The sequence below is a fragment of the Neolamprologus multifasciatus genome, chromosome 3 (assembly GCF_963576455.1).
Source record: "Neolamprologus multifasciatus chromosome 3, fNeoMul1.2, whole genome shotgun sequence".
Classification (NCBI taxonomy): Eukaryota; Metazoa; Chordata; class Actinopteri; order Cichliformes; family Cichlidae; genus Neolamprologus; species Neolamprologus multifasciatus.
Window position 1 is genome coordinate 4,251,955 of NC_140441.1, and position 72,089 is coordinate 4,324,043.

The window sequence follows — 72,089 nt, forward strand, 5'->3', positions numbered from 1 at the left end:
AATGTTTCATTAACATTAAATGGTAGAGAATCCTCTTAAACTGAATATACTGCACAGTATTATCTCCCCTCCAACATTAACAAAGGGTTCAGCCCATAGCAATGACCGGCTTTATTTCTTGTTTTTGGCAGTAACCAATGACTATGATTGTGTCAGAACACATTCGAATCAACACCGTGAGCACTTCAGATTTCACACAGGTGGTAAGTTGTTACAGTCTGTAAATTGAATGAAGGTGAGTGTAATTAACCCTCTGTGTGCTGCATCTCCAAATCACATGACTGACTTGAGCTGAAATGGCAACAAGCTGCAGCCACACTCAGTCTGTATTTCAGCTTCTTTTGAAAGTTCAGATTTCAGAGTTATGATTAAATATATATATAAGCCAAGCTTTTTCATAAATATGATTGTTATACAGTAACAGTAAAAAAAAAAGTAAAAAGTAAAAGTAAAAAAAAGAAGCATTTTCTAATGACAGCACGAAAAGAAAGAAAAAAGCCACCTCTTTATTGATCTGCTCTCAGTGCTTCCTGTACAGGTGAAGGAGTAAGATCTCTGAGAGCTGCTGCTGAGGTCACATGACTCCTTCTGAATTGGTTGGACTGGTTGGACTTTCTGTGGAAAACACACGGAGACTCGTTTTATCGCTGATGTTTTCTTAAAGTCATCGATCATTAACATTTCATATGATTTTGGATCCCTGCTGTTCCCCACTTGCCTTGTAGGTGGACTCATTATGTTCCCACTGTTTCCAGTCACCTGACCCCTCCAACATCAGCACACCTCTTCCCTGCTCCTCCTCCTGCATATACAGAAAATCTGAACACTCTGTGGAAAATGTCATAAAAACAAAATGAAATAATCTGAAATCAATTCAATCTGATATTTAATGAAAATACTTCAAATATATAGATATATTACAGAATTGGTCTGTTATAGGTATGTAACAATGTACACGTATGAAGGAATGCTATGAATATGCTATAACTATAAGTATGTACAGGCTGTAGTGAGTGTACGTGTTATTTACAAGCTATGAACAGGATATAAATATGAAAACTAGACAGAAATATGAAGTATGAACTATGCAAGTCATAAACAGTTGTAAACAGTTGTAGAATTATAATTATTGCATTGTACAGGCTGATTGTCTATACAGCATTTACAGTAGTGCAGTTAAGATCAGTGAAATATGTGGGTAATTTCCACAGAGGTTATATAAAGTGCTTGTGGTTGAGAGTGGTTCAGTCCATGTTATTATTGTGTGTATGAGGGTAGAGTTGTCCATTTGTTTTGTCAAATGTCAGGAGGCAGAGTTCAGGAGCCTAACAGCTGGTCTTAGTCCTGAGGCTCCTGCAGCGCCTCCCAGAGGGCAGGAGGGTGAAGAGTCCGTGTGCTAGGTGACAGGGGTCTTTGATGATTTCCTGTAGATGTCTTTTGTAGCAGGAAATGGTGCTGGAGATTTGCCGCGCAATTTTCATGATCTTCTGCAGCGCCTTCCGGTCTGAGGCAGAGCAGTTGCCGTACCAGACTGTTGTACAGTTGGTCAGGATGCTCTCGATGGTGCAGCCATAGAAGTTCACCAGGATGTCTGAGGACAGGTGATTCTTCCTCAGAGTCTGGGGAGCATTCTTGACCAAAAGTCACCAGATAAAATGTTCAAATGTTAAATTTGTCTTATTTTTAAAACGTTCTTTTTGAATTTTGATTCCAGTGGCAAGTTTCAAATATTTTACTAAAGGAAAAAAAAGGCTCCATTCTCATTGGCCAATCTGTTCAGAAAGCGTTAATTTAACCCAGATACTACCAGATGTTTTGGATATTTACATCATTTCACTCATTTCATTCACACAAAAAAGTGCTTAAAAAGTGCTATATGAATAAATCTTACCTTACCTTACAACAATATCTTCAATAGCAGAGTCTGAACGAAGGTCAGGTGTTGATGCTGCTCATTGATTGGATGATTAGTTTCAGCTCTGCACTCATTCTTTACTGCACAGGTGAGTAAAAAGTGTGAATGGATCTGTAGACTGGAAACAGAAAGTCACTGTGAATGTTTGCAGTATAAAGATTTATGTTTCAAATAAAGTAAAGTTGTGGTTTTGTCAGAGCTGTGGTCAGTGTCTTCAGCTACAACAGAGATTCAAGTCTTCACACGTCAGATTTTGAACTTTACTCTGACTTAGACTCTGTCTGAGCAGTCGGACAACGTATTTGTAAATCAGCACATGAAGGTGTGGTCCTCTCACACTCTTCAGCTTTAGTCCCGCCTCCTTCCAGGAAGCAGCTCACCTGTGTGTCTGTGTTTAGTGTCCAGGTGTGGAGTGGAGTTCGTTGTTCGTGTCACTGTTTGAAAAAACTGTAAGTTTGCTTTTTTTTTCATCCTTTAACAGATTTACTGTTTGTTTCTGCTCTTTAATGTTCTCTTATTTCTTTATTTGTGTTTGAAGATAAATCCACATAATTATAGAATATTGATTGAGTGGAATCCACAATGATTATCAGTCAGTAACTCTACAATGAAACATTTGTTACTGTGATAAACAGTTTAAATTGATCTGTATGAAATTTTAGACACTGATCATCACTGATGGGACGTTTTTCCTTCTTTAACTGGAAACAATCAGATATAATCATTCTGTTCTTAGAAGTCGACTTTCAGGTTTTACTGAAGTGACATTGAAAAAACAGAAAGTGAATCGTCTCCAGCTCAGGTCAGGTTTACTGCAAACAAAGTTGACAAAAATGAAACCTAGAAGCTTACAAACATTGAACATTTCAAAAATGATCAGGTTCTTCTGTCTGTCAGTTATTTACAGAGATGGGCAGTAACACATTATGTTACTGTAATCGGATTGCTTTTTTCAAGTAACGCGTAAAGTAATGGATTACTATTACAAAAACGGCAATTAGATTACCGTTACTTTCCCGTTGGAACGCTGCATTACTGCGTTACTAACACTGTGATTTTTTTGCGAGAATTTGAGTTTGATTCCATAAAAAGTGACAAAACCATTAGTGTCCGCTGTTCACTGCGTGGGAAGAAAACTTCTTTTTACAGTGAAAAAACCCCTAAATTTCCAAACAAGCACCAAGTAGCTACGACGTAATGGGAAACTCACAGAGAAACTTGCTGATTCTTCAACTGACCGCTGCGGCACACCTGCACCAGGGTAAACTTCCGCCTACCCCACTCCTGCTTTACAGGTGAAAATAGAGCAACAGGACTGCTAGTCTTTGATTTTATTTGTTTTCTCCTGTGTTTTACTTCCATCTATTTGAAAGACTGAGTGTAAACACAAAAAATATTTTATTTTATGTGCACACACATGGCAAGATTTATACTACAACACCAGCATCGATCTTCTCTGAACAGCTCAATTCAGAATGGTTTCATTCATCAGGGTTATGCCCCCTCATGCGTCATATATGAACATAATATGCATCAGTTACAGTAAATGGTCAATCTTAAGCCCCTAAAATTAGACAGAGAAGTTCCTCTTTCTATCACACCTTCCATACAAGGCAATAAACTTCAAGCCCTAAGAGTCTCTGAGGGCTGGTTGTTGACTTCGGTCATCTGTTACCAATAGACTAAAATGCAGTTAGAAGCTAAATGAGTTAAGGCCTTGCACATTTCTAGATTATATGTGTATTGTAAGCATGTAGGCTGTTATCCTTCTATGCTCTAGTCTTTAACACAATAGATTGTGAAGACGTCGCGCTTCACAAAGCTTAAGACCCTCTGTAGAATAAGCAACAACTCTTAATGAGCACAAATACTTTGCAATGTGTATGAAATACTTCTGGCCGTACCTGTAATAAAAGTTAACATAATGGAAGCATCCTTAAATTAACATCTTCAATAAACAACTCTTAATGCAATATCAATACTGTAAGAAATATTATTAATAGAATAAAGCTATAAAGAATGTTATTAATGCAATTATAATAATGCAGGTTATATTGCAGCAATAAAATAATTTCCTCTATTTCCACAATTACATTTTGTATGATGGATTATGCAGAAAAAGTAGAATTGGGCTGAAAGATCTATCGATTTATCACCTATTCAGATTGTAAATCTTTTTTTAAAAAAGTAACTAAGTAATTAATTATTTTTGAAAATAAGTAATCAGTAAAGTAACGGGGTTACTTTTGGGGGGAAGTAAACAGTAGTTACTGATTACTTTTTTTCAAGTAACTTGACCAACAGTGGTTATGTATATATAATTTCCTCCACCGCCAACTGGTTAATCCTGCCAAAGTCGATATTTTAATCCAACCCATGACAATGAAATAGAAATCACAGCCAAAACTCTGTCTCCTCCTCTCTGGTGTGTTCAAAGATGCTCATCAATCATCTCTAATTCCTATGTGCCTTTTAAAATAAAGAAAAAAAAATTAACAATAGAGAAAATCTTTTGTTTCTTGGATTCAAATTAATGTGACTGAATCTCAGTCACATTAAGTTGCATTAGAGACATACACACAAAGTTGCATTAGAGACAAGGAGGAGAACTGAAATAGCTTTCAGACAGAGGATGAACTGGATTATAGGATATTATTATTGTTGTTGTTGTTGTTATCTTACATGAAAGGCTAATTATTATGAGCCACCAACAGAAACATCTCTGCTTTTAAGCCCAAAAATGTACTTACTCCAGTGAGTAACTAAGTAATGTTCAGCATTACTTTTAAGAAAAGGAACCAGTAATGTGTAATATTTTATTTTCGTTTTGAGTGACCACCCTAACACAGCATGTGAACTTTACTCTGACTTAGACTCAGTCTGAGCAGTCAGACTGCATTTTTCCAGAGTGAACACACACACACACACACACTAAAGTCCAGAAGCTGCAGTTTAATCATTCAGATCTGACAGACTATGAGGTCTTTTATTTATTATTCATTGCTGTAGAACAGCAGTGGGGACAGAGCCTCTTCTTGGTAGATCCCACACTTTATGCTGACTTGTGTGATGGGCTTGAAGTCGGCCTCCACTGTTGTTCATTACATCCACACTGACTTCCTGATGAAGGCTTTTAGGTTCCTGTTGATCTTATACAGTTTTAGGTGTTCCAGGCTCCATGTGTGAGTTGAGTCAGGCCTTCTTGTAATAATCCAGGTGGTGCACAGGTTGGTCAGTCTGGTCTTGCAGTCTCGGCTGAGTGCTTGGTCTAACAGGATCTGGTGCTCCTCTGATATTCCTAAGGATTCCTTTTTGTGCCTCGCTCATGTGTTAAATATACACTTTGAAACAATACTTAGTTTTAATGGAATGATGAATGAATACAAGTTAATATCACTGTATTTTTATTTCAGTGAGGTTCACTACACATAAAAGTACTCTTATAGTTTAATATTATTTCTGCACAATTGCATTGATAAAAAAGCTTGATGGAAGTGTAAAGTCAGGACTTTGAGTTTATTCACAGTTTACACAGTGAGTTATTAGTAGTTCAGCAGCTCAGAGAGAGTTTTTTTGTTTCAACAATTTTCTGAATTCTCATCCTGATCACCAGCTTCATGTGGCCCTGTCGGGTGTTCATGGGTCTCAATGACGTTTTTTAGACGTCGGTGGTCAAGTCAAATGGAAAGTGGAAAGGAGATCTGTGTGCTGATTTCAGGAGCAACAGAGAAACATAGAAACAGATGGGCGTTTTCAGAGTTTAAACAGTTTGAATCCCTTTGACTGATGGCCATGAAAAGAGATTCTTGCTTTGTTACCAAACTCTCTTGATTTTCACAATGAGATCAGAGTATTTCTCAGGGAACCTGATAATTATCAATTAAAAGATACATGCCCATTACGTTATTTTAATAAGAACCAAAACTGAATTAAATGAAAAATGGAATGAGACAAGCTGAATTCTATTTTAAATCTGACCAAGGTTAACATTCAGAAACTCTCCTAAAAACCTGCCTCCTCATTTCTGTCCTACTTCAGGTGGAGTCCTGCCTCCTTCCAGGAAATACCTCACTTGTGTCTCTGTGTTTAGTGTCCAGGTGTGGAGTGGGAGCTTGTTGTTTGTGTCTCTGTGTGGAGAAACTGTAAGTTTGCTTTGCTTCCTCTTTCAACCGCTTGTCTTTAGTAACTTGAGCTTAAGATCTGTGGACTCAGTAGTCTCCTAAAGAAATGTCCTGGTATTTCTTTGTGACGAACTTCGTGATCTTTATCTTGAAAGGTATAAATCAAATTTTACTTACTAACTTTAGTACCAGATTGTGAAGTGAGATATTTTTATTTATGTAACATAAAATAAATCAGATGTATAATCATAAAATGTAAAATCAAACAAACTCCTGACATCATCGTCTCTTAGACTTTTTACAGCTCTATTAATAACCTGTTGTTGCTGTTGATTCTTCACAAACATCAGGTGTGCTGCAAACTGAAACTATGCTGCATGCAGTTTCTAGTTTTTCTAGTTTAAACATATGAAGAATGCTTCCTTGGCTGAAAACACCGATCATCAGCTTTGTTTCTCATGAACATGTGAGACAGGAGAAATCTTCTCGTGTTCTGCTTGCACTAATTCAGGTCACTAAACAGTTTCCCAGAAATCCTGCTGGGATCTTTGTTCTGTTAGTCATGTGTGCTCTTAAAATGAAAAAAATGAAGAAAGAAATTCTTGTAACAAAAGAGAAAATCTGTGCCTTTTTGTTTTTCAGTTCTTCTGCGGTTCATCATCTGCTTTCAGATAAATGATAAACTGTGTTAAATGAAAGAGAGCATAGAAAGGTACTCCAGATACTCCTCTAGTCCAAAAATAAAATAAGAAGTCAGAAATCAGTGGAAGAGATTCATTTGTACGTTTTTAATGTCACAACTTATCTGAGTTAAAAAGAAAAGTCACGATTTGTTTCTTTGGGATATTTAAAACATCCTCAGGTGACCAAATTATTGTACAGGCTAAACATTAGCCACTCAAATATACAGCAAATTCCTAAACCTCCTTTATACTACTTTCATAGACCTCACGGGTCTATGAATAAAAGATCTGTTTGTACACAGACAATAAAAAGCTGCATTTACATGAAGGAAAAGTTTTTAGTGGAGCTCTTCATTCATGTCATTTTAGGATTGTGTAAATGTGACCCAGCTCATAATAATAACTAATAACTAACTAAAACATTGATAACGAAAAACAATTGTAGACAATTACATATCAGTTAGTATGCAGCTCCAGGTCTACATGCCCATTATTCTTTGGCAAGATACTCACCCCAACTTGTTCTCCAATCATTTCCAAGCATCCAGCAGGGTGTGAAGGTTTGATAGAAAGTGCTTGCATAGAAAAAATGCTCATGTGAATTTGTGAATGAGGCAAGTTGTACTGAAGCAAGCACTTTGAGTTGTCAGGTCGAGTAAAAAAGCTCTATATAAGAATGAGTTGAGACAGAAGAAATGCTCTAAATAAACAAAATTATTGATGAGAGTATTTTCAAAATATGTTTTAATAAAGTGATATAAAATAATCATGATCACTTGTACTCCAATATTTCTATATAATAATACAAAATAACAGTTACTGATTTTTTACTTTAAGCCAAACTGCAGATGTCAGTCTTTCTCTATCTCAGTGTGAAACTGAGAAAATTAAACACTTTAGAACAAACAGATATTTGTTAAAATGGGTGCATATTTTACTTTATATAAACTAAACTATTACTGTCACACTTCAGGGATCACGAGCAAACAATTAGCGTAGACATTTTTTTTGGTCACTGTCCTATAATAAGCTTGTCCTCTTTCTCCTTTTGGCCGCTCACTTACGAGGTCTCCACAGTGGCTCATCGGCCTTCTTCACACCTCCTGTAATACTGACCCTCTCTATCCATGAATCTTCTCTGAGGTGTTCCTTTTCACCTGCTGCATCCCAGCTCTATCTTCGTCATCTTTTGTTCAGTATATCCACTGTCCCTCCTCTGCAGATGTCTAAACTCAGCCTCTAACTTTGTCTCCAAAGCATTTGACTCTAGCTGCCACTCTGATGTACTCATTTCTAATTTACTCTCTTGGCGTCTCTCAATGAAAATCTCAGTACAGAGAGCTGTAACTACTAAAAATTTCCTTCGGTGTAAATTAAAGATACACAGTCAGAAAACACCAGTCTGGCATGAACTGAATTCAAGACCAGTTGTGAAACTCCAACTCATCCTTCCTGTCACTGGTGGTTCACATTAATCCAGAACTGACAGAGTGTTACTGGATGGAAGAAGATTCTTATTACCAGTAAATCAGTGTGTGTACAGCTCTCTGCAAACTCAGCAGGAATAGTTACTGTGAAGCTTTTAACTCTAATGATCCTCTTTGAATCATGGATCAGCTGGAATGTTTGAAAATGTTGTTCACACTTGTTGAAATGACTGAATATTATTGGACTGAAGTCACTGTCAATCAGTGTGTGTCAGCGAATGCATCATGTGTGCGTCATGGCTCCATCTAGTGGACTCATAGTAGAAGTAGAGCAACTGATTGCAGCTTCTTCTGCCTCACACTTCTGTCTGACTGCATTCAGCTGACACTGAGATGAAGCAGGAAAGAAGCAGCTGATATTTGGACAGCACACATGATGGAAAGGAGGATTTCAGTTAATGTGCACATGAATGATTTGTGTTTCCTCTGCAGGTGAAGGTAGAAAGTGTGTGTGAGCTGATGTGAATTCAGCAGCATGGATCAGTGTGAGGACAGAGAGGAGGGAGCCCGTCCCTCTAAAACCACTCTGTGTGGGGAACATGAGAGCCAGACCAAAGCACAGAGGTGAGATGACCGTTTCTAACTGTCCATGACTCTTCTCCATGTCACAGCTCAGCACTCACATCACTGCTCCATCATTATTCACAGGAACCAACCTGGACCTCCACCCAGCTGTGTGTCCTTAAAGAGTGACCGGTCTAAAGAGAAAGTCATTGGTTTTAAAGAGGGGCAGACGTCTGCTGCAGACAGGTTATCTGTTAGTAACGTGAAGAATTTGAGAGGTGGCTCTCATTTGCTTTGCTCTTAGAATATAAGCCAGCAGATTGGCTACTTTTTTTCCCGGACTGGATGAACAGCTAAATATTGTTTAACAGTTAAATTATATTGATGAGATAAACTAGTCACTAGCATCTGTGTCTTTTCCTTTCCTTGTCTCTGACAGATTTTCTGTGATCTAACTCTTCATGGTTCCTCCACAGTGTGGATCAGGAGAGCTTAGAGGTTCCCAGTGGCCAGTCTGACCAGCATCATCAAACACACCTGGACTCCATATTTATGGTCTGTACATGTACAACAACTACTTTTACATCTTCATGATGCTCTTTGTGGAACAGTGGATAATCAGTGTTTGGCTCCATGATTTCAGTATAATTGGGTCATTCATGAAGTATTCTGTTCCAGTTGCTGGAGGAAAACATCATTACATTTGTGAAGAATGAGCTGAAGAAGATCCAGAAGGTTCTGAGTCCAGGTTACGCAGAATGCTTAGAGAGTCAGAGGGAGGATGAGGAGGAGGAGCAGAGGAGGAGCAGCAGAGAGGCATTTGTGAAAATCACCCTGGACTTCATGAGAACAATGAAGCTTGATGAGCTGGCTGACCGTCTGCAGAGCAGTAAGAAGATTTCACTGAAGATTTAGGTTGCTGGTGTTCAATAGAAAACTTACTAATTTCAAAATACATAGACCAACCTGTACGAATGATCATAAAAGGAATTTAGATTGTCTGTATGTTTTTTTTTTAAAGTACATTATGTTGTACTTTTTTTGTTGTTTTTTCTCTGAAAACTTCTAGATGCCATTTGTCTTCACAAACTTAAATCTACACTAAAGGAGAGGTTCCAGTGTGTGTTTGAGGGCATTGCTAAAGCAGGAAACCCAACCCTTCTTAATCAGATCTACACAGAGCTCTACATCACAGAGGGAGGGACTGCAGAGGTCAATGATGAACATGAGGTCAGACAGATTGAAACAGCATCCAGGATACGAGACAGACCAGAAACAACAATCAGACAAGAAGACATCTTTAAAGCCTCATCTGGACGACTTGAACCAATCAGAACAGTGCTGACAAAGGGAGTGACTGGTATTGGGAAAACAGTCTTAACACAGAAATACATTCTCGACTGGGCTGAAGACAAAGCCAACCAGGACATCCAGTTCATGTTTCCATTCACTTTCAGAGAGCTGAATGTGCTGAAAGAGAAAATGCTCAGCTTGGTGGAACTTGTTCATCACTTCTTTACTGAAACCAAAGAAGCAGGAATCTGCAGCTTTGAAGACTTCCAGGTTGTTTTCATCTTTGATGGTCTGGATGAGTGTCGACTTCCTCTAGACTTCCACAAAACTACAATCCTAACTGACCCCAGAGAGTCCACCTCAGTGGATGTGCTGCTGGTAAACCTCATCAGGGGGAAACTGCTTCCTTCTGCTCACCTATGGATAACCACACGACCTGCAGCAGCCAATCAGATCCCACCTGGCTGTGTTCACAGGGTGACAGAGGTCAGAGGGTTCACTGACTCACAGAAAGAACAGTATTTCAGGAAGAGATTCAGAGATGAGAAGCAGGTCAACAGAATCCTTTCTCACATCAAGATATCACGATGCCTCCACATCATGTGTCACATCCCAGTCTTCTGCTGGATGACAGCTACAGTTTTGGAGAATGTGCTAAAACCAGAGAGGGAGGACGGCTCCCCAAGAACCTGACTGAGATGTACATCCACTTTCTGGTGGTTCAGGCCAAAGTAAAGAAGGTCAAATTTGATGAAGGAGCCCAAACAGATTCACACTGGAGTCCAGAGAGCAGGGAGATGATTGAGTCTCTGGGAAAACTGGCTTTTGATCATCTGCAGAAAGGAAACCTGATCTTCTATGAATCAGACCTGACAGAGTGTGGCATCGATATCAGAGCAGCCACAGTGTTTGCAGGAGTGTTCACACAGATCTTTAAAGAGGAGAGAGGACTGTACCAGGACAAGGTGTTCTGCTTCATCCATCTGAGTGTTCAGGAGTTTCTGGCTGCTCTTCATGTCCATCTGACCTTCATCAACTCTGGAGTCAATCTGCTGAAAGAGCAACAAACCACCTCCCAGAAGTCTGAAACAACAGAATCTTCAGCGTCTCACTTCTACCAGAGTGCTGTGGACAAGGCCTTACAGAGTCCAAACGGACACCTGGACCTGTTCCTCTGCTTCCTTCTGGGTTTTTCACTGCAGACCAGTCAGACTCTCCTACAAGGTTTGCAGACACACACAGAAAATAGTTCACAGACCATTCAGGAAGTAGTCCAGTACATCAAGAAGAAGCTCAGTGAGAATCAGTGTGGAGAGAAAAGCATCAATCTGTTCCACTGTCTGAATGAACTGAATGATCATTCTCTAGTGGAAGAGGTCCAGCAGTACATGCGCTCAGGAAGTCCCTCCATACGTAATCTTTCCCCTGCTCAGTGGTCAGCTCTGCTCTTAATCTTAGTCTCATCAAAAAAAGATGCAGACCCAAAGACATTTTCTTCGGAGGGTGCTCTTCTGGAGCTGCTGCCAGAGGTCAATGCCTCTAATAAATCTAAGTAAGTAAATATGTGCTGATGCCTTTATTTGGTAAATGGTTATTCTAGTTAACATAATTCATGTGTGCACAGTTTGAAAAAACTTTAATGGTTCAGGGGTTTGAAAAATATATAAAACATTTACATTGTCATCATTACTCAATCCAACTGTTAATGCATATGTAGCGGCAACGATTGTCAGCATTTCTGACAAAAAAAGCTAAGTGCAATTGTTATTAAAGTAATGTCCTGACCCACCCTGTACTGAATACACAAGTGCTAAACATCAACTCTTTAAAAACACATGTTGTTCATACCAAAACCACATGGAAAAAAACAGTGTTCTGTTACTGCACTGTTCTCTCTTCAGTTCTACCTCATTTCCAAAATACTGCTCTGCTACAGTCGGCCTTGCTTGTACAATCACCCAAATTTCACCAGCTGCTGGTGAACGGAATCATTTTCCTCATGTTGCTTGTGGTTCATGTTGCCTGTTCTAAGAATATTATCTCACTGTCTTTATTTTCTACAACTTTGTCTCATTTCCCTCACCCTTGTTTCCTCTACGCTGGTTAGTCCTGTCCTCCCTTTCAGTCTTTGTTGTGGTTTTTTATTCAGTTTGATATTTAATTTCTTACTGACTTCTATCAGTCAGTGAATTGCTTGCTCTTTTGGTCCGTATGTCCTCTGCACCCTGCACTTTGGGTTGAGTTGATATTTTGGCTAATTTATCTTTTTGTACACATTTTAATCGGGACACTGTTTATATGAATTGGTTTTGTTTAATCACAAACTGCATTACTTTTTCAGACTGAGTCTCTGTAACCTGTCAGAGACAAACTGTGAAGCTCTGTCCTCAGTCCTCAGCTCCCAGACCTCCAATCTCAGAGAGCTGGGCCTGAGTAACAGCAACCTGCAGGATTCAGGAGTGGAGCCTCTTTCTGATGGACTGAAGAGTCCACAGTGTAAAACTCTCAGGTCAGCTTAAGTGAAATATATATATTTCACGAACTGTCAAAAAGACTTAAAGATTAAGGAAAAAAATTAAATTAATATTGCCAAATGTCATAGTTCTTTAGTCCTGTTTACTCTTTAGCCGTTTTGTTCATTTGTTTTTCAGAGTGATGGGCTGTGACCTCTCAGAGAGCAGCTGCGAAGCTTTGTCTTTGGTTCTTAAATCTCAGTCCTCTAGTTTAGGAGAGCTGGACCTGAGTAACTCCAACCTGCCGGATTCAGGAGTGAAGCGTCTTTGTGATGGACTGAAGAGTCCGAACTGTAAACTAAATACTCTTAGGTCAGACCGAGCTTTATATATTTTTTCATCTGATGACAGAATTAATAAGTTAAATGTTTTAGCCAAAGGAATGACTGGGTCCAGAGAAGAAGCAGGATTAGATATTGCTAAAATAATAATACAGAATTTCACTTTAACAAAAAGGTTATTTTTTCATTTTTGTTAATCTGTTATCTTTCAGACTGAGTCACTGTAGCCTCTCAAAGAGAGATTGTGAAGCTCTGTCCTCAGTTCTCAGCTCCCAGTCCTGCAGTCTGAAAGAGCTGGACCTGAGTAACTCTGACCTGCAGGACTCAGGAGTGAAGCTTCTGTCTGTTGGATTAAAGAGAGCTAACTTTAAACTGGAAACTCTCAGGTCAGGTTTCAAACTTTTCCACTGATTATCATTTGAAATCTAAATTCAACTGTTCTATAAAAAAGTGAACATGTAAAGAATTTTATTTGACTTTGAATTATTGTTAGAAGTCTTTTCAGTAACATTTCCTTAGTGATGTATTCAAAGAAATTTACTTAGCACCAGTAAAGATAAAGATTTGGGGCCATTATACGTTTATTAAGAAAATATCCAAATCAGATGTTTAGGGGTTTATTATTTCTACTACTACTACTACTTTTTTCGTCTCTCTGAGATCATCCCTTGTTCTTGCCCTCACTCTGCAACCAGTCATGGTAGATGGTCCTTTTGGAGACTGTTTTCATTGGAAATATATTTGTGTAAAAATAAGGCAAAATTAAATACAACACAAAGTTATTGAATAATGTTATTGTATCTGAAAAACAGAAAATCATTGTTCACAGATGGATTGTTGTTTTGTGTGTCTGCAGTCTGTCAGGCTGTCTGATCACAGAGGAAGGCTTTACTTCTCTGGCCTCAGCTCTAAGCTCCAACCCCTCCCATCTGAGAGAGCTGGACCTGAGCTACAATCATCCAGGGAGCTCAGGAATGAAGCTGCTGTCGGCTGCATTGAAGGATCCAGGCTGGACACTGGACACTCTCAGGTATGGAGAGAATGACTGATAGAGGAGAAAGACCTGGAAACATTTCCTGTGTCCTACACTCACTTCCTGTTTGTTTCATACACGTCACATGAAATGATCCATAAAGGATAGAAATGTAGGAGGTCTTTAGGGAGACCTTCACCAGGAACATTTTTTTACATATCTCAGTATACTTAACAGTGCATATTAAGGAAATATTTATCCCAGAACACAACAACTACTGGAACCAGGGGTAACTGTTGGCCTAGCTTTATCAAAAGAATAAAATCACTATTCTATTTTTAGAGCTGTGGTAGAAACTGAGAACTACAGGGAGATTTTCTCTGTAGACTTACAAAAAAAGCAGCCCTGCAGTAAGGGATTTATGTATTTATACTGCTTTTCATAGACAAAAGTAGCAATGTGATTTTAAAAGCCAATACACAATAAGCAATAATGGAACTGGAAACTGTCCACTGTCTTGACACATAGTGAATCATCCAGGTAAGTTAATCCCCCAAATGTGATTCCACTGATGAATGGCCAAAGTCTCCAAAGACCCAGGCCAAGACCTCTACATTGGAGAGACCAAACAGCCACTTCACAAGCGCATGGCACAACATAGAAGAGCCACCTCCACAGGACAAGACTCAGCTGTCCATCTGCATCTTAAAGACAAAGGTCACTCTTTCGAGGATGCCAATGTTCACATTTTGGACAGAGAGGACAGATGGTTTGAAAGGGGAGTGAAAGAAGCCATCTATGTCCACTGTGAGCGACCATCTTTGAACAGAGGCGGTGATATGGATTGAAGTGAATTTGTAAAAATGTTGGACTGTTCCTTGATCAGTGTCTAACAGTATATGTGTGAGAGCCGTGTAATGTCCATGTGTGCATGCTGACTGTGCTGGTCTGACCCTCCTCCTCCTTTCAGGGTGGAGCCTGCTGGAGTCCGATGGTTGACACAAGGTCTGAGGAAGTGTAAGTGTGTTTTTAATGTGATTCATGAAAACAAAGCAGCACACATTCAACCATCATCAAACTGTCACATCACTCATTCACATCTCTGATGTCAGGAGTCATCATCAAAGTCTCAATCAATGAACACATGATGGATCAATAACTGCAGCTGGATTATGTTTGTTCTCTCCATCAGATTCCTGTCAACTCACAATCGACACAAACACAGTAAACAGACACCTGAAACTGTCTGACAACAACAGGAAGATGACACATGTGGAGGAGGTTCAGTCATATCCTGATCATCCAGACAGATTTGATTATTTTTATCAGCTGATGTGTAGTAATGGTCTGACTGGTCGCTGTTACTGGGAGGTCGAGTGGAATGAAACAGTTGAGATATCAGTCAGTTACAGAAGAATCAGAAGAAAAGGAGACAGTTATGAGTGTCTGTTTGGATGGAACGATCATTCCTGGAGTCTGATCTGCTCTGAATATGGTCCTCATTATGTCATGTACAATAACAGAGTGACATTCATCTCCTCCTCCTCCCCCTCCCCTGTCTCTAACAGAGTAGCAGTGTATGTGGACTGTCCTGCTGGCTCCCTGTCCTTCTACAGTGTCTCCTCTGACACTCTGATCCACCTCCACACCTTCAACACCACATTCACTGAAAATCTTTATCCTGGATTTGGGTTCAATCCTGGTTGCTCACTGTCCCTGTGCTGAGTTGAGTGTAAAGAGTGTCCTCCTGTTAGAGAAACACTCTGACTGTTGAACAGTTCTGTCTGTTTCACTCAGAAACATGTTTTCAGATTCATGGATTCAATCAGTTGATGTTTTAAACTGTTCTAAATGATTCCTTGTGAACTTCTTCCTCTTCAGTTCTTTAGCAAACAAATGTTAACATGTAGATACTAAACTAAGATGAATCATTTCATCTGAATTCAGTGAATGTGAACTTTGATTTTTAGGAAATTAACATAATTCCTTTCGTCATTTTATAATATTAAAATATTTCAAATCAATCCAATGTATTTAAAATGTCAGATATAACATCAAATTCTTGAAATGTTTGTTCCGGGCTATAAGATGTGCACTTCAGGAAAACTGGGTGCAATGCATGAAGCTCTAACTGTTCTTTAATGTTAATGTTAAATCCACAATTCAAAATCCTGCTCCTCACATACAAGGTCTTAAATAATCAGGCCCCATTTTATCTTAATGACCTTGTAGTACCATATCACCCTATTAGAGCATTTTGCTCTCGCTCTGCAGGCCTACTTGTTGTTCCTAGAGTATTTAAAAGTAGAATGGGAGGGAGAGCCTTCAGTTTTCAGGCCCCTCTTCTGTGGAACCAGCTTCCAGTTTGGATTCAGGAGACAGACACTATCTCTACTTTCAAGATTAGGCTTAAAACTTTCCTTTTTGCTAAAGCATATAGTTAGGGCTGGACCATGTGACCTTGAATCCTCCCTTAGTTATGCTGCAATAGACGTAGGCTGCTGGGCACTGAGTGTTTCTTCTTCATTCACCGTGTGTGTATACAAGCCGTATGCCTTTAATTATGAGTTACTGTATTATTGTCTTTACCTTACAAAAGAAGATGTAAATATAAAGCACCTTTAGCTGACTGCTGTGCTTTATGAATAAAATTGAACTGAAGGTAACACTGTGGTGTGTGTGGGTGAGTGTGTGTGTGTGTTTATCTGTGTGTGTCCTGGAACTACCTGCTGTACTGTAAGACAAATATGGACCAGTTCTTGGTTGGCAGGAGTGGTGGAGCAAAGCACAGTGAAAAGATCAGAACTGGAAACCTTTAAATGAAAAGTTGGCATCTTTAATAAAACACAAACAGAGAAACAAAACCAAATCAGTGACAGTTGAGTCACACTTAACCTTCTATGGATCAAGATCATTTTAGTTAGCTCAGCTTTGTTCTAAATGAGCCACCAAGTTTTTCTTCAAGCTTTAGTTCTTGATTTACGAATAAGATTTAAGCTAAAACCTTCCGTTTCCCAATCCACTTATTTAAGACAAACTGAGAGTCTGAGGTTCTCAAACCGGTCTGTCCTGCAGGGCTAGTGAAGACAACTTAGTGCTATGAGCTCATTGAATTTATGCCCACTACTGATCACGATGAGCAGGTTCTGTCTTTTCTTGCATGAGCGCTTGCTTTCAACCCAGTTTGGTCCATTGGTGCTTAAACAGAGAGTTCCTATAGAAAAATCCAATTTGGCTCAAAACAGGAAAATATCATCATCATATAACATTAGTCAACAGTTCAAATAATCACACTTTCAGTTCAGTTCTGTGTCAGTGTGATCATATCTGTTACGGCCCTAGCAGGGCCGCCTCCTGAAGTTGTCTGTGTGGGCGTGTCCGACCATCTCTCCTGCCTTACTTGCCACCTTTCCCTTTTACACAGCTGACTCTTGTCAGTAATTAAAGAGATTTAAGCCCAGGGAAAAGGTGAGCTCTGGGCCAGAGTGCCATGTGAGTGGTTACAGCTAGTGAGCTGTGTGTGTTTGCGATGTTTGCAGCTAGTGAGCTGTGTTTTTGTGGTTTTCAGCTAGTGAGCTGCGTGTCTGTGTTTGCAGCTAGTGAGCTGCACTCTTGACTTACTTTGTGCTTTATTGACTAACATTTGAGTTTTGTTTATTTCTTTAAATGGTGATAGCGGCTTGTCCGTCTTTTAGTTAGATTTAATAGAAACTTTAATAAAACTCTTTAATTTAACCCTTATGCCTTTTTGTCTCCTTTTTCTCACCCAGACACTTTTGTTACTTCCCCCTCACCACCTAGACCCCTCAGGGGAACGTAACAAGTGGGGGCTCATCCGGGATTGTTGAAAAGGGAGTTTTGAGTTGGAATTTTGATTATCTTGCTTTTTTTCACCTTTAGAGATTCAACTTCCCAGTTTAGTTAGGTGAGTGTCCAGCTGAGCCTATTAAGTTCTTCCTACGGGCACTCTTTTGTTATTTTGCCTTTTTTTATTTTTGGAGTAATCCTGGGCGGGGATTAGTTCCCTGTTGGGGGTAGGCAATTCAGGGCTCCGGTCACTGGAGTTTTGCCTTTAAAGTTGCCTCGAGCCCAGCACGCTCCAGAAGATAGGTAGGTAAAGTTTGTTGTGCTTAGGAACTGGGTAAGTTGTATTTATTAATGTGTGTGTAGCAAAAGGTAAGTTGGTCAAGAAGAGTAAGTTGTTCGGTTACCATTAATTGTTGGCTAGCCTCTGAGAAAATTGGCACAGGTGTGTGGTGGTTTTCTTCAGGCTGAAATGGCGTTCCAGTTGAATCAGCTGAAGCTGACGAGCACTGGGCCTACATCTGTTGGTGAACAGGTGTCCAGAGGCTCGTTTGTGAGCAATAACATCCACCTGGTTCCAGTTTTCTGTGAGTCCAGTGTTCATAGCTTCTTTATTGCATTTGAACGCATAGCGACTGCACTGCAATGGCCTCAAGACATGTGGTGCGTGATGTTACTATGTAAATTGACAGGTAAGGCTCAGGAGGTTTGTTCTGGTTTGTCTATGGAGGACTGCTTAGTTTATGAAAAGCTTAAAAGTGCCGTCCTCCAAGGCCATGAACTCATACCTGAAGCCTATAGGCAGCATTTTCGAGGTTTGGAGTTGGCACAGGGTCAGTCCTATCTTGACTTTGCTAGGGACAAGGCGAAGCTTTTTGATAGGTGGTGCTCTGCAAGCCTGGTTAACGACTTGGGGTCGTTACGTGAGCTTGTGCTGGTAGAGGACTTTAAGAACACAGTGCCTGAGTGTGTAGCTTGTTATTTAAGTGAACAGAGGGTTTCCACTTTACAGCAGGCTGTCATACTGGCAGGTGAGTTTACCCTAACTCATAAAACAAATGCCGTAGAATGTGATACCCCTCTGTGCCATAGTACATCTTGGCGAGGTAAAAGTGGGCCAGCTAACAAGGCTGAAAAAGTTGTGGTTTCGAGACCCAAAACAAAGCTCTGTTTCTTCTGCCACAAACCTGGACACCTTGTTGCTAACTGTTTGAGGCTGAAACTCAAACAGAAAGCCCACTCAAAGCAAAAAGGGCCTGCTTTGAGAAAAGTCAGTCGTGGCTCCCAAACCGACAAGGTTGCCAGGCCTACTAAGAGGCTTAACTTGGAGCACAATTGCTCAGTAGCACCCTGTAGTAAGTGTAAGAGGTCAACTAGCCCTGAGCTGCTGCTGGTTGACAATGTCCCAGTTCCTCAAAATGACCTGCAGGTGGACAGATCATGTATAACCCCACCACTCAGACCTGCACCCCTGACTAACAAACATGCCTGTACCCGTGACCTGAGCAATCGTCTGAAAACTGTTGCAGTAAGGTCTTCTGACTGCCTGCTGTGTTCTCCACATGTGATGGCTCAAAAAAGCCCTGGCTATCACATGAGACATTGTTTTGAGGGTCTGTGGCCACCTTCAGTAAGTATTTTGAACCCACTGAGATGGGGTTGGCAGCTTCCGCAGGAAATGCCTAACCGTTGCTATGGGGTTTGGTAGGTGGAAAGCCTACAGTTTGGTGATGCGACAGTTACGGACTAGTTGTTTTGGTTATCATAATCATGTGACAAACCACGGGTTTGTATTTATGGGAGGGGGTATTACGGCCCTAGCAGGGCCGCCTCCTGAAGTTGTCTGTGTGGGCGTGTTCGACCATCTCTCCTGCCTTACTTGCCACCTTTCCCTTTTACACAGCTGACTCTTGTCAGTAATTAAAGAGATTTAAGCCCAGGGAAAGGTGAGCTCTGGGCCAGAGTGCCATGTGAGTGGTTACAGCTAGTGAGCTGTGTGTGTTTGCGATGTTTGCAGCTAGTGAGCTGCACTCTTGACTTACTTTGTGCTTTACTGACTAACATTTGAGTTTTGTTTATTTCTTTAAATGGTGATAGCGGCTTGTCCGTCTCTTTTAGTTCGATTTAATAGAAACTTTAATAAAACTCTTTAATTTAACCCTTATGCCTTTTTCTCACCCAGACACTTTTGTTACTTCCCCCTCACCACCTAGACCTCTCAGGGGAACGTAACAATATCAAATCCACAACCCTGATTATAATGCAGTATTCTGGTAAACACCAAACTGTTTCTTTATGAGCCAATCAAAACAAGTGCTGCTGATTGGGTGGGTGTCTGTTTTAGCACACATGCATATGGGGGGAGAGGGAGATCTGAGCCCCATCCAACGGCTGGAAAGCGAAGTAAAAAAAAAAACCTGCCCGACTTTATATTTACAACACAAAAATGGCGACAGTTTTTCCTCTTGTCGCTATCTTCAATGTCACAAAAATGCAAGTTCAGATCATCAAGCAAAGGAACTGTGTTTAGTTATTTACATGAACTGAAAACACATGTCATAGTCTGTTTGCTTTTTGTACTTTCAACCATCAAAGAGCAAAGCTTCAATTACAGAGTGTGCACGTCACAAGGACACTTCTTTTTAAATTTAAACAAAACCTCATGAAATTCACCAAAACTCTCAGTTTGTTTTCCCCAAACTTCAACAGTCACCAGTTTTTCTTTGAGTAAGAAGACCATTGTGTTTTCCAAATCCCTGATTCTTCTCTCTGGTGTTGCTAGCTGTTTTTCGCAAAGCTAACTCGCTCTTACAGGAAGAAGTGGGAACGGTTCCATTAAAGGAGCAAACACAAACCACTCGTTCAATCTGAACCTGTAGTCTAGTTTTAACAAGAGTTTTTACAAACATTTGTTCAATTGTTTACAGCACGAATGTGACTCATGATGACTTTCTATTTAATCATATTTATTCTTATATTTTGTATCATATTATTTCCCGTTTTGTTATTGTAACAGTTGTACAATAACTGGTTACATGTGTGCTTCAGAAGTTCCACACAGCGTGAAACAGTGTGGAGCGTCCCATCCTTTTCTTGTGTTTACTTCTCAAAGTTTGTCTCTTCTGAACTTGGTGTCCCAGATGATCATCTCTGTGTGATCCTACATGTGAAGCTGTTGGGAGCAGTCTGTCATGTTTCAGCTGCTTTCACTTCATCTTTTCTTGTTTTCACTTCTGCACTCACTTCAACCCAGAGGTCACCTCACTTTCTCCTTATCGTCTTTTTGATGGACAGGGTGGTAAATATTCCCTCATGATGTAATTTTATCTCCATTTCAAAGTCAAAGTCAAAGTAAACTTTATTGTCATCTCTGCTATGTACATTACAGTATATAGAGAGATGAGACGACGAGGCTCCAGCTACATTCAGTTCAAAAAAAAAAAATAACAAGAAATATAAGAAGAGCAAGAAATAAATATACACTGTAAGACTAGGGTAAGGTAAAGGGAATAAATATACACGTTAAGGTAAAAAGGATCAATAACAGGTCTGAATTTACAATTTACAGTTGAATTAATATTTTTAATGAAAGCATTATCATTTGAAAATAAGTGACGTACAAACAGAGTGAGCATTTCTGAGGCCACAGAGAGAAATGAGGAGCACAAACACTGTGAGCTCACCAACACACACAGTTACACTTGGTTTGTCTTCACAAAGAAAAACAAACTTCCTGCTGCTGATGTTTCACAATAAAAGCCTCGATAAGAAACACAAAAACTGTAAAAACATTTGATTGTATTGGGGAAAATGTCTGAATGTGTCTAGTATTAAAATAAGTGTGTATAACTATAATGAGTGTCTCACTTGTATAAGGAGTATTTAGTAAACGTGAATATAATATTTCCATGGTGAAGAAGCACCTTGATAACATAAAAAAACAAACAAAAACACACAATTATATACCTGAAGTCATGTCACTGAGCATCTAATCCTGCTTCACTGACAGGCTTCTGGACTGTTCCAGAGAAACTATCAGGATCACTGCCCTCCAGTGGTCACTGTCAGTAACTACAACTCTCCACATACAATAATACTGATACCGTAGTGTGCTGTGCGAAGTGGTGTGTCGTGAGCCATTTGCACTGATCCAACATTCAGGAAATGAATTAGCAACAATCAACCAGAGTCTCCTAGTCTTCTTAAAAACACAACACAGAGTCAAGGAGCCTGTTTGGGCCAAACTGTTACAGCAGGGTGAAGCAGACGGTTACACAAACTTGGATAATAAGTAGAAAACAACAGGGTGAGAATTGCTAGATGATATTAATGTAGCAAGGTTAGAGAAGGAAATCTCTTTCAAGGGGAAGGAGCAGATGCAGACGAGGTCAGACGTGGATGAAGTGCAGAAGAAGATCCAGTAAGGAGATGGCAGGACCGGTTGCATGTTTCCCAGAAAAGAGTCATAATAATATTTGTTTTTGTTGTGGTATTATACTGTATTGCCCAATTACAGGGTCATCCTGTTAGTGAAGCAGACCACTGATTCACATTGAGGTCCAGCATGCTGGAACTTCTAATTTCAACTGCTGAAATGAATTAAATATTTTAAAAGGTAGTCATTCTCCTGTACTTCCCAAAAGAAAGAAAAAACAAAGAATACTAACAGAGGTCAGGTTGCCCAGGTGTTTGGCCTGGTCTCTCAGAGCTCCTGAGGGCAGCTGTGGATCATCCAGCAGGGGGCAGCCTTGTAGTTATCGGAATATGAATGTGAGTGAATGTTAGATAACCAGCATTTATATAGAAATAAAATCTTAGAAAAAGTGTGTGTGTGAATGGGTGAATGAGGCAAGTTGTGTAACTTGTGTAACTAACGGGAAACTTGTCGATGTGGGTGGGAGGACTCACACAGCCTGACTGCCTGACATCTGCATGTTTTCCCTGCTCACCCTGATATAAAGAAACCTGAGCAGTCTTGTGGGTCAAATCTTCAAATCGTCAAATCAGTTACATCTACTATGGCAGCTCCCCTGTTGATCATGGCACTTTGTTTTTTATCTGACTTGGTTTCAGAGCCTGGACAGCAGGCCCCAAAGATAGATATTACTTGGAAAGGTTAGAGCAACATATTTGAGATATTTGGAGTGATATAGATTAATTTTATATATATATAGATTAATTTTATATATATATACTGTAAAAAAAAGTGCTGTTTTTACAGGAAAACGCTGGCAGCTGTATTTTTTTACAGCAGCTTACTTCCTGTAAAAAAATACAGTAGATAGCTTTACATACAAAATATGTAAACTGATTTACAGTGAATGAAACTCACAACTGTTAAATCTACAAAAAAATAATTTTATTTCACACAACAATATATATATATATATATATATATATTCATAGAATGTTTCCTGTATTTTTTACATGTAATAATTGCTTATTGTGGATCCATAAATCCATAAACAAAAAACTAATTTGAACTGGTAAAACAACTGTGAAACTGTGCATTTTAAATGGAGCTGTTCTGTATATTATACATAAAATCTATTACTATGCTTTATTTTTATGTTTTAATGTAAAAGTTTAAATCATAAATCTTCAGACTTCTTACTGCTATGCCTACACATAAACATGCAAAAATACATCTTCAGAAAAGACTAGTGAGGAAAATATCACTTTTGGGAAATTTATTTTGCAGCCATCATCAATAAAACAATTGACAACAATTGGATGCTTTTTTCCAAATTACACAACAGTCACACAATTCAATCAAAATGCTATAAAACTGTGAAACATTCCCGAAAAGCAAGAACCATCTTAATGAAACAAGCATGTGGCACACCCTCTACCAGAAAAAGTTACATAGTAACCTGTTAAAACAAAAATGACATATTGTGCGAAAATTACCGTAATCACCATCCCGCGCAACACGCACTCTGCTGTCACCACAACCATGGCCCTGGTCATAGAACACACATGTGTAGTTACCATACCAAAACATCAGGAAACCACCAAACAAACCTATAAACACATCAGTAACAGCACTGTAGAAAAACAAACAAACAAACAAACAAAAAAACTGTGGAACATTCCTTCAAAGCAAGAACATCTTCATGAAACAAGCAGGTGACGGACTCTTGATCAGAAAAAGTTTCAAAGTACACATTGTGGATTTAACAAAGTAATAGCTAAAAGTCCAAAAAGAGTCAATATTCAGGCTTAACGCCTCTCGTGGTCGGAGAGATCCTGAATCAGGGTGAGGACTCGAGGGTTCTTGTTGGAAAGTCACTTTGAGTTGTTGTTCTCTCTTTTGGTTCCTTTTTCTGGGTTTATGGAGAAGAAACATCTGTAGAATAAAATCATATAGGAGCATATTAAGCATTTTAATTGATCAGTTAAAAAATAAGTACAAGCATATACATACTTACGTACACATACACAGTCATGGCCAAACTGCAACAACAATTGGTTTCCCCAAATTCAAGACAAAATATAACCAAAATGCTTTGGGAAGTGAACACTGCATAGTCAAAAGTATTGGCACCCTTCACAACGTGTCTTTTACAGTGATAAATCACACTTTGCATTTTAAAAATCCAGCGCAAAGGTTAGTCAGACGTCAGCTGAGTCTTGGTCTGGCCCCGATTCTTAGCCAGGCTTGGACCCAGATTCAGACTGTTATTTTATAAAAACAGTCTTAATCCGGGTGCAAACCCAGCAAAGAGTCAGAGCCAGACCTGGATTCCAGCCACCTCAGAGCCAGACTCCAGATCCCAGAGTTTCAATCACAATTGTTGTAACGCGAGATTCTCAGGTCTGAGAAATAAGAAAGACATATTTGCTCACCTTTGAACAAATTATTTAACAGGTTATATTAATAAGCACTGATGTACATGACATTCTATAAACAGTGCAATTAAAAAGAGATAGAGAGCTATGAAACAGACTTACCAAAGACAATAATAGTGGGTGTCAGAGACACTTGCTCCAGTTGCACCTCATCTGCCAGACATGTATCTTCTACATGGAAACGCATGAACTCCTCCTTCTCTTCAAAGGAGCTGAACAGAAGCAGGACCACCTCTTTCACATCATCTGAGCAGCTACTCTGCGTCCCCATATCCTCTTAAGCCTTGCATCAGTCTGAAGGAACGTCTTGCTTTTGCTGACACAACTGTGGTCATGTAGTCCAGAAGACCTTTTCCCCTTCAAATCCAAGTAGTCTGTATGTTAGAGGCAGGAATTAGCAGCTGTCCTTGCAGTTTAAGGTAAAAGAGACATGTGTTCCTGAGATAAGACTGACTATCATTATCTGGCATATCACTGGCTGAACTAGCAGATGACATGGTTTTATGTTTGTTTTCTTAATAATCTTTACTATCATTTGGTGGCTGAGGGTGAGATTGTACATCAATACCATCTGGGGAACATGCTTTATGCTTCCTACACATTTTCCCTACTTTTTTGTAAACATGTGCATACAACCATTCTATAATTCTGGACTTATTTTTCCACTAAGGTTTGAAATTTGAGAGAGTTTAAACAAGAGCGAAAAGTGTGAAAATGTTCATGCTTGTCTGAGAAAAGTGTATAAAGTGTGTAGTGAGGCTCAACATTTTCTGCTCCCATGTTCTCTCTCCACTCTGCAGATGGTGCGTGCTGCTGGTTTGTTCGCTGTAACCGTGAACTAGCAGGTCTTCTCCCGCTCCTCCCGCCCTCACGTCATTATCCAATCGGAGATGAGCTAAAGATGCACATTCAAAATTAGGCGCACTCAGTGCAGGCTACAGTAGCCTACAGCTCTGTGGAGATGAGGCACCATAGACATCCTATAGGTTACAATATTACAATATCCTACAGTTTTTACAATATTTGCATGTCAAATTAACATAATTGTTTTGTTATGAGTATTAAAGTATTTCACTGTTTTTGTTCCCAATATTTGTAGTATTAACAAATAAATTTGATTATAATCACACATTGATGTTGTAAATATAACAAAAACATTCTGTTTAATAGTTTACAAAAATTCACTGTGATTGAAACAGAAAAAAATGTGTTTGTGGGTTTACTATACATTTCTGTAGTATACAGTGTGTATATATCCATCCATCCATTCGCTTCCGCTTATCCTTTTCAGGGTCGCGGGGGGTGCTGGAGCCTATCCCAGCTGTCATAGGGCAAGAGGCGGGGTACACCCTGGACAGGTCGCCAGTCTGTCGCAGGGCCAACACACAGGGACAGACAACCATTCGCGCTCACATTCACTCGCACATTCACACCTAATGGCAATTGGGATTTTCCAATTAACCTATCCCCACAAGCTGCATGTCTTTGGACGGTGGGAGGAAGCCGGAGTACCCAGAGAGAACCCACGCAAACACGGGGAGAACATGCAAACTCCACACAGAAAGACCCCGGCCTGGTGTTGGAATTGAACTCAGGACCTTCTTGCTGTGCGGCAACTGTGCTAACCACCGTGCCACCGTGCTGTGTGTTTGCGGGTTTACTATACATTTCTGTAGTATACAGTGTGTATATATATTGTTTCATAAAAGGTTAAAAAATGAATGTTCATTATTTAGACTTTTTTTTCTAGAAGTTTGTATTAAAACAATTTAGAGCAAAGCAAAAGCAAAACTGATTTTAGAAAAGGATAATAAAATCACATCAATTCTACTTATTTATTTAATCCACTATTTAATCTCCACTCTTTGGAGGGAGAGAAATTGGTGGTGATATGGAAGAAAATGTTTTCCACCTCATGCTCTGTGGAAATAATCTGGAAAGCAAGATTCCTTCCTCCTCAAACTTATACTTTTGCTTTTCCACAGGGAAAACTTTCTAAATATCCCCTCTGGATTGTGACAAATTAATGTTCAGATTTTTACACTTACTGTTTCATAAATGGTTGAGAGAAAATAAGAACTTTTTTTCACAAATGAAATTTTAATTGCAGCAATTTTTTAAAGCAATGTAGCAGACAAAAGCAAAAGAAGAATGAAATGATAATAAAAATCAAATAATAATCAAATCACATCAATTACAATTGTCTAACTAATCTACTCTGAGCTAATGCTGACTCTGTTCTTATCTTTAAGAGGTAAGAGGTTGGAGAGGAGATGGCCACATCAGCCCTGAAGATCTGTTATCTCAGTGTTCTAACTAAAATAATCCATTAGGAAAGCAATAGATTTCTTCTGAAATAATCCATCACAGCTACTTTTATAAGCAGAGAAAGATCTAATTCAATTAAAGTGTCTGTTAAGATGAAGTCCAGCCTGCATTAAAACTGCACATAGTTGAAAGTGACCGTCCAAATTTAAATTGGGTAAGGTCTGATACTCTTATTGTTACATTTTTGTGGTTATCAAATGATAATCAAACAGTTTGAGCAAAAACAGGAAATAAACAGTACAACCTTTTGTTCAGGGGAGGTTTTAGTTGTTTTGTTTTTTTTTGCTTTGCATCTCCTCACTTTCTTGTTTACCATTTTTTTGAGTCAGCAGAGGTTACTGTCACAATCAAACATAAATATGGATCCTAATAAACTGCTTGCACAAAAAGCCAGAACAGTGTCTATAGTGCTGAGACAGATGAATTCAAGAAACTACAGCCTACAAAAACTTCAAGATGAACCACAAAATTAGTGCATGGACCTGTAATTAAAAACTACAACCGTAGCTGAAGAATCAAGTTATTGGTGGCACTTCTGCAATCAATATACTCTGAAATGAAAGATTTAAAGGATGAGACAGCTCAGCACAGCATGTTATTAACTTCACACATGAAGTGGTTCAGTCCAGTCAGACTTCAGTTTTGCAGTCACCGTCCCCATCCTGCTTCTTTGACTGGTCGTCATGGTAACTCTGGACATTCCTCCAACGAATCCTGAAGTCTGTCAGTCCTTTTGACAGCATGAGGCCTGACAGCTGGACAAAATGTGCAGATGATGAAAAACATGAAGCATAGTTTGAACTTGTGTCAAGTTTGTGTTTGTGACTGAACTGCTGACCTGCTGTGAAACCTGCTGCTGGATCTCTGTGCTGTGCATGTCGGCCTCTGACTGAAGCGTCATTTTCACCACTGTTTGCTTTGTCACTGCTAAAAATGAACCACATATAAAAACACAAACATTAGTGTTTTACATGATGACAGGATCTTACAGTGTTTGCATTCTGGACCTCACCTGTGAAACAGAAAAAATTGTGTATGGTGTGATAATCGGAATCACCCCATTCCTGTCATTAAATACATTGTTACACAGTACTGAATTGAACCATGATGATTAGGCTGAGAAGGCTCCCAGTTAGTGAATGTGGAGGTTGTGTTGTCAGACCAGAAGGCCCAGGGATCCCTGTAGAGACCAATCCACACATACTGAACCCCTGATCCATTCAAAGTGAGCGTGATGTTGGATTTCTCCTCTTTGCTTCTTATACTGGTCAGGTCTGTGTGGTATGTCCTGCAGTACGACTGAGCCGCTGACCAAGAGCGGCTCTCCTTCACTAAGATGTGACTTGTATTTTTGGCTGTGAACGAATAGAAAGGATGAATTTTGAAACACACATTATGAATCTCATAAAATTGTAGGGATATGTAGGGCAAGAAATCTTTTTTCCTACCATTGTAACACAGGAAAGGGTAAGAATCTCCACAGGGTCTATCATTCATCTGTGTTTGTCCCTGAAGAGCCACGCAGTATTCCTTTGCATCTACACAGTCTGGTTGGCCGTTAGCCCAGATCAAAAATTCATGTGTACTGCCAACATAATAAGTTTTTCCTCCATGGACCACTTCCAGCTGTAACGATCATCATAGAGCCCTATCCAAGCCCAATCATGGATCCTTGGTGACATTGAGAGAAGCAGTTGGTTGATGTTGCTGTTGTAGATGGTGACCAAGTCAGTGAAGTGTTCTCTGCAGTAACTCTGAGCTTCAGTCCAGTTCATCAGCTTTTTCACAAAGTGGTATTCTCTGGAGTGGGAAGGAAGAGTGGAAAGTCCTCCTGAGAAAAATATAAATATAAAAATATAAAGGGCCTGTCTCAATATGCGTACTTGTGCGTACTTGCGTTCTCGTGTACTCGTGATACGTCATCAGTCGGAGACCAAGTACTGTTCCAATTCGAAGTAGGCATCAAGCCGAGTACGCGAAAAAGTCCTGGATGTGTTCTCGCTCCGTCTGTTTTATCGAGCATGCATCGGTCGTGGTAAATATCCCAGAATGCATTTCGTCCAAAATTCAAACGCGGCAATGGCGGACGAACGGGGCTAAAAACTTTTACATATTACTCTTTCTGGGTCACAAAATAAACTTTTAAGTTATTTTCAAGCGAGAATGTAGCTGTGTAAACTTCAAATATCTGCTCGATTTATCAAGATATCATATATTTCCAAACACGCTCCAACGTTTTCAGAGACGTTTGTGACCCGCCAGCTCCATAGCAGACAGCGAGGTCGAGAATCACTAGAGCTGGCAAGAACAGCGGACTCCCGGCACATCGTTTTCAACCCCCCGCGGTCTTTTCGCTACTCAGGATAAACAAACCCCAAACCCCAGTAGCTCTCTATAGTATTAAATGTCCACAAAATTAAAAATAAAAGCTTTCTAACATCTCACCTGCTTGTTTTTATTAAAGTATGTACATGTATGTACATGTACACTATTTTTATCAAGAGAGATTTCACTACTGAGGTTAAACATGATATATAAGTCACTTAGATCACTTCTAAATGTTAATGTTTGGTTTATTTCAGTGTTTTATTTGTTCCTTAGTAAACCGGTTTGGCTGTGATTAAAGTTAAGCTTCATAACATATTACTGAAAGTTAAATTAAGAGGGGACGGCAGTAAAGACTCCGGACCTGTGACATCATCAACTACGCTGGTGTTCTCGGCGAGTATGTACTCGCGTATTTGAGAATTGAGAAAGGGACAAAGTTTTTATTGCTGAAACTGAACTGTCCAAATGAACTGAACAAATCACTAAAAAGGTTTTAAAAATTAAGCCAATTTAAACCAATTTAAACATCGGAGCACTTTTGCAAACATGTGATATTTGAAGTTTGAGGCTGACCAAACATCACAAACAATAAAGTAGAATGAGTAGAAATAGAATTTCCGGGTGTTTTACTTTTACTCCTTACATATTTACAGATACAGATTTCTGTTTGTTTTCTTTTTTTCTTTTTTCTTTTTTTACATTTGTGTTATTTGTGTTTGTGTCATTTGTGTTTTAACACATTTTGGAAAGTCTGTATTTCACATCACTGTGTGTTGTCAAACACAAACGTATTTAATCTAAATGAATGGAACAAAAACAGAAAAGAATGTCCAGCTAGAGATTCCACCACCTCGACTTTTAACCATGCAAAGAGATGAAAGAGGCAAAAACATACAGTTTTTTTGTTTAAACATATGTTGCATATGTTTAAGACAACAGAAAATAGAACTATAGTTTTTATGATATTTATTTTTCTCTTCTCTGTTGTTAAACTGCAACAACTACATGTAATGCAACAATGTACAACTAGTTTTCAACCCTCTGAAGCCAGGCCAAGTGATGGTTCCTGTTGGTTCCTTCGGGTGGCACTGTCACTTGGTGTTCACTCTCGCTGTGGTGTGTGTTCAGTTTGCGTTTCCCCTGTCTCCTCTTGTCGATCACAATCAGCTGTGCCTCCCTCCTGTGTGTAGTTTCCTCGTTCCCTTCTGTATATTTATAGTGTGTGTTCACTCATGTTAGTTGCTAGTCCGTCTGTGTTTCTTCCCTGCGTTTTCTCCCGGATTCGTCTATTCAGGTTCGTTTTGTTAGTCATTCCCAATTTAGGTTTTGCCTTGCTCGCCGTATTTCTGTTTTTGCCACCTGTGTTAATAAAAGCTTGCTCACTTCCAAGCCGGTGACTGCATCTGGATCCTGTCTCACACTCACCACACGTCTGCCCCCGCAGCCGTGACATAAAATTTAATTTTATCTAATCTAATAACTTTAATCTATTGATGTTCAGCCTATTAATCAATGAAAGACCAAGACAGACTTTTAATTCATTTGAAAGCCTGATGCTTAGCCTCGTCCACCCCAGCTGTGAAACTCAGAAACCAGTCTTACTTGTTATCATCTATCGTCCACCTGGGCCTTACACAGAGTTTCTCTCTGATTTCTCGGACTTTTTATCTGATTTAGTTCTCAGCTCAGATAAAATAATTATTGTGGGTGATTTTAACATCCATGTAGATGCTAAAAATGACAGCCTCAACATGGCATTTAATCTGTTATTAGACTCAATTGGCTTCTCTCAAAATGTAAAAGAACCCACCCTCCACTTTAATCACACTCTAGATCTTGTTTTAACATATGGCATAGAAACTGAACATTTAACAGTGTTTCCTGAAAAAGCTTTAACGTTAACTAGTAATGACTTCATGAACTTCATGAACTTCTTCAAATAAAAATAGAATTCTTATCATTAGAGAAAAAAATACCAATAATCATCTCACAGATGTAATATTATCTACAGCTACTTTTAGTACCGTTGATTTTTTTTGGGGGGGGGGTTTGTGTGTCCCGTTTGGATATTTAGCCATCAGAATTTTTGTATTAAGGCCAAGAAAGATACCAAGCGGATTTATTTTACCAAGTGGATCATCATGGCCTTGCCATATTGGTCAATTTGATTGAAAAGAATGAAAGAAAGAGAGGGAGAGAAAGAAAACCAGAGGGGAGAAGAGACGGTGAGAAAAGGGGGAAGAAAGAAAGAAAAACAAACAAAACACCTGGATCACCTGTGTGGAGAAAAAAACTACAAGAGAAAACAAACAAAAAAAAAGAGCAACATACTAAATACAGCACCATCACAATAAACTAGCTAGCAGTAGATAACAGTAGATACTAAATATTAAACGATATTGTGCAGCACACAAGATAGTGTGTGCTTTGATGCAGCAGCCAAGAAAGGTGTAGTCCGCGTCTGTGAACACCCGTGTGTACACCTATGTGCACACCTGTGTGGATCAGCATGCTTGTATTCCAAAGATTTCTCCATGTAACAATCTGCTAGGGAGTGTGGGGAGTCATAGCCCCGTCTCCCAGGGCATGAAGCAGGTATGGAGGAGATCCAGGCCCCAGATATCCAGAGGCCCCAGAGTACGACGACCCGATAAGGACCACCAAAAGGGGGGGAACCATGCCACCCTCCTGGGAAGAGCTGAGTAGAACCCCAAACGAGGGGTCACCCAGCAGCTACGGTGCAGAGGCCAGAGGGGGTTGCAGTGGCGTGCCCACGGGCTCTGCCTGCAGCCAGCTGTGCCAGAGAGGACCGAGCTTCAGTCCCAGAGGCCAGAGGCCTGAGGGCACCCCACCCCAACCACAGGCGCCAGGCCCCGCCAATCGGCCACCAGGAGTGAGCCGGTACATACATGAGCGCCCAGCCCCAGTCGACAAGCAACACCAACACACCAACGTCTGAGGGCATCAGCCACCGGCAGGGAGTGTGGTGAAGGGAGATAGGCCTCCATACCTCGGAGAGCCTGAGATGTTCCCAGAAAGGTTGAGTTAAGACCCAGCCTGACATATAGACACAGACGAAAAGGCGCACGCGGACACAAACGTGCATTCCCACCCCCATATACACAACCAAATACTCGGCACTCACCCAACGTTACGGCCCTAGCAGGGCCTCCTCCTGAAGGTGCCTGTGTGGGAGTGTCCTTCAATCGCTTCTGCCTGAGGTGCCACCTTTCCCTTTTACACAGCTGACTCTCGTCAGTAATTAAAAGTATTTAATCCCAGGGAAAGGTGAGCTCTGGGCCAGAGTGCCATGTGAGTGGTTACAGCTAGTGAGCTGTGTGTTTGTGGTGTTTGCAGCTACTGAGCTGAGTATTTGTGGTGTTTGCAGCTAGTGAGCTGTGTTGTTGTGGTTTGCAGCTAGTGAGCTGCTCTCTTTCTTTTTGGCTTACGTTTTACTTTATTGACCAACGCCTGAGTTTTGTTTGTTTTCTTAAATGGTGATAGCGGCTTGTCCGTCTCTTTTAGTTGAGCTACTTTAATAAAACTCTTTAATTTAACCCTTATGCCTTCTTGTCTCCTTTTTCTGACCCGGACACTTTTTGTTACTTCCCCCTCACCGCCTAGATCCCTCAGGAGAACAGTAGAAAGACACAGATAGACACTGCACAGACAGTCACACTCCCCAAACATACTCTATACCCCAGGTCCAGGTACCCCCGCTCCCAGAGGGGCAAGCCGCACCTAGACCCAGGAAATGTAACCCTTCTCTCTGGAGTGGAGGCAAGCGGACCACCTCCTTATCTGCAGTAGCAGGGAGGCCCCGCATCCCAGACCCCAATCTGACGGCCAGCACCTCCTCCCAGCCCCCCAGCCCTGATGGCTAACAGAACCGGGGTGAGTGAAGACCCCAAACCTCCCTACGCCCGCTCATATGTAGTGTTGCTGTGTGCTGTTCTAAAGTGCATTTAAAACACAGGAGAGCATGGTTCCTGCTTCCTCTCAGAGAGCAGCATGGCTCCTCCCAAAAACCCTTAGTGTCTATATGCATTTAAAATTGAGGGTAGGACACCAGCGCCAGAGGTGGTTTGGAATACACCGACCATCCTCTGGATGCTGTAAAACGTGCCCACCCCCAAGGCCCTATATGTATGTGTTATGTGAGAGTGTGAGTAATGCGGATGTCTAGGTTGCAGAATAAAATTGAGGCACAGGCGGCCAGAAGGGGACAGAGGGGGAGTGCCTCCCCTGCACCCTGGTGACATACCTGCACCCCAAGCCCTGCATGTGTGGGTGGGTGTGGTAGAGCGGGAAAAGGGAGGCAGCTGAGGATGGGGAGGGAAGAAAGGGAGGGGCAAGCGGCCCCTCCCTGGGGCCATCTCCCCCGCTGACCCCAGTAGGCACCCCACACTCTGGAACCCACCTAGGCAAGGGGGCCCAGGCCCATCCGGACCGGGGCCCACAGCAGCAGCACCGCCAGCCCCAAAGATTCCGGGGCAGCCCACCCGACTCCACCGCAGAGAAAACTGCACCCACCCCATCATCCAATCATCTCCCAAACTACACAAGACAATAGACACCCAGGTTGAGTTCATTCTCTACCTCTCCTATATCTCTCCCCAACCTGCAGATTGAGCTCCTGTAGAGAGCAAAGATATAACAACCTCCCCACCAGTTAGAGAGCCCCCTAGTTGGGCCGATGCACCAGAGGTCCCCTGCACTGGGGCTGAGCCCCCCTGTACCCACCAGCCCACAGCTCCGGCGACACAACAGCCATGACCCGAGCCCCCAAGGCCTAGCCAGCACCCCAGACCGGGGGCGGAGCACCCCCAGACCCCCAAGCCCCCACGCCCGTCCCGGACCACCCAGGGGAAGCCAGGCTACCAGACCAGTAACCAACGTCCGCCAGCACAGACCCTCCCCCATCTCCCCCATCTCCGCCTTAAAACTTTACTCAAAAAGCCATCTCTAGACTCAGCAGTCTTAGCTAATTATAGGCCAATCTCCAGCCTTCCCTTCATATCAAAAATCCTTTAAAGAGTAGTTGTCAAACAGATAACAGATCATCTGCAGAGGAATGGCTTATTTGAAGAGTTTCAGTCAGGTTTCAGAGCTCATCACAGCACAGAAACAGCTTTAGTGAAGGTTACAAATGATCTTCTTATGGCCTCTGACAGTGGACTCATCTCTGTGCTTGTCCTGCTAGACCTTAGTGCAGCGTTCGATACTGTCGACCATAATATACTATTAGAGCGATTAGAACATGCTGTAGGTATTACAGGTACTGCACTGCAGTGGTTTGTATCATATCTATCTAATAGACTCCAATTTGTGCATGTAAATGGAGAGTCCTCTTCACACACTGAGGTTAATCATGGAGTTCCACAGGGTTCAGTGCTAGGACCCATTCTGTTTACATTATACATGCTTCCCTTAGGCAGCATCATTAGAAGACATAGCATAGATTTTAACTGCTATGCAGATGACACGCAGCTCTATCTATCCATGAAGCCAGATAACACACACCAATTAGTTAAACTGCAGGAATGTCTTAAAGACATAAAGACCTGGATGGCCGCTAACTTTCTGCTTCTTAATTCAGATAAAACTGAGGTTATTGTACTCAGCCCTGAAAATCTTAGAAATATGGTATCTAAGCAGATTCTTACTCTGGATGGCATTACCTTGGCCTCCAGTAACGCTGTGAGGAACCTTGGAGTCATTTTTGACTGAGGATGGGGAAGGACATGACGGACATGTCCTTCAACGCACATATTAAACAAATATGTAAGACTGCTTTCTGCAACATCTCTAAAGTTAGAAATATCCTTTCTCTTAGTGACGCTGAAACACAAGTTCATGCATTTATTACTTCCAGGCTGGATGACTGCAATTCATTATTATCAGGATGTCCAAAAAACTTGCTGAAAAGCCTTCAGCTAATCCAAAATGCTGCAGCAAGAGTCCTGACAGGTACTAGAAAGAGAGAGCATATTTCTCCTGTTTTGGCTTCCCTTCATTGGCTTCCTGTTAAATTCAGAATTGAATTCAAAATCCTGCTCCTCACACACAAGGTCTTTCCAGTCACCTTACTCACTCACTATGTATTAATAAACCTTTCTGCATTGAATTGTTATTAATTATGTTATTAATCTCTGTCTCTCTTCCACAGCATGTCTTTATCCTGTCTTCCTTCTCTCACCAGGTCGCAGCAGATGGCCCCGCCCCTCCCTGAGCCTGGTTCTGCCAGAGGTTTCTTCCTGTTAAAAGGGAGTTTTTCCTTCCCACTGTCGCTAAAGTGTTTGCTCATAGGGGGTCATATGATTGTTGGGTTTTTCTCTGTATGTATTATTGTAGGGTCTACCTTACAATATAAAGTGCCTTGATGTTACTGTTGTAGTAATTTATATAATTTATATAAATTGAATTGAATACAGCAGTCCTACTCAAACGGAGGTACGCGCACCACTAGTGGTACTTTGGCTGTCTCTGGTGGTATGCATGAAATCTCTCAATTTTTTTAAAAGATTAAAACATATACCATTGTGGAGGTATGCAAAGACAACACAAGAGTTCCTGAGGGTCTTTTGGCAGCCAGAGTCGACCAGAAAACCAACCGCTATAAAGAGTAGCCTTTCCTTATCGCCAGTGGTAACAGCCGCTACTGAGCGCTTGTGGGTTTTATTTCCCTGCAAAGGCAGCACGGTGCTGTCACTTTGATGGTAAAAACACAGCTCTTTCTGTGATGCTGCGGTGCCGCAATCCCAGCCACCATCAATGAGTTGGATACCCCAGGACAGGGGTCGGCAACCTGCGGCTCTTTAGTCCTTTTAGTGCGGCTCCGCGTCGTTGGGGAAAATAAATTATTTTTTCTAAGTAATTAGCTGAAGTGTATTTTATTTATGTTAGTTCTTTTTTAAATTGTAGTTCTAACTTGGAAGATTGTTTTGATATTGAAATATAACAATAAAATGATATTCTAGTATTTTTTGATCGCTCAAAATAAGCGTCACACTTGCGGAAGCCAATATACCCGCCGAAACGCCATGCCTTTATCGAGACTTTCAACCCCAGATAGGCCAATTATGGACATTCGGATCCACATTATGTCAGCAGCTATTCTCCACAGTGAACTATGTTAAAAACAAACACCGCTCACGCCTCACAGATGACAGCTTACAGTCCTACGTAAAGATGAAAGTGACTTTGTACAGCCCCGATTTGCAGACGCTGTGCGCAGAGGTTCAGAAGCAGAAGTCCCATTATAAACATATCACGGCAGACCCGATGATGTTTGCATGAACACGCTTTTCAGCATCTCTTTATTGACCACTTTTCACACACGGTTGGTGACGCATACAGGCGGTGTTAAAGCTCACAACCCGGCACACACCAACACAACAGCAGAGAGAGCACAGACGTTAAGGTGGCGAGGCGTGATTGCGGGTGCCGCTCAGGTGCGTCTGCCTCCCCTGCAGCGGCGCTGCAGACCACGCCCCGCCACACACATTAAACAGGTAAAATACATATTTAGGCAGAATTTTGCAAATATCTATTTTTCATTTTTCAGCAGCATAGTGCTTTTTTTCCAATTATTTTTTAAAAGTCAGGTCAAGGCTCCAAAAGCCCAAAGGGCTTTATTACTTTTTATTGCTCCAATAAATTCTTTAAAATAAATTCAACATTTTTTTTGTCATAAATTCCTTTTAGAATGTTTATATAATGTTTCAAACAAGTGAATGCAGGTATTTTGGTATAAGGAGAAAAAGGTTTTGTCTTTTTACTTGTGGCTGATGTTTTAATAAATTACATTTTAAAACCCTTACCTGTAATCAAATTACCCAAATGGTTTCAGTCTGTCACTGTGTGTTCATATGCTATCATTTGAATGCTTAATATAATTATTACTGACCTGAGAGCAGTAGGATGAGCAGTAAACAGGTTTCTTCCATTCTTTGCGTCTGTATAATAGATACAGTCATTATGACTACTGTGCCATATTTATTTATGATATAAGATTTTTATCATTTAAAATTTCTTATCTCCATTCTAATTGCTGCTTGGTATATATCTAATATGTATATTTGCAAAATAAACATATGCAATAGTTTTTCAATGTTTACATGTATCTATATCTATCATGTCTTAAAAAATGTTTAAATAATCATTTATAAGTTTTATCATTAATAAAGTAATGATGTATAACTTACCTGGCAGTTTATTTTTTCATCTGTTGACTGTTCTTTCAGAGAAGAAGACAAATATGTTTTAAATTATACTTTTTTATAATTTATTATCAAACATTTAGAATTTTAAATTAGTTTTGAGTGGTACCATCGTCCTGCGTCTCTCTGGCTCTGACACAGAGTGCTGCCGCACCCAGACAGTAAACACTTTTATTACATGTCATGAAAACAGAATGTTAACGTGATTGGTCAAAAAGCTCAAAAGCTCGTGTTTCATCTCCTGCACCTTTCAGACATCTCCCTATAAGGAGACATTGCTTCTAACATCACCATGGCAACCATCTCTTGTCAGGCCTGTAAAGCGAGCGGTGGCCATTCCCTAATAACTGATTGACACTGCCCTCAATGTAATAAAGGCCTGATTGTGTCATGAGCTTAGGAGTAGATTTTAGGAGACCCTCCCCAGTTGGACTGTGAAACTAAGATAAAGAGGAGTTAATGCTGAGTGGAAATTCCCCAGAGGATACCTGGGTGGGGGTCTCAACATTTGTAACTGGATAACTGTGGTCTGGAAGGGAGATGGGTTTTTATGACCTATGACCTTAGGAGTGATTAAAACATCTGCAGTTACAGTGAATAATGAAAGTCTCTCAGTCTGTCGATTACAGGTGGGGAACGGACCTGGATCAATTCTCCACATGCAGCAGTCGGAAGAAAATTATAGGTTAAAATCATTAGAAACAAAAAAATAGAAACACCCAGCCAGAATTTTTGGCTGAATTGTTTTGCAGCTTCCCGTCCTCATCCTGAACAAGCAAGCTCCAAGGAAGCTAATCTCTCCTTGAAGACTAGGAGTGCAGTTCCAGAAGCACAGCCTTGAACATCAACAGTGGACAGCAGTCCAAGATACAATACCAGAGTTCTGAGCAGAGAGGTCCAGAAGCGCTATGGGCAAACAGCAGCAGAAAGAGAAGATCCACCATCTTGATTGGATGGATGGAGATGCGTTTCCAGCAAGCTGCAACTTCACTGTGTGTGAAGGACTTTTGAGAAGACTGTCTGAGTTTGACATTTGCCATGTTTGGAGTGAGACGGCAATGAAAGAGACAGTGGGACAAAGAGATACACGGGACAAAGCTGAAGAGAACTGAGCCTGGGGCTCGCTCGGGCCACTTCGGAGGTGGGGTGCCCCCGGCCTCTCGGCCTGGGGCTCGGTCACTCAGGCACAGCTGGCTGCCGGCGGAGCTCACGGGCATATCACTGCAACCCCCCCCCCTTGGCTTCTGCTCCGTGGCTGCTGGGTGACCCCTCATCTGGGACTCTCCTCAGCTCTTTCTGGGACAGTGGCGCGGCTGCCCCTCTGTTGGTCTTCCTTGGTCTCTTGTGTTCTGGGGGCCTCTGGATGTCTGGAGTTTTGATCTCCTCCATACTTGCTTCATGCCCTGGTGGGCGGGGCAGTGGCCCCCCCTCACCCTGTAGCAGATCATTACATGAAGGAACCTTTTAAAAAACAAGCGCGTCCATGCTCACAGGTGTACACACGGGTGATCACACACAAAAACTACACCCTTTGTGGCTCCTACCTCAAAGCACACTGTGTGCTATCGATCTTACATGCTGCACAATAATATTAAATATTTAGTATTTTCTGTCATATTCCCATATATCATTGTGATGTTGTTTATTCTATTACTCTCGTTTTCTTCTGCTTGTTTTCTTTTTTCTTTCTCAACAGGTTATCCAGGTGATCGATATATGTATTTTTTTTTCTGCTTATTCTGTTGGTTTTTGTTTTTTGCCCTTCTCCCCCGTCCCTCTTCTCAGCTGTTTTTCTTTCCCTCTTTCTTTCTCCCTTTTCTTTCCCCCAGTCAAGTCTGTCCCGTATTCAGCAAGTGAAAATAAAATAAACAATAAAAGGTGAATCAAATGGACCATTACGGCAAGGCTGTGATTGTCAATTTGGTAAAGTAAATCCGTTGGGCATCTTTCTTCACCTTTAGACAATAATTCTGATGGCAAAAGAGCCAAACGGGACAGGCAAAAAAAAAAAAAAAAAAAAGAAGAAAAGGAAGAAGAGAACTGACTGCCATTGGACAGAAAAGTGGGAGAGAAGAACGGAGAGAGAGGAGCAGGTGAGGACAGAGGAATACTGTTTTAGTTTGGGGAATCAAATTGGGTTAAGGAATCCAGGGAGACAAACGACTGCCTGTAAGTGGAGGATTGACACAGTGTCCAGACCACCACAAAAGGGGGAGGAAGACAAGCACTGAGGTATGCAAGAGTACTGTTAGAGAAAATGGAAAAGTGACACCACACATGCACATAATATGCACTAGAGATAACACAAAATCATACATAAAGTGGCACACATCAAAAGAGGGTATTTGTAGAAGGGGTTAACAACACACAGTTTGGTTGCCAATGGTAACCTGCAAGCATTTGGGGTTTAGCTGTGCCTGACTATGACAGAGATTTTTATTTAGATGTTTGTGAAACAAAATTTGGAGTGAACGGAGTTTTGTTTCAGAAAAAAGAGGGAAGGTACATAAAAGGATACATAGAAATAGAAAATGTATTAACCCGACTAACACACACACACATGTAATGAAGCTCATTAGGCTCAAACACAATTTTAAGAAGGTAATACTGTTACTATAATCCTGTCTGGTTTATTGAGTTGGTTGAGAAGTGATACATAGATGACTGAATTAGTATAATTTTGGGGAACATGATAGCAGGGGTGAACAGAATCCTGCTGCCAGAGTTTAAAAGAGTGAAACTAGCAGATTGTTTGTTTTTGTTTTGTTTTGTTTTTGTTTCTGAAGTATGGGGAAAGTTTTACCATGGCACCAAGTTTTAGATTTGGTGTTTTTTAACCTATAAGAAAAAGAATATTCTGTGACAAGTCCTAAGACCGGGCTTCTGTATTTTTATTTACTTTTGTTTTTCAGTTTTATCTGTTATTTTTCATTTTATTTTTATTTTTTGAACAGTGCACTGATTTCTGTTTGTGAATTTCTTTTCTTTAAGCAGATCTGCACGACGGGAATTAAAAGTGCTACACGTCGTCGAGAAAATTGTTGCAAGTGAGTTTCTCCACATTAAAATGGGCTCTGGAGAAAGCCACTTATTTGGGACAATTAGAAAATGAGAGTCCCTGCCTAAAAAGGATTCAGCGAGGTAATCCGATCTAAAGTTCTTCTTTTTCTTTTGAAATGACATCATTTTGCTGAGGTAGGAGATCAAATGCGGCGATAGTTTCCACTATCAGCAAGGAAAGAAAGAATGGATGAATGAATGAATGGAAATAAAAAAAAAAACTGACCGACTGGTAAAAGCTGACAAGACTTGACCACGACTCAAGGTTAACCTCCACCTAGACAGGACAAAAGGGTGGATGAATTTATGTGTTTCTTTTTACAGGAGCAGAAAGATGACAGCAACACCTGAGGTTGCGTAAGCTTTGGGCCGTACCAATTTAACTCTTAAATGCCACTTTCTGTGTTTGTGAATCTACCAGGGGTGTGTTATTCATGGGCTTGTGTTGCTCACAGAAGTTACTGTGAGAAAGTGTGTATACACCTGCGCAGCGCTAACATTTACATTTCTTTTCTACAGCAGAGGGTTAATCATGTGTTTGATTATGTGAGTTACAGCAGGACACACTAATTGTTAATGTTCTTTCTGCTACAGGATTACTGGGTTTATGTGTGCAGGGAACTGTGTTTACAGGCTATATGTTGATTATGCTATTAGACGTGTTCTTGGGAAAATGTTGAATATTACAGGGGAGACGTGAATATAGTGTGAGGCACATCCTGTGTTGAAAACAGTGTCACTCTTTTTACAGCACCAGGCTTAACTTTATGATCCTTTACAGCACCTCTGGAATGTGGATGGCCGACGCCTGCCCACCAGGATTGTCCATGTTTGTTGCTAATGTTTGTTTTCTAAGAGTGACTGTAGAGGATTCAGCAGAGACGGACAAGTGACACGAGAAAGCAAATAAGAGATGCAGTTTATGGAATAGTTTAAAATGGGGCTCATCAGCTGGCCACTATTGAGCGCATAGCGATGAAATGAGTGGAGTGACATTGCTTAAGGAAAGTCACTGATTAAATTGTGGAATAAATTGGGATGATTCATGATTTGGGACAAATTATGGTAATAATAGTGATTTAACGATTGGAGAAAACCTGCACATGATACTTGTCTTTTATGCTGAATACTTTATTACTCTTATGGGCTACAGTTGGTTGCAAATGTGAAGTTGTTTTAACTTAAAGAATTTGTCTTGCAGGATACAGGCTCCAGGTGGAGCTGGGAGTTAAATAAGATGAACATGTAACTGCTGACTAATGATTTTACACAGGGTTACAGGTTGGAGTATGGCTGCTCCAAGTGGGAAACCCTGGAGATTGTTTTAGAGAGATTGTGCAACATTCTTGTACATGTCTCATTGGGGAGTTGACACATGGCGAGAACCGTGTGGCACAAGAGGAGTGTCGATTTTTAATCTGCAGGTGCCATGACGAGAAGCAAGTGAGGAAGAGCGCCCACAAGATGGAAGCTGGGGCCAGGAGAGAGCCATCAGGAAGATCGGAGATCATGTTCATCACAGCAGACATAGCACAGAGAGCTGTGGTACTGAGCTTCCAGGAGATCGAGAGGAGACTTCCCACAGCAAAATTTTAAATAAAATGAGAGATTCAACGTTGACGTTGAGGAAGACAACTAAGGTGTACGACGTGCTCTGCCTTAAAAATCTTCAGCAGCGTTGGAACGTGAGAACTCGAGGGATGGAGAGAGCGTGCCAAGCGTGTCTCTGTGCCGTCACCAAAAGTGACGGCACAGAGGAAGTCCAGCGATGGAATTGTGATTCTGTGAACAGCACAAATGCTAGGAGACTGGGAAATAGTTGACACCACTTTTCCCAAGGATGAAGATCGCCTAAAGTGTGTCACTTTGCCATGCAGATTTGATGCTCTGCAGAGAAGCCTTCTGCGAGGGAGAGATGTAAACAGACAAGGCTTTTATCTACATTTACATCATGTCAACTTCTCTGGGCTGGTTGAGGGGGAATTGGAGAGAAACGGTAGTGATAGGTGTGACTGTTGTTATTGTAACTGTGATTTTTCTTATAAGTGAATAGCCCAGAGACAGACCTGAATCCATTCCGGCAACTCCACCATAACAGGCCACGGTGAAGCGAACCAAACGTAGTGAAACAGGTAAATCAGATGAGTGATTATTATGGCGGTATAGAGTTGGACTACGTTAAAGGGTCCACAATCTTGTATACATTTGATCTTTGTGCTGTCATTAAATGTAAGGGCTTGCTGAACAGTTGGGTCCAACACCTTTAATGGCAGTACAAAATCGGATGGTGTTAGATATGTTGTTGGGAGAAAAAGGGGACGTTTTTCGCGATGTTTGGGGATATGTGTTGTACCTTTGTTCCAAATAACACAGTTCCCGACGGCTCTGTGACCCGAGTTCTGGAAGGCCTAAAGACGATGTCCACCACAATGTATGAGCATTCGGGAGTGGATAAAGGTCTGACTGTGTCATGAACTTAGGTGTAGATTGTAGGAGACCCTCCCCCAGTTGAACTGTGAAAGTAAGACAAAGAGGAGTTAATGCTGAGTAGAAATTCCCCAGAGGATACCTGGGTGGGGGTCTCAACATTTGTAACTGGATGGGAGATGAACTTTTATGACCGGCAGGGAGTCACGTATATAGAGACACAAACAGATATAGTCACCACGATTATTATTGTATCGGATTTTTTATCACCCATCGTTATCATTTAAGGTTTCTTATCTCCAGTCTAATAAGTTGTCAGTATAATAAGTTACTTAGTATATAGTTTGGTGTGCATATCCAAAATAATTATATCCAATATATTTTGAATGAACAATTGCGTCTTTACAATAATGGTTTAAATCATCAATTATAAGTTTACAAGTTTTGTCATTAATAAATTAAAGTTGCAAAACTTACCTGAGAAGTTGTGTTTTCATCTAGTGACTGACACTGACTTTTAAGAAGGTCTTTGTTTGTTCTTTAATGTTAACGTAATCAGTAACTAGTTACTGATTACGTTAACAGGAGTGGGGTAGGCGGAGGTGTGCTCTGGTGCAGGTGTACCGCAGCGGTGAGTCGAAGAATCCGCGAGTTTCTCTGTGAATTTCCCATTACGTTGTTTCGCACTCGGTGCATGTTCAGGGGGTTTTTTTCGCTGTAAAAAGAAGTTTTCTTCCCACGCACAACGGACGCTAATGTTTTTGTCACTTTTTATGGAATCAAACTCAAAGTAAGGTCAGTACTTCCACGCTTTAAACACTGCATGCTCATACTCTCTCCTGCACTCAATATATTATCCATTGTTAATCTGCGCACAGCTGTTGTCACGAACGTCGCACTGTCACGAACGTCATTGTCATGAGACATTCTCGCAAAAAAATCACTAAATACTAAAATCAATTTTAGTAACACAGTAACGCAGCGTTACTACGGGAAAGTAACGGTAATCTAATTACCATTTTTGCAATAGTAATCCCTTACTTTACTCATTGCTTGAAAAAAGTAATCAGATTACAGTGACGCGTTACTTGTAACACGTTACTGCCCATCTCTGGTTAGAAGGCACTGAAAAGCATAGAAAACAGTGCTTGTGTGAATGGGTGTGGATAGGTGAATGCGGCATGTTGTATAAAGCGCTTTGAGTGCTATGGTAAAGTAGAAAAGCGCTATATAAGAATTAGTCCATTTGTCTTAAAAGACTAAATGACCTACTTATCTTTGCTTGTCTTAGTTTCCTGAGAATGCATACTGATAAAGCTTTCATCACAGACAGCAGAAAGACTTTTATTGTGTGATTGTTTCTTTGACATGTCCTCTCATTTTAAAGGTCCACAGCACAAATATAGGCACTGATAAAGGCCCAAGTTATGATACTCTTTTAATTCAGCTTTTTCCTGCCTCCATCAGCTGGACTGTGACTGAAACTTTGTTCTAAGTGTAAATATTTGCCATCATGAAACACATAATGGACCATCTATCTTATAATACTTAATACTCAATCTTATATTAAGTACTTGTAATTTATTAAAAGTGAATAAGTTTAACTTTGTAAACTTTAGAACATTCAAACTAAATGTTCCTGTGATGCAGGTAATTCTGTAAGTAGTTCATAATATTCTGTATCAACAAAAAATATGAAATGAACCCAACTAATCATCCAAGCCGTTAATTACCCGGCAGGCTTCACGTACCTCTACGTGCAATCTGACTAGCTGATTGGATGTGATTACAGTGTACGTAAGGCGGGTATTTGTGATGTGGTCAATGGCAGGAAAAGTGTAGAAAATTACTAAATCTAGTAAAACAGATTTTACTCTGGCTTACAAGTGCAATGCATTGATTATCTTTGTAAATTATGAAAGAGAGGACACAGGTTTGTCTAAATCAAAATTTACCAGAGTGTACAGATTAGCGTTGCTGTTTCAGGAAAAACTGCCACGGCTCCTGTCCCCTCTACCAACTCGTCATGTAGATGAGTCAGTGAAACAACTGATCATCCATCCTCTTCATTTCAACTAAACTGTAACTACGGATGGGTACCGGTATCTGGTGCCATTATGGCCCCGGTTCTGACATAAACGGGAGTAACCAGGCTGAAAAGCAGCGCACATTTTGGTGCTTTATTTCGGTGCTTTTCTTATCCTGAGATGTGATACACTTCAGATTCTAGCTAATCATTTTACGTTTCCAAGGATAGTAGGCGGGCCCAGATACCTCCGTTCTTTTAGAGCAGAGCTACAGATTAAAAATGCCGAAGGCGAAGTGGTCAAAAGTCTGGCTGTACTTCACAGCAAAAGATGCAAACTCAGCAGCCTGCAACAAGTGCTTTAAGCTGATACTGTGATACTGTCAAAGAAGGTAACACCTCGAATCCGATAAAACACCTAGTGACGCATAGCATTTTGTTAAAAGGCGAGAAATGCACCGTATTTGATAGCTTGCTGTGAGACCTCACACCGAGCACATCTACTGCGGGTGTGGTGTCGCGCAGTTAGCAACATCCCCCAAGAACCGGAAGAGGAGAGTCCTGGCCCCTAGCCCAGCCAGTGTAGAAGAAATGATGACGGATGATGATGGCAGCAGCAACCTTTCTTCTCTGGGCGAGTAGCTTAATGTTGTTCGTGTGTAATTTACGTTGAGTAGGCTAACCACATTATTAAATTAATGCACGTAAGGTGAACTAGCAAACACCGTTGTAGTTACATGTGGCTGTCTTCTTGTTTGATGGCAGATACTCTCTTCACCCTGGCCAAGAAGGCTAAAATGACCAAAGAAAAAGTGGAAAACAGCTAAACATGAGAGGTTTTTGGACAAAGTTTGTGTTCTCCATTCTTTAAGCACTGGTTCGAGCACCGTTTAAGCACCGGCACCGTTTTAAAAGTACCGGTTTGGTACTGGTATGGGATAAAACTTAAACAATACCCATCCCTAGCTGTAACCATGACGGATAAAAACTTTTGGGACATGGAAGTTTTTGCAGATTCTCAGAAAACTTGTTAATTAAACTAATCAAGCCCAACAGTGTGTTTTTACACAGCAGTGGTCGCTCAGCCTCAGAAGAATCAAAAGTCTGAAATTAGATCATATAAAATTAGCATCACCGCCATTCCTGTCCAACACATCGTCTCCTGTCACCTTGCAACTGTGACAGCAGCATGTAATAGGCTAGACCATCCACTGCAAGTCTCTCACTTACAGCCTTCTTTGGCCTGAAATGATGGACAATTGGCTGAAGAGTCCACGAAGCAGCCGCTGCCTCAAACATACATAATGTTTTTTATGAAAGAATAAAGTTACGTTGAAACCAAGCACACCATTGTTTTTCTTGTGACATTACCAATAAGTTTGATGTGTCACATGGCCCTCTTCCTATTGAAAAAACAAAAGTTGTATACAAGATGGCCAACTTCTAAATGGCCACCATGGTCACCACCCATCTTGAGGAGTTTGCCCCCTCACATATACTAATGTGCCACAAACAGGACTTTAATATCACCAACCATTCCGATTTTATTACGGTGTATCCAGATAAATGGCCCACCCTGTATAATAACATCCACCATTTAAATGCAGATTTCTGTCACGTGAGCATTTGATGGGCTTTTGGGATCAAGAGGCAACAAGCAGGTGAGGGTCACCAGCAATGTTCCCTCTAATTTTTCATGTGTCTGAGCGAACACACAAACTCCCTGAGCGGTCCCTTGGACCACTGTGAGCAATATTAGACGTGTGCACTGTGGTCACACAAGCATCAAATCCATCCAAGTTACATGGTTTATTAAAATAATCAAATTACAGCATTTACATTTATGTTAGACTACTTTTAATTAAGTGCTTTAGCCCACTTACAATGAAAATTTAAAAAATAAATCTTGTTCATGACCTGCGTAGTATGTTAATGTTACAGGTACCAGATGACAGCTATATGTGTGTCCTGTTAACAGGAAAGAAATTATCAGACAGGTAGACGTGGCTTGCCGTTCCTGAATACTCCGCCATTATTTATTCAAATTCACAATTATGCACTCATTTTATTACTTTTAACGTATTACAACTGTGTATTTACTACAGTAAATTAGACTTTTGTAAGTATTTGTTTACGGCTTCAGCAGCATGCTATGGTTAGCATGTTAGTTTGGGTCACACACCTCCGATGCTCTGTGATGTTAGTGATCAGCTCCTCCATTATTGTGCATTGTTTTAGTCCCTTGTTTTCTGCCATAAAGTGTTTCCATGAATTCAGTGCACATGTCAAGATGGTGCTGATTGCATCGTTCTTTCAACTATTTGAGATTTATAGATTTGTCTTGTTGGAATTCATTTTTAACCAAGTCTTACAATGTCATAAACAATGTCATGTTTATGACATTGGAATGTGTTTTGCGCTTTTAGTTTCCAGCCGTAATGGTTAATGGATGTGATTGCTATTATATTCTATTTCTGACACGATACTTAGGGCGTAGATTTGGTTTTGGCATTGGTGTGGACGGATGATTCAACCACCAAACCCTGCCCTGTTTCTTTTTTTTTTCCTTTTTGTCTTTGCTTCTTGATAAAAAAAAAAGGAAAGAAAGAGAAATATACTTGCCTATATATGCTATTCTACATGCTTTTAAACCATTTAAAATTACAATTCATAGTTTTATATGTGAATTATATAATGTTAAATTACTATTAAACAAATGACTAAGTATTTTAGACTTTAGTATACATACAAAAATAAAAATAGCTTCAAATACAGTCATTACAATAAAAGAATATGACTTTAGGACTTAACAACATTACTTCAGTTATAGTACACCAACATCTCTTATACATTAGCACTAAGGGAACACTGAATGACCTGGTGATCTTTGTCCCTAAAACTACTCATCTAAGATTACCACAAAGTAACAGATCTCTCAGCAAAATTATGCAACATTTTAGGCACTATTGCCCCGATTAAATCAGTGAGCTAGGATTTTTTATTCTAAAACTAAACTGCAGTTACAGCAACAGACATTAACACTACTGGTGTCCCACACTACAACCAATGTCCACTATGTGAAGCAGCCAAACACATGCCTTCTTCTCTCGTTATCTGAGATGAACTGCTGGAATATTTGTTTTACATCTACACTGTCCAGTCTCTCCTGGTGGACATGGCAACACATTATTCATGGTTACATATAATTTTAGACTGATGTGGACCAAAGCCTGAAATGATGTGCCGGGAGTTTGCTGTTCTCGTCGGCTCAGATATTTGAAGTTTACTCAGCTACATTCTCGCCTGAAAATATGTTAAATGTTTATTTTGCAACCCAGAAAGAGAAATAAGAGTAATACTAAAACTAAGTAGCTGCAGTAGTAGTAGCCATTGTTGGAAATTGGAATTGGCTGGGCCAATCTGGGATATGGTTTTTCAATTTTGTTGTCCGGGTGGAAAAACGGGAGAAATTGGGGAGAATTGTGGCTCCAGGAGATTTTCGGGAGGGGCACTGAAATTCGGGATTCTCCCGGAAAAATCGGGAGGGTTGGCATGTATGGCCTAGCATAGCCTGTAATGTTATTGTGACGGACACATTTTATGAGTGAACTTGACTTTAAGTGACTTACAGGTGTCTTTGAAAAATACTTTCTTAAATCCAGGTTCTTCCTTTGCCATCCTCTCCTCTTTGCAGGTCCTCGCAGTGCAGGCTTGCCACTGCTAAAGCTAAACAGAGCTCCCTGAAAGGCACAGCCAATCACATTGGCCATATTTGTCACATGACGGTTGGACTCCAGTAGAGAACGTAATTTATGCCTCTGCAGCTCTGCACTAAACTTCCTGTTTTTCAGTCTGGCTGAGCACTTGGTTTATGAGTCAAAACTGTTCTTGCTTTACAAGCCTTTATTATTAAAATACATAAAACAATACAATCCAAAAATAAGAACTAAGAATATATGTTATCTTGTAACATGTGTTTCTACTACTCTGGGGACCAGATTCAGATCCACCTTGGAATTTTCCATCATCTCAGTAAGGTATTGTGTTTTTTAAACTGTCTTTAAAGTGGATGAAAATTTGCTGGACTCTGATACTTAGCGAATGAACTCCCATATATTGTGGAACAGTAATGAAACTGCTAATCAGAGTGAAAGTGCAATTGATTATTACACTGAAGCCCGATATTATTTGGCATACTGTTAACTTATAACCAGCTATTTTTTTTGTTTAGCTGGCTCTTGTCAGCTGTCCAGAGACATCCACAGATCATCTTCTTCTAAGTCAACAGGTTGAATTGGGAACAGCTTAAATGTGAGTAAGGAAATTACTGCAACAATAAGATGTTTTCAAATATTGTTAAAACCTCCCAATTCTTTCGATCTTTGGGCTGAAGGAAGGACAATACTCGGTGTATAAATGCTCAATCAACAATCTTTTATTCCATACAATTCAACACTTTATGAGCATAAAAAGTGTTATGCATGAAGAGGGTCACAGCAAATCTCCAACTGGTGGAGGGTTACTCAAACTCTTATAGCCTCTAGTGGCCCCCACCTAGTCGTAAAAACCTAAACATTCACATTCTTTCTAACTCCTAGGGAGCCTGACTTATGGCCTTGGCTCCCTATTTCGTCTGCCTTCAACAACGGTGGGAGTGAAGTCTCCTGAATGTGCTCTGTCTCCTCTACTATCAGAAAAAGCAAAGTCCTGACTCTCTGAAAACAGTATTTCTTATAACTCAGCAGTATAATGCATCATAAACAATATTATTCATTCACACTGAATCAGCAGTCTAATGTAATACAAATCAGTTTAATAACTGTAATAGTTATCACCTTCTTCTAATTCAGGAGAATACTGCAAACTAAAACTACATAATAATTTCACAATCATTAATCAGGGGTATAACATGTTACAAGATAATATTATAATCCCACAATTCCCCCTTTGATCTCTTTCTTAAAGAGATCACTTACATCTTGCAAGCCAGTTTTACGAGGTTCATCTCTTCTTGCCCTTGAGGCCCTCTGTCCCCCTGTAACGGATGGACCATATGTGGGATGACCCCTGTGTTTGGGCAGTTCAAATGCAAGGAAAACAATGATTACAACAACATCAGTAGTAGTAGACACTCCCATCGCTCTCCAGTTCTCCCACAGCTTTATTTTGGTACTCCAGTTTCCCACCCCCATCTTAGTGCCACCTTGTGCCCTCAAACATACTCAGACTAGAACCTCTGTCTAAGGATCTTTTAATCTTTATTTTATTGCTGCAGCTATCAGTGTCTTCCAGTCGGGTGATTCTCTGCTCTTCTTTCTTCAACCTCAGGGGTTAGACCACCCTTCAGTCGTTGCACAGATCAGGGGATTATTCTGCCACGATTTCAAACAAAGATCTGTGTATTCTGGGGTCACCGCCGTGTCCCCCTTTTTACCAAGAGCCTCTTGAACCTCGTTGGTCTTGTGTTCCTGGTTTTTCGCCAACCCCTTCATGGTTATTGCTGTTTTTATGGGATCCACCTTCTTAAGGCGACTAGCTGGAGCCCAAACTGCATGACCCTTGACCCCAGTTGCTGTCTCGGGAGTCTCTGTGTCTATCTCTGTTGCGAAGGATCCTCATATCTCCGTGACCTCGTCTGGTGTCTGTTCTTTTCTCTGTAAGGCAGAAAACCAAAACACCTCTCTGCCTAGCCTTAATAATCTAATGTTGTTATCCATTGTTCTTCAAGTGATGCAAATTTGGTTTAGAATATCATGTTCAGGACTCTCTGACCCAGGGACTTATTCTAATCATAATCTATGTGTGTGTAAGCGTGTTTGCATCCTCTGCACTCAAAGTCAATACCTACAATATATCAGTCCGGACATCACGCCAAACGAAGCTTATGACCTTCAAAAGACTGAGTGTCAACTCATTATGAGCACATTTTCAATGTGTGTATGAAAATAAAAATAACCACTTATTTTCTTAAAAGGAATCAAAAGCAAATTAACCATTTTTAATTCTAACACATTATAAGCTTAAGTTTTACATAAAATTTTCATAAAACCATTGTTTGATGTTAAAACTCAACTTCCCCCTTTTTGACACACTCCCATGTGTCAATTCACCGGAGCTAGAAAATTAAAAGAAAAGGTTAGTGACATCATATCTCAGAAAGTATCAGAAATTCTCCTCTCGAGTATTGTTTCTCCAGTCTTGTCATCCTGTGTTAGGGGATGAAATCAATTTAATTATCATGTCAGATCTGTTAAACTCCTGGCTCCGCCCAGAGCCTGCATCCGCAGAACTACCTAGAAACAAAACCTGTATTAATATGAACTTAACATATAAAAATGCCGTTTTTGTTTATGTTTTTATTTCCCACTGTTTTTCCCTCACTGACCACAGCAGGGGAATCTATGTCTTGATTCAGCAATAAATTCAGCTCACCTGATTCATCACTGAGCCCAACCGTCACTGGCATCTGATAGTGTGGCACTGCATATTCTTCCCTTAATGTCGCTGTTTTCAATCTGTTATTTAGAGTGCGTGAACATGAAGTAGAGTGGGTCTACAACAAGTCAATACAGCTGTGAATGTAGCCTATTATCAATCTATTACCAATTAATAACAAATTGATAGCTTTTATTTTATGCATGCTTTAGTCAACCACTTACCCAGAGGATCATCAATCCCAGAAAATTCCTTCTCCTCATTTAATAATTTCTGTCATCCTTCTATGCCCTGGTAACTGGTCCCTCCAGAGCTGTATCATTTTGAAATAAATATACAACAAGCCAAACCACACCTTGGTCACACTAACCCTTTCCCACCCTGTGGATGTCCAACGCTATCCTAGTCTGGACTGTCAAAAGTGACTTTAACGCTGGCTGTTCTGACAATCCTGTTTATTGCATTACCTGTTCAGATTAGCAAATCTCTGCACACTAGAATAAACATAATCAACATAGTCAACATTTTACTGTGTGTTATTCCACAATATTATAGATTCCAACGCTTCATCCTTATGTGGTTTTCTACATTATGTTTATCTAGAACTCCACTCTGTCTCTAAATGTTTCGGATTTAAGTTTTATGTTTGGTGTCAAATCAAAACTTTTAGTCTACATCGTCCGTCCATCCCCGTCCAATCACATGCATTCATTCACACACATTCATACCAGATGTTGCTGATAATGGAGTTTCACACGCAACCTATTCGAGCATCCATCACCAGCAAGATGACGTCATCATTTTAAAAGGAAAACAATTTCATGTTATTTTGCACTGAATTGACTCGCTGCAATCCTTTTAGACTCAGGACTATCTCCTGTGATCAGTGTTCCATATAAGTGAATTTCTCCAAAGCCGATTATAATCATGGAGAAACACACTTTGCGACTGTTTCCAGTAAGAATATTTCAATCTTCTAGGCCTGCTTTAAAGAGCTGATTCTTAAATCATGAACTCACAAAATATCACCACCGGTGGATCACACCTCTCAGATTTCCTTATCTCCGTGCACTGTAACAAAAGCAAAAACAAACGTAACCAATAAAATACTAATAAAATAACACATACTTTCAATTCAATTCAATTCAATTCAATTCAATTCAATTTTATTTATATAGCACCAAATCACAACAAATGTCGCCTCAAGGTGCTTCATAGATACAGAGAAAAGCCCAACAATCATATGACCCCCTATGAGCAAGCACTTTGGCGACAGTGGGAAGGAAAAACTCCCTTTTAACAGGAAGAAACCTCCGGCAGAACCAGGCTCAGGGAGGGGCGGCCATCTGCTGCGACCGGTTGGCGTGAGAGAAGGAAGACAGCATAAAAGACATGCTGTGGAAGAGAGACAGAGATTAATAACAGGTATGATTCAATACAGAGAGGTCTATTAACACATAGTGAGTGAGAAAGGTGACTGGAAAGGAAAAACTCAATGCATCATGGGTATCCCCCGGCAGCCTACATCTATTGCAGCATAACTAAGGGAGGATTCAGGGTCACCTGGTGCAGCCCTAACTATATGCTTTAGCAAAAAGGAAAGTTTTAAGCCTAATCTTAAAAGTAGAGATAGTGTCTGTCTCCCGAATCCAAACTGGAAGCTGGTTCCACAGAAGAGGGGCCTGAAAACTGAAAGGTTCTCCCTCCCATTCTACTTTTAAATACTCTAGGAACAACAAGTAGGCCTGCAGAGCGGGAGCGAAGTGCTCTAATAGGGTAATATGGTACTACAAGGTCATTAAGATAGGATGGGGCCTGATTATTTAAGACCTTGTATGTGAGGAGCAGGATTTTGAATTCAATTCTGGATTTAACAGGAAGCCAATGAAGGGAAGCCAAAACAGGAGAAATATGCTCTCTCTTTCTAGTCCCTGTCAGTACTCTTGCTGCAGCATTTTGGATTAACTGAAGGCTTTTCAGTGAGTTTTTAGGACATCCTGATAATAATGAATTGCAGTAGTCCAGCCTGGAAGTAATAAATGCATGAACTAGTTTTTCAGCGTCACTCTGAGACAGGATATTTCTAATTTTAGAGATGTTGCGCAAATGGAAGAACGCAGTCTTACATATTTGTTTAATATGTGCGTTGAAGGACATATCCTGGTCAAAAATGACTCCAAGTTTCCTCACAGTGTTACTGGAGGCCAAGGTAATGCCATCCAGAATAAGAATCTGCTTAGATACCATATTTCTAAGCTTTTCAGCGCCGAGTACAATGACCTCAGTTTTAGCTGAGTTAAGAAGCAGAAAGTTAGTGGCCATCCAAGTCTTTATGTCTTTAAGACATTCCTGCAGTTTAACTAATTGGTGTGTGTTATCTGGCTTCATGGACAGATAGAGCTGGGTGTCATCTGCATAGCAGTGAAAATGTATGCTATGTCTTCTAATGATGCTGCCTAGGGGAAGCATGTATAATGTAAACAGAATTGGTCCTAGCACTGAACCCTGTGGAACTCCATAATTAACCTCAGTGTGTGAAGAGGACTCTCCATTTACATGCACAAATTGGAGTCTATTAGATAGATATGACACAAACCACTGCAGTGCAGTACCTGTAATACCTACAGCATGTTCTAATCGCTCTAATAGGATATTATGGTCAACAGTATCAAATGCTGCACTAAGGTCAAGAAGGACAAGCACAGAGATGAGTCCACTGTCAGAGGCCATAAGAAGATCATTTGTAACCTTCACTAAAGCTGTTTCTGTGCTGTGATGAGCTCTGAAACCTGACTGAAACTCTTCAAATAAACCATTCCTCTGCAGATGATCTGTTAGCTGTTTGACAACTACTCTTTCAAGGATTTTTGATATGAAAGGAAGGTTGGAGATTGGCCTATAATTAGCTAAGACTGCTGGGTCTAGAGATGGCTTTTTGAGTAAAGGTTTAACTGCAGCCACCTTGAAGGCCTGTGGTACATAGCCGATTATTAGAGATAGGTTGATCATATATAAGATCGAAGAATTAATCAATGGCAGGACTTCTTTGAGCAGTTTTGTAGGAATGGGGTCTAAAAGACACGTTGATGGTTTGGAGGAAGTAATTATTGAAGTTAACTCAGAAAGATCGATTGGAGAAAAAGAGTCTAACTTAACATCAATGGTACTAAGAGTAGCTGTAGATAATATTACATCTGTGGGATGATTATTGGTAATTTTTTCTCTAATGATAAAAATTTTATTTGTGAAGAAGTTCATGAAGTCATCACTAGTTAACGTTAAAGGGATGGTTGGCTCAAAAGAGCTCTGACTTTTTGTCAGCCTGGCTACAGTGCTGAAGAGAAACCTGGGGTTGTTCTTATTTTCTTCAATCAGTGATGAGTAGTAAGCTGTTCTGGCTTTGCGGAGGGCTTTCTTATAAAGCAACAAACTATTTCTCCAGGCTAAATGATGATCCTCTAAATTTGTGACACGCCATTTCCTCTCCAGATTACGAGTCATCTGCTTTAGGGTACGTGTTTGAGAATTATACCACGGGGTCAGGTACTTCTGATTAGAGACCTTAGTTTTCGCTGGAGCTACAGTATCCAGAGTCGTACGTAGTGAGGAGGTGAAATTATTAACAAGATAATCGACCTCTGTTGGAGTAGCGTTCAGATAGCTGCTCTGCTCTGTGTTGGTACAGGGCATTGACGATGATAACAGTGGGTGGATTATATTCTTAAACTTAGTTACAGCGCTTTCAGAAAGACATCTACTTTGATAAAGTCCACTCTCCACTGCTGCGTAATCAATTATTGTAAATGTAAATGTTATCAAGAAATGATCAGACAGGAGAGGGTTTTCAGGAAACACTGTTAAATGTTCAGTTTCTATGCCATATGTTAAAACAAGATCTAGAGTGTGATTAAAGTGGTGGGTGGGTTCTTTTACATTTTGAGAGAAACCAATTGAGTCTAACAACAGATTAAATGCCATGTTGAGGCTGTCATTTTTAGCATCAACATGGATGTTAAAATCACCCACAATAATTATTTTATCTGAGCTCAGAACTAAATCAGATATAAAGTCTGAGAAATCAGACAGAAACTCTGTGTAAGGCCCAGGTGGACGATAGATGATAACAAGTAAGACTGGTTTCTGAGTTTCACAGCTGGGGTGGACAATGTTAAGCATCAGGCTTTCAAATGAATTAAAAGTCTGTCTTGGTCTTTCATTAATTAATAGACTGGTGTGAAAAATTGCTGCCACACCGCCCCCTCGACCTGTGCTTCGAGATTTCTGGTAGTTAGAATGACTCGGGGGTGTTGATTCATTTAAACTAACATAATCATCCTGCTGCAACCAGGTTTCTGTAAGGCAGAGTAAATCAATTTGTTGATCAATTATTAAGTCATGTACTAACAGAGACTTGGAGGAGAGAGACCTAATATTTAATAATCCACATTTCACTGTTTTACTCTTTGGTTCAGATGTGGATACTGTATTATTCTTTCTTTGTAAATGTTTAAGTTGTTTGTTGCTGGTTTTTAGTTTGTTTTTTGTCTTTTTGGAAGCTGACACAGTCTCTATGGAGATGGGTTTTTGGGGGGGTAGCAGGAGGAGGGAAGCTGCAGAGAGGCGTGTAAGACTGCAACTCTGCTTCCTGGTCCCAACTCTGGATAGTCATATTTTGAGGGGTTTAATAAATTTGTCCATATTTCTAGAAATGAGAGCTGCTCCATCCAAAGTGGGATGGATGCCATCTCTCCTAACAAGACCAGGTTTCCTCCAGAAGGTTTGCCAATTATCTATGAAGCCCACATCGTTTCTGGGACACCACTCAGACAGCCAGCAATTTAAGGAGAACATGCGGCTAAACATGTCACTCCTGGTCTGATTGGGGAGGGGACCAGAGAAAACTACAGAGTCCGACATTGTTTTGGCAAAGTTGCACACCGATTCAATATTGATTTTAGTGACCTCCGATTGGCGTAACCGGGTGTCATTACTGCCGACGTGAATTATGATTTTACTGAATTTACGTTTACCCTTAGCCAGCAGTTTTAAATTTCCTTCAATGTCGCCTGCTCTGGCCCCTGGAAGACAGTTGACTATGGTTGCCGGTGTCTCTAGCTTCACATGTCTGAGAACAGAATCACCAATTACCAGAGTTTGACCCCCAGCGGGTGTGTCACCGAGTGGGGAAAAACGGTTAGACAAATGAACGGGTTGGTGGTGTACCTGGGGCTTCTGTTTAGGACTACGCTTCCTCCTCACCGTTACCCAGCCGTCTTTCCCCAGCTGCTTGGGATCTGCCGGGGAACAGCTAGCGGGGCCTACGCTATCTTCGGCTGCACCAGCTACAGGGGCCTGGCTAGCTAAGGGTGAGAGAAGGGTGCAAAGCCGAGTCTCCAGTTCAGTAATCCTGGCCTCCAGAGCTGCAAATATGCTACATTTGTTACAGATATCATTACTGCTAAAGGAGGCCGAGGAGTAACTAAACATCTGACACAATGAGCAAGAAAGTGCAGAAGGGACAGGTGAAGTAGCCATGGTGCTAACGGGTCGGCTACGAGCTAAGCTAGCGAAACAGTACAGAGACAGTGAGTGAATACTATAAATTAGGTAGTGAGTACCAGTGTTGGGTAAGTTACTTTAAAATAGTAACTTAGTTACATTACTAGTTACTTCTATGAAAAGTAACTCAGTTACTTCAAGTTACTCGTTACTTTCAAAGTAACTAGTTACTAGGGAAAGTAACTTTGGTTTTACTCAGAATTCTCTTGTTAATGTGTTGCTTCCACAACTTTGCCAGTCTTCTAGCTTGCTTACTTGCCACAAGTGCACTGTGCCACCTACCAATAGAAAGGAAAAGATAATGTGCATATTTCCACGAGAGAAATCCCACGCCTGGACCATCATTGACCCCTGCCATGATTCTAGCCTACGTCACAGCGTCATGTGCGCCTTTTACATCCAACACAAAAACTGCAGTCGTGGTGCTTTTGATTGTACTCAGAACTCGGAAATTCTGCCTTCTGAATAGGAAGATGTAGGTAACACCAGACTGCAGATGAGCTGCATACAGGGCTGGACTGGGACAAAAAATCGGCCCGGGCGTTTTGACTAGAGACTGGCCCGCCATTATAGGAAAAATCATAAAGCCTTTGAATGAAAACAAACGCTGTTGTATCAGTGATGTACACTGTTTTGATGGTATATATGCATCAATCTATCAATCATTTGTTGTAAGATTCAGATAATTATTTTTTAAAAGCTAGACATTTTAAATGAGAATAAGAAAGAAAAGTATTTATTTGTGCCCCCCTCTCCCTGTTAATGCCCTACCTGGCCCCCCTGGCAAAACTTTGCTAGATCCGCACCTGCACAGTTACCAGCTCTCAGCTACCTAAAAAAGGATCCTGGGGTTATCTGTCTCTCAGAAACAGTTCATAACTTCCCTTCAACTCATTTATGTCACCTAAAAGATAAACCTGTTTCTCCATCACCTGTCCAGCTCTGATTATTCAGTATGGACATCTCCTGGTTTCATCTTCATGTTTCCCTCTCACCAGATAACCAAACCAATATCATGACCAGCAGCTTTACAGCTGTGGCTCCAGCAAACATCAGCTGATACTAGAAATTAATATTAAATAAATTCTAACAACAGCTGATCAAGCTTTAACGTGCTGCTGTTGTTTAACGCGACATCGGCTGGTTTCCTCTTTCTGGCGCAAAGTGGGTGATAAACAAACAAGAGAGCCGATCAGCTGATCATTGATCAGTTTTCATGATTGAAGTAGAAACGGGAGAGGGAGGGGGGAGAATGAAAGAAGAAGAGGCAGCTGTGCAGCAAAGACACAGAATAACTCCAGCTTTGTGTCTTTTTCATTGTAGCTGAAATCCGGGACAAACTGTTCCTTTTCACCTCAATAAGAAACGCGTAATATTTTCTCTGAATACCAGACGGGACGGTTGGCAACTCTAATAACTTATGAACAAAATAAAGTTCAACATCATTAACTTCATAGCACCCACCCAGCTGTATAGAAACTCCGTCATGCTAGCTAGTACGCAGTACGGAAAAAGTCAGAATAACGAAAATAAACTCCACCTAAACTTGGTTTATATCTGACCCAGATAGACTGCAGGTCATAACTTCTTACCTTAAGTTCAGTTCACACTTGGACCGGCGGCCGCCTCAGGTCTCTTTTCCTTCTGCGTCCCCTTTCCCTCATCCACCTGCTGGCCTCCACCACTTGCTAATGTTACAGAATCTGTGGAAGCTCCGCGATAGCCACCACACGAAGTAACGAGTAACGACCCTATCTAAATCCCAGTAACGACTAACGCGTTCCTGATTTTGGCATAATAACTAGTTACCGTGCTCGTTACCACAATAATAACGTAGTTACTGTAACGCGTTACTTAATAACGCGTTAGTCCCAACACTGGTGAGTACACAGAAAGTGTGCTTCGGATGAAGCACGTGAAGATTATACTGTGAAAAAAGAATTTATTTAAAAGTTGTTAATTAAACTGCTGAGCAAATAAGCTACTCAGAAACACCACTGTGTTTGAGCAGGAACAGGAAGCGATACTATACCACAGAGCGAGCGAACGGGTCCGTTGTAGACATGTCCAAGCATAAAACTGTCTCTCTCTGTTTTAGAGAAAGAAAAAAATACAAACCTCACTGATAAAATCAACCAGAAATTCACAGGAAAGTTTTTTGCTTCCTGCCGGCACCTTTTGTTCCTCCTTGAATTACAGTGGGGCAAAAAAGTATTTAGTCAGCCACCGATTGTGCAAGTTCCCCCACCTAAAATGATGACAGAGGTCAGTAATTTGCACCAGAGGTACACTTCAACTGTGAGAGACAGAATGTGAAAAAAAAATCCAAGAATTCACATGGTAGGATTTGTAAAGAATTTATTCGTAAATCAGGGTGGAAAATAAGTATTTGGTCAATAACAAAAATACAACTCAATACTTTGTAACATAACCTTTGTTGGCAATAACAGAGGTCAAACGTTTACTATAGGTCTTTACCAGGTTTGCACACACAGTAGCTGGTATTTTGGCCCATTCCTCCATGCAGATCTTCTCAAGAGCAGTGATGTTTTGGGGCTGTCGCCGAGCAACACGGACTTTCAACTCCCGCCACAGATTTTCTATGGGGTTGAGGTCTGGACACTAGCTAGGCCACTCCAGGACTTTCAAATGCTTCTTATGGAGCCACTCCTTTGTTGCCCGGGCGGTGTGTTTTGGATCATTGTCATGTTGGAAGACCCAGCCTCGTTTCATCTTCAAAGTTCTCACTGATGGAAGGAGGTTTTGGCTCAAAATCTCACGATACTTGGCCCCATTCATTCTGTCCTTAACACGGATCAGTCGTCCTGTCCCCTTGGCAGAAAAACAGCCCCATAGCATGATGTTTCCACCCCCATGCTTCACAGTAGGTATGGTGTTCTTGGGATGCAACTCAGTATTCTTCTTCCTCCAAACACGACGAGTTGAGTTTATACCAAAAAGTTCTACTTTGGTTTCATCTGACCACATGACATTCTCCCAATCCTCTGCTGTATCATCCATGTGCTCTCTGGCAAACTTCAGACGGGCCTGGACATGCACTGGCTTCAGCAGCGGAACACGTCTGGCACTGCGGGATTTGATTCCCTGCCGTTGTAGTGTGTTACTGATGGTGACCTTTGTTACTTTGGTCCCAGCTCTCTGCAGGTCATTCACCAGGTCCCCCCGTGTGGTTCTGGGATCTTTGCTCACCGTTCTCATGATCATTTTGACCCCATGGGATGAGATCTTGCGTGGAGCCCCAGATCGAGGGAGATTATCAGTGGTCTTGTATGTCTTCCATTTTCTGATGATTGCTCCCACAGTTGATTTTTTCACACCAAGCTGCTTGCCTATTGTAGATTCACTCTTCCCAGTCTGGTGCAGGTCTACAATTCTTTTCCTGGTGTCCTTCGAAAGCTCTTTGGTCTTGGCCATGGCGGAGTTTGGAGTCTGACTGGTTGAGGCTGTGGACAGGTGTCTTTTATACAGATGATGAGGTCAAACAGGTGCCATTCATACAGGTAACGAGTGGGGGACAGAAAAGCTTCTTACAGAAGACGTTACAGGTCTGTGAGAGCCAGGGATTTTCCTTGTTTGAGGTGACCAAATACTTATTTTCCACCCTGATTTACGAATAAATTCTTTACAAATCCTACCATGTGAATTCATGGATTTTTTTTTCACATTCTGTCTCTCACAGTTGAAGTGTACCTCTGGTGCAAATTACTGACCTCTGTCATCATTTTAAGTGGGGGAACTTGCACAATCGGTGGCCGACTAAATACTTTTTTGCCCCACTGTAAATCTTAATCACAGAAAATGCGGCGCTCCGACATAAAACTTACACTGTTAGTTCATCATTTTCACTCTGTACCACTGTTCCTCATCAGGGCTGTGTGAAGCACAATAAACAATTCAGTCGAGGCCTTGAGCTATAAACAGACATCACGCACAGACATTGGTTTCATAACCAGACAATTTCAGACCTTGTTCCTTAAATCTACATAAATGCCCTCTGGGTGACATAAAACACATTTAACCAATAAGCAATCAATGGCTTCTTGTAACAGATAATATTATAATCCCACAATCTCTCATGTGAAATATGAGCTGAAAAAAATAAAGGTAAAAAAAAGAAAAGAACAATTCACGTTCCTTATCTTATTTTATTGATGATCAATGATGTACAATCAAAACTATAGTTACTTTAGTCAAAGACTGCAACATACAGACCTCGGGCTCCTCCACTTTCACTGTGAGACTGCCTTAAGCTTTCATGTATGAGTGGGAAAATTGGGATTGGACCATTTACTGTCATTGATTATATTATGAAGTTATGGCTTTAAAAGCTGTTTTTCTTCCCTGTTTTTCAATAGTAGAAATCACATTTAGTCCTTTTGAATTTGAATACATCTGATTTGTACATTGACCTCAAACTTGAACAGAGAGAATGAAGCACAACAAACAAAACCCTGTATAAGACTACATGTACTTCCTCACTTAACTCATCAGCTGCACTATTTTCTACAACTTTGTCCGCTCCCCCAACGGGACAGTGAAGTTAAAGTGTCAGATACAAGGACATCAATGCATGCATCATCCAAATTTATATCAGGTAAGGTTTGGGACTTTTATGGTCTCACTTTTAGGTGTTGCAGTTATCAAACAGTAAAAGTAGAACAAGGACATAAACAGTACAATGTTTTCTTGTCCACCCTGACCTCCTCAAGCAGATCTCTGAGTCTCCTCACTTTCTTCTCTATCATTTGTGTAAGTCAGCAGAGGTTACTGTCACAAGGAAACAGAACTATGTATCCTAATAAACTGCACATGGACAAAGCCTTTGCAGTGACGTCCACAGAAGGACAGTGTCTAAAGTGTTAAAAGATATTATGGAAAACAAAACAAGAAACTAGAGCCTATCAGGAAAACTAATGAATGGACCTCTGTTTAAAGAATTTCTACCAAACTACAACTGCAGCTGAACAAATGAGCTGTTGGTGAAACTTTACACTCTGAAATATTGAAAGATTTAAAGGATGAGACAGCTCAGCACAGCATGTTATTAACTTCAAGTTAATAAGTGAAGTGGTTCAGTCCAGTCAGAATTCAGTTTTGCAGTCACCGTCCACATCCTGCTTCTTCGACTGGTCGTCATGGTAACTCTGGACTTTCCTCCAACGAATCCTGAAGTCTGTCAGTCCTTTTGACAGCATGAGGCCTGACAGCTGGACAAAATGTGCAGATGATGAAAAACATGAAGCATAGTTTGAACTTGTGTCAAGTTTGTGTTTGTGACTGAACTGCTGACCTGCTGTGAAACCTGCTGCTGGATCTCTGTGCTGTGCATGTCTGCCTCTGACTGAAGCTTCATTTTCAGCACTGTTTGCTTTGTCACTGCTAAAAATGAACCACATATAAAAACACAAAGATCAGTATTTTATATGATGACAGGATCTTACAGTGTTTGCATTCTGGACCTCACCTTTGAAACAGAAAAGAAAGTGTCTCTGGTGACACTCGGAATCAGACCATATCCCTGCCATAAAATTTATTGTTGCACAGTACTGAATTGAATCGTAATTGTTAGGCTCAAGAGGCTTCCAGTTAGTGAATGTGGAGGTTGTGTTGTCAGACCAGAAGGCCCAGGGATCCCTGTAGAGACCAATCCACACATACTGAGCCACTGATCCATTCAAAGTGAGCGTGATGTTGGATTTCTCCTCTTTGCTTCTTATACTGGTCAGGTCTGTGTGGTATGTCCTGCAGTACGACTGAGCCGCTGACCAGGAGCGTTTCTCCTGCACTAAGATGTAACTTGTATTGTTGGCTGTTAAGGATTAAAGATAAGAATTAATTTAAGAACATGCACGTTATGAAGCTCAAGCTCAAATTTTAGGATATCAAGGGCAACAAATCTTTTTCCTACCATTGTAACACAGGAAAGGGTAAGAATCGCCACAGGGTCTATCATTCAACTGTGTTTGTCCCTGAAGAGCCACACAGTATTCCTTTGCATCTACACAGTCTGGTTGGCCGTTAGCCCAGATCAAAAATTCATGTGTAGTGCCAACATAAAAAAGTTTTTCCTCCATGGACCACTTCCAGCCGTAACGATCATCATAGAGCCCTATCCAAGCAAAAGCATTAATCATTGGTGCCATTGAAACAAGCAGTTGGTTGATGTCACTGTTGTAGATGGTGACCAAGTCAGTGAAGTGTTCTCTGCAGTAACTCTGAGCTTCAGTCCAGTTCATCAGCTTTTTCACAAAGTGGTATTCTCTGGAGTGGGGAGGAAGAGTGGAAAGTCCTCCTGAGAAAAATATAAATATAAAAATATAAAGGGCCTGTCTCAATATGCGTACTTGTGCGTACTTGCGTTCTCGTGTACTCGTGATACGTCATCAGTCGGAGACCAAGTACTGTTCCAATTCGAAGTAGGCATCAAGCCGAGTACGCGAAAAAGTCCCGGATGTGTTCTCACTCCGCCCGTTTTATCAAGCATGCATCGGTCGTGGTAAATATCCCAGAATGCATTTCGTCCAAAACTCAAACGCGGCAATGGTGGACGAGCGGGGCTAAAAACTTTTAAATATTACTCTTTCTGGGTCACAAAATAAACTTTTAAGTTATTTTCAAGCGAGAATGTAGCTGTGTAAACTTCAAATATCTGCTCGATTTATCAAGATATCATATATTTCCAAACGCGCTCCGACGTTTTCGGAGACGTCTGTGACCCACCAGCTCCATAGCAGACAGCGAGGTCGAGGGTTATTAGAGCCGGTGAGAACAGCGGACTCTCGGCACATAGTTTTAAACCCCCCTCCCCCGCGGTCTTTTCGCTACTAAGGTTAAACAAACCCCAAGACCCCAGCAGCTCTCTATAGTATTAAATGTCCACTAAAATAAAAGCATTCTACCATCTCACCTGCTTGTTTTTATTAAGGTATTTACATGTATGTACATGTACACTATTTTTATTAAGAGAGATTTCACTACTGAGGTTAAACATGATATATAAGTCAATTAGATCACTTCTAAATGTTAATGTTTGGTTTATTTCAGTGTTTTATTTGTTCCTGAGTAAACCGGTTTAGCTGTGATTAAAGTTAAGCTTCATAACATATTACTCACAGTTAAATTAAGAGGGGACGGCAGTAAAGACTCCGGACCTGTGACATCATCAAGTACACTGGTGTTCTCGGCGAGTATGTACTCGCGTACTTGAGAATTGAGAAACGGCCAAAGTTTTTATTGGTGAAACTGGACTGTTAGACGAATCACTAAAAAGGTTTTAAAAATTAAGCCAATTTAAACCAATTTAAACATCGGAGCACTTTTGCAAATATGTGATATTTGAAGTTTGAGGCTAACCAAACATCACAAACAATAAAGTAGAATGAGTAGAAATAGAATTTCCGGGTGTTTTACTTTTACTCCTTACATATTTACAGATACAGATTTCTGTTTGTTTTCTTTTTTTTCTTTTTTCTTTTTTTTACATTTGTGTTATTTGTGTTTGTGTCATTTGTGTTTTAACACATTTTGGAAAGTCTGTATTTCACATCACTGTGTGTTGTCAAACACAAACGTATTTAATCTAAATGAATGGAACAAAAACAGAAAAGAATGTCCAGCTAGAGATTCCACCACCTGGACTTTTAACCATGCAAAGAGATGCAAGAGGCAAAAACATACAGTTTTTTTGTTTAAACATATGTTGCATATGTTTAAGACAACAGAAAATAGAACTATATTTTTTAAGCTATTTATTTTTTTCTTCTCTGTTGTTAAACTGCAACAACTACATGTAATGCAACAATGTACAACTAGTTTTCAACCCTCTGAAGCCAGGCCAAGTGATGGTTCCTGTTGGTTCCTTCGGGTGGCACTGTCACTTGGTGTTCACTCTCGCTGTGGTGTGTGTTCAGTTTGCGTTTCCCCTGTCTCCTCTTGTCGATCACAATCAGCTGTGCCTCCCTCCTGTGTGTAGTTTCCTCGTTCCTTTCTGTATATTTATAGTGTGTGTTCACTCATGTTAGTTGCTAGTCTGTCTGTGTTTCTTCCCTGCGTTTTCTCCCGGATTCGTCCATTCAGGTTCGTTTTGTTAGTCATTCCCAATTTAGCTTTTGCCTTGCTCGCCGTATTTCTGTTTTTGCCACCTGTGTTAATAAAAGCTTGCTCACTTCCAAGCCGGTGCCTGCATCTGGATCCTGTCTCACACTCACCACACGTCTGCCCCCGCAGCCGTGACATAAAATTTAATTTTATCTAATCTAATAACTTTAATCTATTGATGTTCAGCCTATTAATCAACAAAAGACCAAGACAGACTTTTAATTCATTTGAAAGCCTGATACTTAGCCTTGTCCACCCCAGATGTGAAACTCAGAAACCAGTCTTACTTGTTATCATGTATCGTCCACCTGGGCCTTACACAGAGTTTCTCTCTGATTTCTCAGACTTTTCATCTGATTTAGTTCTGAGCTCAGATAAAATAATTATTGTGGGTGATTTTTAACATCCATGTAGATGCTAAAAATGACAGCCTCAACATGGCATTTAATCTGTTATCAGACACAATTGGCTTCTCTCAAAATGTAAAAGAACCCACCCACCACTTTAATCACACTCTAGATCTTGTTTTAACATATGGCATAGAAACTGAACATTTAACAGTGTTTCCTGAAAACCCTCTCCTGTCTGATCATTTCCTGATAACATTTACATTTACAATAATTGATTACACAGCAGTGGAGAGTGGACTTTATCAAAGTAGATGTCTTTCTGAAAGCGCTGTAACTAAGTTTAAGAATATAATCCACCCACTGTTATCATCTTCAATGCCCTGTACCAACATAGAGCAGAGCAGCTATCTGAACGCTACTCCAACAGAGGTCGATTATCTTGTTAATAATTTTACCTCCTCACTACGTACAACTCTGGATACTGTAGCTCCGGTGAAAACTAAGGCCTCAAATCAGAAGTACCTGACTCCGTGGTATAATTCTCAAACACGTAGCCTAAAGCAGAAGACTCGTAAGCTGGAGAGGAAATGGCGTGTCACAAATTTAGAGGATCATCATTTAGCCTGGAGAAATAGTTTGTTGCTTTATAAGAAAGTCCTCCACAAAGCCAGAACATCTTACTATTCGTCACTGATTGAAGAAAATAAGAACAATCCGAGGTTTGTCTTCAGCACTGTAGCCAGGCTGACAAAAAGTCAGAGCTCTTTTGAGCTTTAACGTTAACTAGTAATGACTTCATGAACTTCACGAACTTCTTCAAATAAAAATAAAATTCTTATCATTAGAGAAAAAAATACCAATAATCATCTCACCGATGTAATATTATCTACAGCTACTTTTAGTACCATTGATTTTTTATTATTTTTTTTTTTTGTGTCCCGTTTGGATCTTTAGCCATCAGAATTGTTGTCTTAAGGCCAAGAAAGATGCCAAGCAGATTTATTTTACCAAGTGGATCATCATGGCCTTGCCATATTGGTCCATTTGATTGAAAAGAATGAAAGAAAGAGAGGGAGAGAAAGAAAACCAGATGGGAGAAGAGACGGTGAGAAAGCTGGGAAGAAAGAAAGAAAAACAAACAAAACACCTGGATCACCTGTATGGAGAAAAAAACCCAGAAGAGAAAGCAAACAAAAAAAGAGCAACATGCTAAATACAGCACCATCACAATAAACTAGCTAGCAGTAGATAAGAGTAGATACTAAATATTAAACAATATTGTGCAGCACGCAAGATAGACAGCGCACAATGTGCTTTGAGGCAGCAGCCAAGAAAGGTGTAGTCCGCGTCTGTGAACACCCGTGTGTACACCTGTGTGCACACCTGTGTGGATCAGCATGCTTGTATTCCAAAGGTTTCTCCATGTAACGATCTGCTAGGGAGTGTGGGGAGTCATAGCCCCGTCTCCCAGGGCATGAAGCAGGTATGGAGGAGATCCAGGCCCCAGATATCCAGAGGCCCCAGAGTACGAGGACCCGAGGAGGACCACCAAAAGGGGGGGAACCGTGCCACCCTCCTGGGAAGAGCTGAGTAGAGCCCCAAACCAGCAGCTACGGAGCAGAGGCATGCCCGCGGGCTCTGCCGGCAGCCAGCTGTGCCAGAGAGGACCGAGCTTCAGGCCCAGAGGCCAGAGGGCACCCCACCCCCCGGAAGGGGCCCAGCCGGGCCACAGGCACCAGGCCCCGCCAATTGGCCACCAGGAGTGAGCCGGTACATACATGAGCGCCCAGCCCCAGTCGACAAGGAACACCAAGACACCAACGTCTGAGGGCATCAGCCACCGGCAGGGAGTGTGGTGAGGGGAGAAAGGCCTCCATACCTCGGAGAGCCTGAGATGTTCCCAGAAAGGTTGAGTCTAAGAACCAACCTGACATATAGACACAGACGAACAGGCGCACGCGGACACAAACGTGCATTCCCACCCCCATATACACAACCAAATACTCGGCACTCACCCAACGTTATGGCCCTAGCAGGGCCTCCTCCTGATGGTGCCTGTGTGGGAGTGTCCTTCAATCGCTTCTGCCTGAGGTGCCACCTTTCCCTTTTACACAGCTGACTCTCGTCAGTAATTAAAAGTATTTAATCCCAGGGAAAGGTGAGCTCTGGGCCAGAGTGCCATGTGAGTGGTTACAGCTAGTGAGCTGTGTATTTGTGGTGTTTGCAGCTACTGAGCTGAGTGTTTGTGGTGTTTGCAGCTAGTGAGCTGTGTTATTGTGGTTTGCAGCTAGTGAGCTGCTCTCTTTCTTTTTGGCTTACGTTTTACTTTATTGACCAACGCCTGAGTTTTGTTTGTTTTCTTAAATGGTGATAGTGGCTTGTCCGTCTCTTTTAGTTGAGCTACTTTAATAAAGCTCTTTAATTTAACCCTTATGCCTTCTTGTCTCCTTTTTCTGACCCGGACACTTTTTGTTACTTCCCCCTCACCGACTAGACCCCTCAGGGGAACAGTAGACAGACACAAATAGACCCTGCACAGACAGTCACACTCCCCAAACATACTCTATACCCCAGGTCCAAGTACCCCCGCTCCTAAAGGGGCAAGCCGCACCTAGAACCAGGAGATGTAACCCTTCTCTCTGGAGTGGAGGCAAGCGGACCACCTCCTTATCTGCAGTAGCAGGGAGGCCTCGCATCCCAGACCCCAATCTGACGGCCAGCACCTCCTCCCAGCCCCCCAGCCCTGATGGCTAACAGAACCGGGGTGAGTGAAGACCCCAAACCTCCCTACGCCCGCTCATATGTAGTGTTGCTGTGTGCTGTTCTAAAGTGCATTTAAAACACAGGAGAGCATGGTTCCTACTTCCTCTCAGAGAGCAGAATGGCTCCTCCCGAAAACCCTTAGTGTCTATATGCATTTAAAATTGAGGGTAGGACACCAGTGCCAGAGGTGGGTTGGAATACACCGACCATCCTCTGGATGCTGTAAAATGTGCCCACCCCCAAGGCCCTATATGTATGTGTTATGTGAGAGTGTGAGTAACGTGGATGTCTAGGTTGCAGAATAAAATTGAGGCACAGGCGGCCAGAAGGGGACAGAGGGGGAGTGCCTCCCCTGCACCCTGGTGACATACCTTCACCCCAAGCCCTGCGTGTGTGGGTGGGTGTGGTAGAGCGGGAAAAGGGAGGCAGCTGAGGATGGGGAGGGAAGAATGAGACTTTCAACCCCAGATAGGCCAATTATGGATATTCGGATCCACATTATGTCAGCAGCTATTCTCCGCAGTGAACTATGTTAAAAACAAACACCGCTCACGCCTCACAGATGACAGCTTACAGTCCTGCGTGAAGATGAAAGTGACTTCGTACAGCCCCGATTTCCAGACGCTGCGCGCAGAGGTTCAGAAGCAGAAGTCCCATTATAAACATATCACGGCAGACCCGATGATGTTTGCATGAACATGCATTTCAGCATCTCTTTATTGACCACTTTTCACACACGGTTGCTGACGCATACAGGCGGTGTTAAAGCTCACAACCCGGCACACACCAACACAAGAGCAGAGAGAGCACAGACGTTAATGTGGCGAGGCGTGATTGCGGGTGCCGCTCAGGTGCGTCTGCCTCCCCTGCAGCGGCGCTGCAGACCACGCCCCGCCACACACATTAAACAGGTAAAATACATATTTAGGCAGAATTTTGCAAATATCTATTTTTCATTTTTCAGCAGCATAGTGCTTTTTTTCCAATTATTTTTTAAAAGTCAGGTCAAGGCTCCAAAAGCCCAAAGGGCTTTATTACTTTTTAATGCTCCAATAAATTCTTTAAAATAAATTCAACATTTTTTTGTCATAAATTCCTTTTAGAATGGTTATATAATGTTTCAAACAAGTGAATGCAGTTATTTTGGTATAAGGAGAAAAAGGTTTTGTCTTTGTACTTGTGGCTGATATTTTAATAAATTACATTTTAAAAGCCTTACATGAAATCAAATTACCCAAATGGTTTCAGTCTGTCACTGTGTGTTCATATGCTATCATTTGAATGCTTAAGATAATTATTACTGACCTGAGAGCAGTAGGATGAGCAGTAAACAGGTTTCTTCCATTCTTTGCGTCTGTATAATAGATACAGTCATTACGATGACTGTGCCATATTTATTTATGATATAAGATTTTTATCATTTAAAATTTCTTATCTCCATTCTAATAGCTGCTTGGTATATATTTAATATGTATATTTGCAAAATAATCATATGCAATAGTTTTTCAATGTTTACATGTATCTATATCTATCATGTCTTAAAAAATGTTAAAATAATCATTTATAAGTTTTATCATTAATAAAGTAATGGTGTATAACTTACCTGGCAGTTTATTTTTTCATCTGTTGACTGTTCTTTCAGAGAAGAAGACAAATATGTTTTAAATTATACTTTTTTATAATTTATTATCAAACATTTAGAATTTTAAATTCGTTTTGAGTGGTACCATGGACCTGCGTCTCTCTGGCTCTGACACAGAGTGCTGCCGCACCCAGACAGTAAACACTTTTATTACATGTCATAAAAACAGAATGTTAACGTGATTGGTCAAAAAGCTCAAAAGCTCATGTTTCATCTCCTGCACCTTTCAGACATCTCCCTATAAGGAGACATTGCTTCTAACATCACCATGGCAACCATCTCTTGTCAGGCCTGTAAAGCGAGCGGTGGCCATTCCCTAATAACTGATTGGTTGCTCTGTTTTTTTTCTCTCAGAGAGTCAGCCATACTTCTGGTGCCATCTCTAGTCTAGTCTCTGTCTACTTATGTCCTATAAAAGAATAAATTCTAACATGCCTGAAGCTTTAAACAAGGTTTTTATTTAATCTTCTAACAGATTTTACTGTCAAATGAGGACACCAAAACAGAGTGAATATCCTCTAGAAAATTGAGACATATGAAGTTAATGATAGTTCAGATTAGAGATAGTAGTTAAGGAAACGCTGTAAACTTTTATCTAGTGTTACAAGTATTATACTTGTATTGTATGTTCTGAGCTTTGATCAAAGGCAAAATCAGTTTAATGATTATTCACCTTACCTTCTGTAATTTAAGATTAAGATCTCTTATTCGAGATCTCCCAAAATTAAATGTAGAGGCATTTTTCTCTCATGTAACCACACCTATGCTACTTTAAACCCATAAATTCTGTAAGTGACGTGTCTTGATGCTTAAAGAAGCATAAGCAAGGTTACATGAAGGTGAATCTACTTCACCAGCATTCAAATCATTAGGGATATCAGGCTGTTAAAGTAGGTTTTAAAAGAAAGGCAAATAAGGTTAGATGTGGTTCTAGGAACAGACAACATGGTTAGTAGGAAGAAGTCAGAAAGGATTATAGAATGTGTGCTTATAAATAGTCTTCATGATTCAGGGAATTGAAGTTTTTATTAGCAAGCAATTTGTTTTTACATACTACTTTCTGTTGTCTGGTAAAGAAATATCATTATTAAAGCAGAGGGACTGATTGAATGGAATTCGATATTGTACAAGTATTGTCTAAATTTTAGGAATACTACTGTGTCAACATTGTGGAAAAAACACAATGTACAAAGCACAACAGAGATTGACAGATGTAGGAATATTTAGCTGATTTAGAGTTTAGAAATGTGTTAACATAGAATCTAGTATTATTGTAGAGACACTGACACTGCCCTCAATGTAATAAAGGCCTGATTGTGTCATCAGCTTAGGAGTAGATTTTAGGAGACCCTCCCCAGTTGGACTGTGAAACTAAGATAAAGAGGAGTTAATGCTGAGTGGAAATTCCCCAGAGGATACCTGGGTGGGGGTCTCAACATTTGTAACTGGATAACTGTGGTCTGGAAGGGAGATGGACTTTTATGACCGGCAGGGAGTCACGTACATAGAGACACACACCCACAGTGCTTTAACTGTTACGCACCCACACCCACATGTGTACACAGTCACTCATGTGCACTCACACATACATACAGGTATGCACATACATTCACTCACGTGCGCTCACATAGGCATACGGGTACGCGCACACACTGGCACTCACGTGCTCGTGCATACACACAGACACAGAGTTTGGAGCACACCATGGGGGTTTTATGATGGGGTTGCCTCTATAAAGCTGGGTGTAACTAACAAAGGGGTGAAGATTTTGCAGAGGGGCACTAGCCTGGCAACTCTTCCCTTCTAGAAGATACATGCTTAAATGAGGATAAATAAAGATGAGTAAAGATGAGTAAAGATGAATAAAGATGAATAAAGTTTTTGTGAAAATGACTACTGAGTCTGGTGCCGTCTCTGGATGCTTGAGGAATAAAAAGAACTGGGGTAAAACTGATTTCGCAACAATCAAAATAATAGTCAAAAAGGCATTCAATGAATCAAAATAAAAATATCAAGATAGGAATTTAACCCTTTAACACCTACCATAGAACCAAGTCCGCCAGAGCGTATATTATACTTTTACATGTTGTAGTGCCATTTTTGGGAGCATTTCAAGTTGCTATACATCAATACAACCATTACAGCCTAAATTTTAATAATATGCATGCACTAAGTGCAATAAACTACAAAAAAATTGAAAATCGTTTTTGTTTTTTAACATATATTTCTTGTTAGAGAAATTTAAGAGGCTTATCAATCAAAACTGTAAATACAAAAAAGTTGCACAAAATAGTTTCCCACCACAGGAAATTTATTTTGAGTGTCTTCATAGTTTTATTTTTGTAATACACCAATTTCTATACACTACAAGAAAAAGAAAAAGAAATATTATAGTGCAAATTTGC

At 40.7% G+C, this 72,089-nt stretch overlaps 2 protein-coding genes and 1 pseudogene across 5 annotated transcripts; 1 reads left to right on the plus strand and 2 right to left on the minus strand.

Annotated features, from left to right (window-relative positions):
• The first annotated feature begins 2,139 nt into the window (after positions 1-2,139).
• On the plus strand, positions 2,140-16,436 carry LOC146521152 (uncharacterized). 4 transcript variants are annotated; one of them, XM_085153842.1, is made up of 13 exons: positions 2,140-2,364; positions 5,954-6,057; positions 8,639-8,770; positions 8,855-8,956; positions 9,187-9,265; positions 9,389-9,599; positions 9,780-11,555; positions 12,345-12,512; positions 12,655-12,828; positions 13,010-13,183; positions 13,654-13,827; positions 14,741-14,787; positions 14,963-16,436. In XM_085153842.1, the coding sequence occupies exons 7-13, from the start codon at positions 10,591-10,593 to the stop codon at positions 15,493-15,495; spliced, it is 2,235 nt and encodes a 744-aa protein (XP_085009968.1). In that variant the 5' UTR covers positions 2,140-2,364; positions 5,954-6,057; positions 8,639-8,770; positions 8,855-8,956; positions 9,187-9,265; positions 9,389-9,599; positions 9,780-10,590; the 3' UTR covers positions 15,496-16,436. The 4 variants fall into 4 exon arrangements, with proteins under 4 accessions (XP_085009968.1, XP_085009967.1, XP_085009966.1 ...); XM_085153841.1 differs by lacking the exon at positions 5,954-6,057 and having other exon boundaries at positions 2,143-2,364; XM_085153840.1 differs by lacking the exon at positions 2,140-2,364 and having other exon boundaries at positions 4,483-6,057.
• Positions 16,437-26,258: 9,822 nt separating this feature from the next.
• LOC146521153 (putative C-type lectin domain family 20 member A) lies at positions 26,259-29,492 on the minus strand (annotated as a pseudogene).
• Positions 29,493-60,620: 31,128 nt separating this feature from the next.
• On the minus strand, positions 60,621-69,393 carry LOC146521154 (C-type mannose receptor 2-like). The gene is made up of 5 exons (XM_085153926.1): positions 69,348-69,393; positions 62,741-63,124; positions 62,297-62,641; positions 62,123-62,211; positions 60,621-62,039 (listed from the first exon to the last, which is right to left on the minus strand). The coding sequence occupies exons 1-5, from the start codon at positions 69,385-69,387 to the stop codon at positions 61,914-61,916; spliced, it is 984 nt and encodes a 327-aa protein (XP_085010052.1). The 5' UTR covers positions 69,388-69,393; the 3' UTR covers positions 60,621-61,913.
• Between the last annotated feature and the right edge of the window lie 2,696 nt (positions 69,394-72,089).

Coding starts and splice junctions, on each gene's coding strand:
- LOC146521152 (XM_085153842.1), top strand. CDS start 10,591: ATGCCTCCACATCATGTGTCACATCCCAGTCTTCTGCTGGATGACAGC. Junction 12,513..12,654: donor CCACAGTGTAAAACTCTCAG/GTCAGCTTAAGT, acceptor TTTGTTTTTCAG/AGTGATGGGCTGTGACCTCT. Junction 13,828..14,740: donor TGGACACTGGACACTCTCAG/GTATGGAGAGAA, acceptor TCCTCCTTTCAG/GGTGGAGCCTGCTGGAGTCC.
- LOC146521154 (XM_085153926.1), bottom strand. CDS start 69,387: ATGGAAGAAACCTGTTTACTGCTCATCCTACTGCTCTCAG. Junction 62,642..62,740: donor CCCTTTCCTGTGTTACAATG/GTAGGAAAAAGA, acceptor AATCCTTAACAG/CCAACAATACAAGTTACATC. Junction 62,040..62,122: donor AGCAGCAGGTTTCACAGCAG/GTCAGCAGTTCA, acceptor CATTTTGTCCAG/CTGTCAGGCCTCATGCTGTC.